This window comes from Pollachius pollachius (assembly GCF_949987615.1).
Source record: "Pollachius pollachius genome assembly, chromosome: 12".
Lineage (NCBI taxonomy): Eukaryota > Metazoa > Chordata > Actinopteri > Gadiformes > Gadidae > Pollachius > Pollachius pollachius.
In genome coordinates, this window is record NC_136945.1 from 17671468 (window position 1) to 17735907 (window position 64440).

At 47.9% G+C, this 64440-nt stretch overlaps 3 protein-coding genes across 3 annotated transcripts; all 3 read left to right on the top strand.

Annotated features, from left to right (window-relative positions):
* Positions 1 to 377: 377 nt before the first annotated feature.
* On the top strand, positions 378 to 16485 carry LOC307083529 (sodium-coupled neutral amino acid transporter 3-like). Its single transcript, XM_079747445.1, has 15 exons — positions 378 to 394; positions 2267 to 2351; positions 2584 to 2699; positions 5664 to 5737; positions 6256 to 6348; positions 6495 to 6576; positions 8205 to 8287; positions 9663 to 9721; positions 10625 to 10759; positions 11526 to 11605; positions 12026 to 12126; positions 12607 to 12731; positions 13347 to 13491; positions 13809 to 13912; positions 15480 to 16485. Exons 2-15 carry the CDS (start codon positions 2319 to 2321, stop codon positions 15582 to 15584), a joined length of 1335 nt encoding a protein of 444 aa, XP_079603571.1. The 5' UTR covers positions 378 to 394; positions 2267 to 2318; the 3' UTR covers positions 15585 to 16485.
* Positions 16486 to 19579: 3094 nt separating this feature from the next.
* LOC307084342 (guanine nucleotide-binding protein G(i) subunit alpha-2) lies at positions 19580 to 57308 on the top strand. Its single transcript, XM_079748683.1, has 10 exons — positions 19580 to 20092; positions 20131 to 20311; positions 47000 to 47042; positions 50521 to 50662; positions 51423 to 51583; positions 52481 to 52609; positions 53554 to 53683; positions 54424 to 54577; positions 55285 to 55476; positions 56252 to 57308. The coding sequence occupies exons 2-9, from the start codon at positions 20194 to 20196 to the stop codon at positions 55473 to 55475; spliced, it is 1068 nt and encodes a 355-aa protein (XP_079604809.1). The 5' UTR covers positions 19580 to 20092; positions 20131 to 20193; the 3' UTR covers position 55476; positions 56252 to 57308.
* Positions 57309 to 59366: 2058 nt separating this feature from the next.
* Positions 59367 to 61526, top strand: LOC307084308 (PAK4-inhibitor inka1-like). Its single transcript, XM_079748639.1, has 3 exons — positions 59367 to 59501; positions 59679 to 59729; positions 60353 to 61526. The coding sequence occupies exons 2-3, from the start codon at positions 59703 to 59705 to the stop codon at positions 61460 to 61462; spliced, it is 1137 nt and encodes a 378-aa protein (XP_079604765.1). The 5' UTR covers positions 59367 to 59501; positions 59679 to 59702; the 3' UTR covers positions 61463 to 61526.
* The last annotated feature ends 2914 nt before the right edge of the window (positions 61527 to 64440 follow it).

The following is a 64440-nucleotide window of genomic DNA, read 5'->3' on the forward strand; positions in this document are numbered from 1 at the left end:
TTTTTTCATCCCATTTGATTTTCCAGGCTCTGGAGTTTGCTAGAGCCAACTAAATCATTGTTTTTCTCTTCTCACATACGGGATTACATGGCTCAATCCTTTCTACTCGCTCCCTGCTCTCATTCTCCTAAGTCCCTTTGGATCCCGTCCGGTAGAGCCGGTGCATTGGTCCGAAACTACGCGTTTTCCTCAGTCACAGCACTGACACCGCATCTTGTTCCTCCACAGCCCAGACGCCCGGGGAGATGAGCGGGGAGACGAGCGAGGAGAAGCCCGCTGAGGGCGTGCCCGCGGAGGAGAACCCGGTCCCCAACGGACGGGGCCACGAGGCCGGCGACTCCGCCCCAGCTCCCACCGCCACGGCTATAGCACCCCCTGCGGAGGGCGCTGGCAAGTAGGTGGAATCTCTGTAGTTACTGTGGCGGCTGCACGGCATCACAGCTACACACTGACCGCATGGCTTCATGTGAGGCTTTCCTATGCCTTCCGTGTGTAGTGCCACATGTGTCACCTTGGCCATGATAGGTCGAGGGTTAAGATAAAACGATTCCATTCACTGCCGGCTGAATGTGTGCCTCCTGCAGCTTCTGGCTACCTACTGGTGCTGTCACATGTCTTCCCTGATTCAGTACATTGGTGGTGTCACATGCTGTGTCAATCCCCCTCTCCCTGAGGGTGTTGGCTCTCTCTCCCCCTCTCACTGAGGGTGTTGGCTCTCTATTCTCTACTGCCATTCCTCTGTAGTGAAACTGTACCTGGTAGTACCCGTAAGGCCTGGTATGTACCAGTCCTCTGTAGGGAAGCTGTACATGGTAGTACCCAAAATGCCTGGTACGTAACAGTCCTCTGTAGCTGTACCTGGTAGTACCCCCAATGCCTAGTACGTACCAGTCCTCTGTAGGGAAGCTGTACCTGGTAATACCCCAAATTTCTGGTACGTAGGGATGTGAATAACTCAAATTTTTCATGGTCGAATAATCAGTGGGTAGTATGAACGAATAATCTATTATTCAATGTGTGCCGACATTCACAAAGGCAGCCATGGATCATCGGCAAGAAATCACTTAATATCTTAAACGCAAAAAAACAACTACCTGCTAAGTAGTTGACCCTAGAGTATCTGTTGAATAAAGGCTGGGACGAATTTCGAATTATAAATATGTACAATACATAACGTTAGCTCTCAGGCTCATAGCTGAGCGGACTAGAATACCTCCCGTTGCCAAGTCGTAGCTAATGTCGTCCCAGGCTTTATACCACAGATACTCTAGGGGCTATAGCATATAACCGCGTTGTCTGATTACAGTTTAATTCATTTTTCACAATTTACCAGCTCTCGTTTTGAAGAATAATCACCGCGCCATTCGTTTCAATGGGAATCGCGACGGTCTATACTTTCAACATAAAGTGTACATATTTATAATTTGAAATTCGTCCAAGCCTTTATACCACAGATACTATAGGGTATATAGCATATAACCGCGTTTTCTGATTACAGTTTAATGTAGCAGTAGGCTGACAACATCACTAATTAACACCGCAACTGCAAATTAACCACACGGAGATAACCATGGCAACCGGTCAAACAAATGTTCTTTTTGCGATCATTCTGCGCGCGCATCCGCCGTGTTGATAAACAAATAATCCCCCCATTGTATTAGTCAAACCCTCAGGCGGTTACCAGGGAAACAAAGTTATGGCTTGTGAAATACTTTATATTTGAATGGGAAAAAATGTTAACGGTCCAAATGTTGAAAATCGATTTTGACCCTCGGGAAAGAATAATCGAATAATCGAATGTTCGGACCCATCCCAAGTACGTACCAGTCCTCTGTAGCTGTACGTGGTAGTACCCCTAATGCCCGCTACATACCAGTCCTCTGTAGTGAAGCTTTACCTGTTAGTACCCCTAATGCCCGCTACATACCAGTCCTCTGAAGGGTAGCTGTACCTGGTAGTACCCCAAATGCCTGGTACGTATCAGTCCTCTGTAGCTGTACCTGGTAGTACCCCTAATACCCGCTACATACCAGTCCTCTGAAGGGAAGCTGTACCTGGTAGTACCCCCAGTGCCCGCTAAGTACCAGAGATAGTAGAGACAGAGTTCCTATCTCTTCTGTTTGTTTAGTCGTACTGTGTAAGCAGTAGAGCTGCTGTGCTGAAGGTCAGTGATGAGGAGAACCATCACATTGCCTAGCCTTGAGCTTCTCTTCACTATGGATGGTGACCGCTCTCTTCACACCTGTGTTGTCCCCCTCCCCCCCAGACCCGAGGACACAGAAGCCCAGCGAGCCGAGAGCTCGGAGTTTCTCTCAGCCATGGACGACAAGAAGAACCCACGCTTCACAGACGTGAGTTCACTCAACCAACCGACCACAACCCACGGGGTTACCAGTATCTTACTGGTATCTTGCTAGTATCTTACCAGTATCTCACCAGTATCTTACTAGTATCTTACTCTAGTATCATACTAGTATCTTACTCTAGTATCTTACTCTAATATCTTACTCTAGTATGTTACTAGTATCTTCCATAAGAGGAAGCAATGATATCTTATATTTTTTCTTGTCGTTGTTCTGCCAGTTCGAGGGGAAGACGTCCTTCGGGATGTCGGTGTTCAACCTGGGCAACGCCATCATGGGGAGTGGCATTCTAGGCCTGGCCTATGCCATGGCCAACACCGGAGTGGTTCTGTTCCTGTGAGTGGGGAGTGATGGGGGGGGGGGGGACTGAGAGGAGGAGAAAGTGATGGATGAATGGCCTCTGACGTGTGAAGACGTGGGATGACGGACTCCTAATGATCGCTCATTCGGGGCCTCACAGATGTGTTGGGACTCATTCGCTCTGCGGTGACTCACAAGACTATTCCTCGAGAGGTTTACACACACGGAAATAGCGCTGCCTTGTTAAAGGCGAAGACACCAGAAGCAGACCGTACTGGTAACACAGTCTTCAGATGAAGTGGAGAAAAGCCAACAATTGTCTAAGCTACAACACAGAAGCTGTAGTAGTAAATTATGATCACAACAATGTAAAACAAATCTCAAGGTTATTTTTATTCAGAATTCAGGCAGTGTTTAGATAATGTCACTTTTTTCAACAGACTCTTGACAGTCTTTGACAGAATGAAAGAATTTTCCACAAACTAGCCACGGTTATTATTCTTATCAAAACCATTTAGTTTGTAAGATGTACGTTTCACTCAGTTTCTGTGCCTCTCAGAGTGAGCATGCGCACGTTCTCACAAGGTAAACTCAGCAGATAGCAGATATCAACGCGTCTTTTCGCACGCTTTCCAACACCTCGGCCCATATGTGTTAGGTTGCAAGTTTAGAGCAAGTGCTAAAGATGGGGGAGCTTTCTACAGGGATATGGGCCTGCAGCTCGCTGAACATCGCCTTGTTTGGTTCCAACTCCATCACTCAATACAGGGGAGACCCTAACCCTAACCCTAATCCTAACCCTGTTTGAAGATACAAATATAATATATCTACTGGTTTAGTCAAAATGATTGAGTTCTGACCATACAGTTCTTTATTTAGATTGTTCAGCAGCCTATTAAAGTGAGTGCATGTTCTAGTTCTATGGTATATTAACGATGACTCAGGGTGGCAGAAGCAGCATTCTCCTTCAAGTGTCCAGGACTTTCCATGGTGAAAGGAAAGCTGTTTCTCAAGATGTCTGCAGACTGGGTCTGAATGCGTCTCCATGTGTATCATTCGTTCTCTGGACTACTAACCCTAACCCACTCAGCATCTAACCAATTCTCGCACCGAGCAGCTAACCCTTACCCACTCAGCCTCTAACCCTTACCCACACAGCAGCTAATCCTAACCCTAACCCACTCAGCAGCTAACCCTAACCCTAACCCACTCAGCAGCTAACCCTAACCCTAACCCACTCAGCAGCTAACCCTAACCCTAACCCACTCAGCAGCTAACCCTAACCCTAACCCACTCAGCAGCTAACCCTAACCCTAACCCACTCAGCAGCTAACCCTAACCCTAACCCACTCAGCAGCTAACCCTAAGCCCCTCCCCACTCAGCCTCTAACCCTAAGCCCCTCCCCACTCAGCCTCTAACCCTAAGCCCCTCCCCACTCAGCATCTAACCCTCTGTATGGCTGAACCCTGGAGGCCCTCGGTCACCACGGCGACGGGGGGACATTCTTGCCGTCACTTTCTGTCTGCCTGAGTGTGTGAGAGAGGTCTCAGACCGGTGGACTCTAACCAGAGGAGATGTGTTCTTTGAAGCTATTCTCTCCTCATCATCTTCATCACCCATTCATCCATTCATTCATCCATTCATTGCCACATCATTTGGAGGTCTTTTGACTGGCTCTCCTGTCCTGTCCTGTCCTGTCTGTTCTTTCCTGTTTGTCCTCTCCTGTCCTGTCTGTCCTGTCCTGTCTGCCCTGTCCTGTTTAACGTCGTCTAGGTTTATGGAGAACAATGAGAGGTGTTGTTGATGGTGAAGAATAACCAAGATAGGATGTATGTGCGGGCAACATGGACTGTTATTGTGTATCTAATGAAGAGGGCCTTTTGTAATGTGTTAATGAGGGGATACAGAGGCCGTGGAAAGGTTCTGCAGGTCTCTAAAGGGCTGCTGGGCAGAGCAGCCAGGGGGGGGAGGGTGGAGGGAGGCGAAGGGTTGCAAACACTGCAAGACCCGAGTTTCAATCTGTCTGACCGTCAGCAGATCTGTCCTCCCACTGCTAACTGACGACCTGCTGAACCACCGGCCCACAAGTCAGCCCTCGCAGCTCTCGACAGCGACCGGGCAACGGGGCAATGGGAACGGGCCAGGGGGTGGAGTGGAGGTGAAAGAACGGACGACCGGCCTCCACTGACACATAGTGAGAGAGAGAAAGAGAGAGAGAGAGAGAGAGAGGGAGATTGAAGAAAGGTTGCCAAGAGAGAAAGAGAGGGAGGGTGCTGAGAGAGAACTAGATAGAGAGGGAGTAAATAATTGGCCGAGCTAGGATACAAATACAAATCTTTGTTTGAATGAACAGAACAAATTGCAATGTTTTGGGTCCCAGAGGGCTGGAGCCAGAGGAACGGAGGGGGTCTGTCTCTCTCTGTGGAACGTTTCCGTTTACAACTCGCCTCCCACTGTGCACCTGGCATTCTAACCCTCAACCCTCCAGGCCGTGGCATATATAGAGCTAGACGATTCGTGAATGCCAGGAAAAGTGGGTTCTGAAAGGATAGGATCGAAATCAGGTTTAGCACTTCACTGGGGATACTATTGAACCACCAGACGGAAGTGGTGCGGCCCATGTCTGTTCAGTCTGACAGGAGGAGGGTTCCTGCACCGTGCTCATTCCTGCGGGCCGTGTACGAGGCTGTACCTCCAGCCTGGAGAGCAGATGGGCTGACACAACAGCCTGGCCCAGTGGGGGCCCAGGCTTAGAGCCACGGGGACCCCCGGGAGAAGGCCCTCTATATTGCAGCTGTGGAAACAATTAACCATCTATAATGGATAAACAAATAAGGTTTAATGTAAAGGGCAAGGCTGGAGCTATTGCACCAAGATATATGGTTTCAGTGTGAAGCCACTTTATCGTTTCATGGCGACAAAGGGAGAGAAATACATTTGACAGTCATTTGTTTTTCTTTTATATTAATAATATTATATCGCTGTAATCCTTCCTGCAGGATCCTTCTCACAGTGGTGGCGGTGCTGTCCTCCTACTCCATCCATCTGCTGCTCAAGCTGTCAGGGATCGTAGGTGAGTGTCCCACCGCGCAAGGGCGTAGGAACCAGGGGGGGACGGAGGGGACGTGTCCCCTCCAATATCGGAGACAGGCGCATTTGTCCCACCTAAAAATTATACCGGATCTGTCAGGTTTCCGATATGTGTCCCCCCCAATGTTAAACTCATTCCTACGCCCCTGCCACCGCGTGACGCAAAGATGCACCTCACTTGTCAGGAGACAAAACGGCAAGATGTGTAGAACATATCGCATGTCCCTTTCACTTCACATCAAACCATTATTCACTTTCATTTACTCCTGCCAAGGTAAAATGACCAAAAGCCTCAATTTATTCCTGAAGAGCCCTTGAGCAAAATGGTGGGCCTTGAAAGCTTTGATGTTGCCGCAAGCAAGGCTTTGTGACAGATATGTGGGCGGCGAGAGCGTAGCCATGAAGAACCATGTTATCCTTTGGAGAGATGTCATTTTCCTCCCAACCCTTTGTGCATGTCTGATGGAGGGGCGGTTCTGTTCCTGGGTTCTTGTGCCACAGGTATCCGCGCCTACGAGCAACTGGGCTACAGAGCCTTCGGGACGCCGGGGAAGATGGCAGCAGGCATAGCGATCACCCTGCAGAACATTGGAGGTGAACGACAAAAACGCAAAAACACACACTGTCTGTCCCCTACCCACCAACCCCGCCTCTTGTCCTTAACCTAGACTCTTAGTCATTGGCTGTTTTTAAACGGTACTTATTAATCACCATAACTAATGGCTGTGTCCGTTCTGCAGCCATGTCCAGTTATCTGTACATCGTCAAGTACGAGTTCCCTCTGGTCATCCAGGCCTTCCTGAGGCTGGACAAGCCTGAGGGGTGAGTGGTCCTGCTGTCTGTCTGCACCCTATCCTGTCTGTCTGCACCCTCTACCATCTCCTGTCTGGTTGCGACCTCTCCTGTCTGTCTGTACCCTCTCCTGTCTGCACCCTGTGGAGGTCATGGGATGGTCTTCATGTGGAGGTAGTTAGGGGGTCTTCATGGGGTTGTGGAGGCAGTAAGATGGTCCTATAGGGTTGTGGAGGTAGTGAGGTGGTCTTCATAGGGTTGTGGAGGTAGTGAGGTGGTCTTCATAGGGCAGTGGAGGAAGTAGGATGGCATGTCTTCATAGGGTTGTACATGCTGTGCCAGATGGTGGTCAAGGCTCTCCTGTTGTGTGTTGCCAGAGAAGGACAGCTGGGAGATTGACCCCTAGGCAGAGAGAGGGCACCACATCCCCAGAGAGAGGCTGATTAGAAGCCTGCTCTACTAGGGATAGAACACATGGTACAATGGTAGGATATCCCCAGCTGTTCCTGGTGCCTTAAAGACCAGGAACAACGGGCTCATCTTTATCACACCTGCTCACACTTTTCCATATAGTGTATCCGTTTGACTGACAGTAAATAAGCTTGATACGGGTTCATCCCAGGAAACTTGACAGGGGGTAGACATCACAGATGCTCTGATCTGAAGGGTTAACACAACGCCATGGATCCCTGTACAATGTACAAAGCAGTGTAGTATTGCATAGTATATTAGTATAAAGAAAGCTAATAAATGATAAGTATTTAGATTTCTAAGTATATTATGGCAGCAGAAGTGTTTCCACATGTGTACTGTACTGGCTACCGCTACGAGCTAGTGGCAAACGTGTCTGTTACTGCACTATGATGATCAGTCTCTTATGTGGCAGCCTTTAAGTCCTGGACAAATTCCCCTTAGGACAAATAAAGTGATGTTGTATGTTGAACCTTGGAACCCTCCTGTTATTAGAAGTGACAGGCGGTGTTGTGCCGGAGGCGGAGCCTCTCACGGCGCTCTGCCTTTACATCAAAGCGGGTGACCTCTTTCTCCATTGGACACCATTGCAGTTTGTGTGTTGAGTAGTCTGTGTGAGTCAGCTTCCCAGAGTTTTCCAAGATCCCTGTGTCTGTCTCTGTTTGTTGTGTTGCGAGGTCTACGCGTTGGTCAGACTTTGATGTCCGAAACCCTCAATGCATGGAAGGTGTTTTGATGCCTCAAACAGTGCAATGATACTCCTCTCTCCTGGGCCAAAGAAAGCTATTTTCCTGGCCTGCTTGTTGCGCCGTGCATTCTGGGTGGAATCAATGTGTCATATGTGCCTCTGAATAATACATTTTCTGGCCATGGGTGAATGTGTTTACTTTGGGATTCCATGGAACATGTTGCTCTTGTTGGATGCCATTATAAATGTGCGTGTACAGTGGATGTTGGAAAGAGTGCATTAGACATGCAGGGGTGCAAAATGGCCCCAGTGACTTCTGTATTTGTTTCTGGTTTTCTAGCTTTGTAAGTTAGTGATGCAGTTTTCTTGGATGACAATGCGTGACAGAGTGAAGGTGCAGACCCTTCAGATCCGTTTGGTGATTGACTGATGAAGTCTTACCCCGTGTCCTAATCAATATGCCTCCTTTGTTTCACTGCCTCTCCTTTCTCTGTTCTAGGGAATGGTACATGAATGGAAACTATCTTGTGATCATCGTGTCCATTTTAGTAATTCTGCCCCTGGCTCTGATGAAGCAGTTAGGTAAGTATGTTTATGCTCAGCCGTCCGTCTGCATTAAAAGATGAAAGATTGGGGTTTAAAAGGAAGAGGATCTATTTCACTGATCTGGTACTGTAGAAAACGGGTCACGATTAGCCAAACGGAATAAATCGGTCAAAATATCAGCCTTGGTAAGATTTCCAAGCTTTTGAATTATTAAATTATTAGAAATTTCTGATTTATAATTTATAAATCAGACGATTTGTCTTGGGGTAGCAATTCTGCACCGTTCAGCTAGCCTAACATCATTCTGCTTTAACCCTAAAATACCTATACTATATTATCAATGCTCAGTCTATCCTTTCCTAAGGGAACCTTTTCCATATCCAGTATTATATCTTTGTGGACCATGTGTGATACGTCTTGTACTATACAAGCTCTCTCAATAAAAACATCTAAAGACATCTCTACACATGTATACAAGTTAGAGCTGTAGGGATAAGATAAACACATCATGCTGAGAGTGTCTTCCCTTTGGAAGGTCTAATCGTTCTGATACAGCCTGGAAGAAACATCTATGGATTTGTCTAAGCTGTGAAAGGAAAGCCGTTATGCAATCACTCAGAACACCTGAGGTAGAGAGAGAGAGAGAGAGAGAGAGAGAGAGAGAGGAGGGGGAGAGGGAGAGAAAGGAAGAATGCGAGAGCGAGAGAGTGAGAGAGAGGGAGTGAGAGGGAGAGGGAGAAAGAGAGGGAGTCACTATTGCTAGATCATGGCTGGAACAGAGTGTCCGTCCTCCTCTTCTGTCTCCGCTTGCACGGATAATAGGCAGAGCAAAACCAATCAGTGGTGAACAGTAACGAGCTCCAGTGACCATCAGATCAGATCAGCCTCACCAGCTCAGGGAACGCTCTGCTCCATTCCACTCACTGTGGGAACGTTCAGCAGGAAGGGATGGCCTGGCCCCTCATGAGTTCTCCTCCTCCTCCTCCTCCTCCTCATCCCCCTCCTCCTCCTCCTCCTCCTCCTCCTCCTCATCCCCCTCCTCCTCCTCCTCCTCCACTCTCTGCTTCTGCTCCTCCTCCACCTCCATCTCCTCCTCTTCCATCATCATCTTCCTCTCCTTCCTCTCCTCCTCTGAAGTTCAACAGAGTTTTCAATGCCCCCCAGTGTGTTGATTGTTGTTCTGCGTTGTGTTCGGATGTCCGATCCATTTGGACCTCATCGATCGGTTCATCAATACCTTGTTATCTAGAGTCGTCTGTCTGCACTGTGATAGCTGATCGTCTGCTCTCACGTGGAGCACACTGACGTGAAACACAGCAGATCACACAGAACGGGCAGCTTTCATCTCCAAGCGGCCAGATGGTTGCTTTGCTAATGAGGCTGTGTGTGTGTGTGTGTGTGTTCTTTAAAGGGTACCTTGGCTACACGAGTGGCTTCTCCCTGTGCTGCATGGTGTTCTTCCTCATCGCAGTAAGTTAGTACTAACCCTACCCTAACCCTGACCCTGACCCTAAACCTAACCCTGACCCTAACCCTGACCCTGACCCTGACCCTAACCCTGACCCTGACCCTAAACCTAACCCCAACCCTGACTCTAACCCTGACCCTGATCCTAACCCTGACCCTAACCCTGACCCTGACCCTGACCCTAACCCTGACCCTGACCCTAAACCTAACCCCAACCCTGACTTTAACCCTGACCCTGATCCTAACCCTGACCCTGACCCTTACTCTGACCCTAACCCTGACCCTAAACCTAACCCCAACCCTGACCCTAACCCTGATCCTGATCCTGGTCCTAACCCTGACCCTAACCCTAACCCTGACCCTGACCCGGGACCTGACCCTGACCCTGACCCTGACCCTGACCCTGACCCTAACCCTAGGGTTAGGGTCAGAGGACACCCCACGGTGTCTCTCCTCAGATGACCCCACTGAGCTCTTAGTAGTCAGCCCCCTCTCCGGCCCTGGCTCCGTGGGCGAGCGTTCTCGCCCTGCAGCCACAGACCGCCTCTCTCTGTGTTCCCTGACCTCGTTCTGCTGGTGGGAGCTGTAATCCTCACAGAACTGTGCTCTCGCTCCATCTCTCTCTCTCCCTCTGCATCTCTCTCTCTCTGTCTCTTTCTCTGTCTGTCTCCCCCTGTCTCTCTCTCTGTCTCTCTCCGTCTCTGTCTCTCTCTTTCTGTCTGTCTCTCTCTGTCTCTGGCTCTCTCTTTCTGTCTGTCTCTCTCTGTCTCTGTCTCTCTCTGTCTGTCTGTCTGTCTGTCTGTCTCTCTCTCTCTCTCTCTGTCTCTCTCTCGCTCTCTCTCTCTCTCTCTCTCTCTCTCTCTCTCTCTGTCTCTCTCCCCCCTCTCTCCCTCTCTCTCTCTGCAGGTCATCTATAAGAAGTTCAACATCCCCTGTCCATTCGTGGACTTTACTGTCAACGCCACCCTCATCGCCGTGGGCAACGACACCGGCCCGGAAAACCCTGCCTGCGTTCCCAAACTGGTCAACCTCAACTCCCAGGTAGCTGGCCCTGACCTGACCCTGACTCTGACCTGGCCCTGACCCTAGCCCTGACCTTGACCTGACCCTGACCCTGGACCTGACCATAGCCCTGACCCTGACCCTGATCCTAGCCCTGATCTTGATCCTGGACCTGACCATAGCCCTGACCCTGACCCTGACCCTAGCCCTGACCCTTACCCCGACCCTGACCATAGCCTTCACACGCATGCATCCTCCTCACCTCCCCCCTGCACGCCCCGCGGCCGCCCAGCGTCACGTTGATACCACTTGGGACCGGAGAGGTAATAGGAGCTCGAGGCTAGCGGTAGGATTGCTAGGTTAGCTGTAGAAGGGAGGGCTAAGCTAGCGGTAGGAGCGCTAGGTTAGCGGTAGAAGGGAATGCTAGGCTAGTGGTAGGAGTGCTAGGCTAGTGGTAGGAGCGCTAGGTTAGCTGTAGAAGGGAGGGCTAAGCTAGCGGTAGGAGCGCTAGGTTAGCGGTAGAAGGGAATGCTAGGCTAGTGGTAGGAGTGCTAGGCTAGTGGTAGAAGCGCTAGGTTAGCTGTAGAAGGGAGGGCTAGGCTAGCGGTAGGAGCGCTAGGTTAGCGGTAGAAGGGAGTGCTAGGCTAGTGGTAGGAGTGCTAGGCTAGTGATAGGAGCGCTAGGTTAGCTGTAGAAGGGAGGGCTAGGCTAGCGGTAGAAACGCTAGGCTAGCGGTAGCAGCGCTATGCTAGCTGTAGCAGCGCTAGGCCAGCTGGCTCCATGTGACTGTTGGGTTCCCTTCCAGACGGCCTACACCATCCCCATCCTGGCCTTTGCCTTCGTGTGCCACCCTGAGGTGCTGCCCATCTACACTGAGCTGCGCAAGTACGTCCTGCACCCCTTCCCAAGATGCACCACTCCACCTGGCCGGTCACATGCACTGTGTTCTGTGGTTTGACGTTATGACAGAATGAACGGCTGCTTGTCATGGAGCATGCTCACCCTCATCATCGCCTGACTCTGAGACCCTCACTGCACACAGTGGACTAAAGGGTGTGTGTGCGTGTGTGTGTGTGTGTGTGTGTGTGTGTGTGTGTTTGTGTGTGTGTTAGTGTGTGCGGGACTATTTGTGTTTGTGTGTGTACGTGTGTGCATGTCTGTGTGCGTTTCTGATCCCTAGAGCAACAGAAGGTATTTCATGGCTGTTGAGCTGAGTGGCTTCATGAGACCTCAGTTGATGGCTTGGCTTTTGTGTTTATGTTATGTGTTTATGTTTTATGTTTTATGGCATCTTTCTGATTTCAGCCCTACTAAGAAGAGGATGCAGCATGTGTCCAACATCTCCATCGCTGTCATGTACACCATGTACTTCCTAGCTGCTCTGTTTGGTTACCTGACCTTCTATGGTGAGGGTTAATTCTCTCTCTCTCTCTCTCTCTCTCTCTCTCTCTCTCTCTCTTTCTCTCTCTCTCTCTCTCTCTCTCTCTCTCTCTCTATGTCTCTCTCGGTCTCCCTCGTTGTCCCTCTAGTATGGAAAACCTCAATTAGTCTTTGATTGTGTTACTGCGGTTCCCCATGAGAATGAGGTGGAGGAGGTGTAGCAGTGATAATGCAGCGCCCTCCAGTGGCCACATCCCTCACAGCACCTTCTCATGAGGGGCAAGATGTAGCCTAGCTGATCATTTCATTCTACCTGAACGCACCCAATAAGAACCTCACCTCACGTAGGCTGTATATGTTATCCTACATTCAGTTTGTACTAGAGGTGGGGGCGTTAGAAAACAAAGGATTTCCTGGACTCCAGGGCTCCTATATTCGAGTGCGTTTGCGTACGTTGTGCCTGCGTTCACATGCGTGTGTTTGTGTATGTTTGTGCCATCCTGCAGGTGAGGTCGAGGCTGAGCTTCTGCACACCTACAGCCGCATCGACCCGTACGACACACTGATCCTGTGCGTCCGCATGGCCGTGCTGGTCGCCGTCACGCTCACCGTCCCCATCGTACTGTTTCCTGTGAGTTGCCTTCTGCGGCTAGTCAAGGGTCACTACCAACACATACCAAAGGGGGGGAAGAGAGGTCAAGGGTCACTTGCTGCACTAACAACACACAAAATGCAAATTATTATAGCACTCACGCAATGTTGATATAAACTCTGATTAATACTCAGAGGAATACTGAGATGAATACCCAATGAACAGCTGAATATAAATTGTTGTATCTTCCCCTGCGTGGTTATTGTGTGATATCATCCTAGTTCATCCAGAAATCTTCCTCCGCCATCTTCCACTCTCTCCCGCCCTCTTAATGTGTTGCCTATTGTTGTGGTGTTGTTTACTTTTTCCCTTTTGTTTGATTGTGTGTACTGTCTGTATGTATTCCTTTCTTATTTGTAAAGCGTCTTTCAGTATTTAGAAAAGCGCTATAAAAAAACGGATCAATTACTATCATTATTATTATTAGTTCACCCCTTCTCTCTTATATTGGAGACCAATTTCCGAGCACATTTTTTATCACAATGTGGCATTATTGACAATCGCCCTAATGAGATTAAACAAGTCAGAGGCTGAAGCTCAGGTCAGCCCTGTCTCTCCTGGTGACCCTCAGCCTGTCCCCCCCCGCTGTCTCAGGTTCGGAGGGCCATTCAGCAGATGCTATTCCCCAACAAGACCTTCAACTGGCCGCGGCACGTTGCCATCGCCGTGGTCCTCCTCAGTCTCATCAACCTGCTGGTCATCTTCGCCCCCAACATCCTGGGCATCTTCGGCATCATCGGTAGGTCTGGCCGACAGTGCTGAGGGAGCAGAACATCACAGAACGTCGACTGTTCTAGGGTGTGGTCGGTTCTGCTATTGCGAGACTAGCCACATTGCATGTGGTAAAAACGGTTACACCTCTCAAGACAGTTTGGCCAAAGGTTCACTTAACAACGTTATTAAGCGTTGCTTCAAGGCCCATGAGGGATTCACATCCGTTGGGGGGAGGGATTTTAGCAGTCTCCTTGGACCAACACACAGCTTCAGTGAGGACGTGTTTCATTAGTCAGGGATCTGCTGACGTGCGTTTGCTTCCTTCTGCTCTCTGGCGTCCAGGTGCCACGTCCGCCCCGTGCCTCATCTTTATCTTCCCCGCGGTCTTCTACCTGAGGATCGTCCCTAACGAGGAGGAACCGCTGAGATCGCCCCCCAAAATCATGGTGAGCCTGAGGGGACCCGTCGCCCTGGCTGTTCACTAGTACCGCCAAACTGGCTGTTCACTAGTACCATCAAACTGGCTGTTCACTAGTATGTCAGACTGGCTGTTCACTAGTACCGACACACTCGCTGTTCACTAGTACCATCAAACTGGCTGTTCACTAGTACCATCAAACTGGCTCTTCACTAGTATGTCAGACTGGCTGTTCACTAGTACCGACACACTCGCTGTTCACTAGTACCATCAAACTGGCTGTTCACTAGAACCGCCACACTGGCTGTTCACTAGTACGTCACACTGGCTGTTCACTAGTACTGTCAGACTGGCTGTTCACTAGTACCATCAAACTGGCTGTTCACTAGTACCGTCACACAAGCTGTTCACTAGTACGTCAGACTGGCTGTTCACTAGCACCGTCACACTGGCTGTTCACTAGTACGTCACACTGGCTGTTCACTAGTACGTCACACTGGCTGTTCACTAGTACCGTCACACTGGCTGTTCACTAGTACGTCACACTGGCTGTTCACTAGTACCGTCACACTGGCTGTTCACTAGTACCGTCACACTGGCTGTTCACTAGTACCGTCACACTGGCTGTTCACTAGTACGTAACACTGGCTGTTCACTAGTACAGACACATTTGCTGTTCACTAGTATGAGAGTAATATTCAGATTATATGGATCATTAAAAGTCATGAACGACTGTTTGTTCCGTGCTCAGAATTGGTTCGGTAACCACATCGTAGGGGCAAGACACCGACGGCGTATCGCAGACGGCCATTTGTTGCAGAAGTGTAATGGAAGCTTGGATGGAGGCGGGATCACTTAAGTGCCTGAGGTCTGAGGTTCAACTCCTCCTGGGCCTGAGGTCTGAGGTTCCTGAGGTTCCTGAGGGGCCTGAGGTTCCTGAGGGTTCTGAGGTTCCTGAGGTTCCTAAAGGGTCCTGAGGTTCCTCAGGTTCCTGAGGTTCCTGAGGGCCCTGAAGTTCCTGGTGTCTGCATGCAGGGACTGAGTGGTTCTCACTGTGTGGACCTGGTCCTCCTGTTTCCCCACCGATTGGGCCCATTGGGAGGGTCATGAGAGCTGAACTCAAATGGGTCATTCTTTACTGAACTCCTTGTGGCCCTTTGATTGGGAATGTGTCACTGGGTCCTGATATCTGTCTGAAACACTAGGCTGCCTGAAACACTGACTGACTCCCTCACCATCACTCATACACACCCCTCTTACACACTTATTGTATGTGGTTCGCCCTGACGCTTAATGTACACACTTATTGTATGTTGTACAACCTGGCACTTAATGTATGCATTTATTGTATGTTGTACATCCTGGCACTTAATGTACGCACTTATTTTATGTTGTATGTCCTTGCATTTGCAATAGTACTTAGCATGGTGTAGCATTTTATCCTCGCTAACTAAGTTTTATACAGGGAATGGGTTAACTAAGCAAATGTTAGTGCTTGGCCCTTGTTTCTATGAACATCCTTACTGTACCGACAGCGATATATTGTTTCTCATTCTTCTGACAAATGTAAATGTAAATCTATCTGTGTCTCCTAGGCGGCCATCTTCGCTGGAATCGGCTTCCTGTTTATGATAATGAGTCTGAGCTTCATCATCATCGACTGGACGTCCGGGAGCAGCAGCGCCAGCAGCGGCCACTAGGGTGCCCCTCCTCCTCCCAGGGTTTATATCAACGTAGTACTGTCTTGTGTTTTGGCCATTTTTGTTCTCAGATCCTATTTGATGCGTATTGTTTTCCAGCTTAAGCTCTGGCCCCGGGTCTACAGAGCTGGGTGTGGTCTGTCCTTCAGCCAATCAGTGACCTTGTTGTGGTGGCAAATTCTTCTTCTTGGGAAATGGGTTGAATTTCTTCCTGTATGGGCCAAGAGCTTACAGGTAGCTGTTGATGTTTTGAGGCCAGGTCCAGTGAGATCATGTATATTTCTACATGTCTTTGTATTAGAAGTGGATAGAGATGTCTGTATGTCCCTGACCCACTGTGCTCCATGGTTGTCATGGCAACCTGCAGCTGCCATTACGTGCTACCGCCGTTCCTACTATGAACTATTATCTGCAAAATATAGGACTCCTCTATGACAATATATGATGTTCACCTCCATGTTCGCTGTCCCCAGTGACAGCAGAAGACATTATTTTATAATCAACTTTTTTGTATTTATTATATCATCTCAGAGTAACTATGAGTTATTCAAGTAACAGCATCGTTTTTTATGTGCATTAAAAGGTTAACATTGCATCAGAGTGAGAGAGCGAGAGGGTTAGAGAGTGAGTGAAAGGGTGAGTGAGAGGGTGAGAGGGAGAAAGCGTGAGAGAGAGAGCTAGAGAGTGAGAGAGAGAAAGCGCAAGAGAGAGAGCTAGAGCGAGTGAGAGAGATAGAGAGCTAGAAAGGGGGTGCGAGAGAGAGAAAGAGAGAGAATCACCATCAGTGTGTGCAAACAGGAAGTGAGTACCTGGGACTTTATTGTGTACACATTGTGCGTTCAGCTTTCCTAAACAACATTTATTTTTTGGTTGGAATTAAATGTCGACGACTCCACCACAAATATCCTCCCATTTCACTTGGCGCGCTTGTATTCGTTTTGATGAGGCCGTTGATATCGGTTGAGGAGGTCTGTTACTTTTGGTTTCATGTCCAGGTGACAATGTGATCAGAAACCCAACAGAACAGGGTTAGGTCTAGAGTTAACCTCCAGAGGGTTTAACAGATCCAAGGGTTAGCTCTAGAGTTTACCTCAAGAGGGTTTAACAGAGCAGGGTTAGTTCTAGAGTTAACCTCCAGAGGGTTTAACAGATCCAAGGGTTGGCTCTAAAGTTTACCTCCAGGTGGATTAGAGGAACCAAGGGTTAGCTCTAGAGTTTACCTCAAGAGGGTTTAACAGAGCAGGGTTAGTTCTAGAGTTGACCTACAGGGGGATTCTTCAGTCCCTGAATCAAAGCGGCTGATAGTCTTCTAGGTTTCTTTATTTGGGATTGTAGTAAAATAAAATGGAACCGTTTAATGAAATAGGAAAGTTTGCCTCTTACTGTTCTTTGCGAATAGACAGAGTCATCGAATGCGCTCTTTCTAAACTTTTAGCGAAAAAGTACAGTCTGAGATAACCAAAATATCTATAAATAAATGAGTTTATTTATAGATAAACTACAGGGTCACCCACTGGGCGGCCAGTGAGCAGCTTGGAGTCTGTAAATGTTTGCGGCCAAGACAAGCTGACCTGTTATACTAACATAGTGACATATATATATATATATATGTATAGTATAACACTATATAGTGATATAGGGATATACCAGGGTGGCTCTAACTGCAGATGATTAGTCATGTAGCACTTTCACCTAACAAGCACAACTTTACTCGATATACAGCACTCATCCTTTGTCATGCAGATTAGCGCTGTAAAATAATCCTATATTTGATAGATTCAATGTAAGGGAATGCCCCTTTGTGTTACCGGTTCTTAATGTTGAAATAACTACATGTGTGTCGACAAAATAAGCAATGTAATGAGAGGTATTATTAGGGTCCAAATTAGGACTTGTGCATTGCTTTCCTTTTTTTTGCTTTTTTCGGGGGGCAGTACGTGATCTTAAAGAGTTCATCCTTTTTGGGGATCATCACGTGATACGGTTAGGGTTAGGGTTAGGGTTAGGGTTACTGTGGTGGAAAAGAGGAAACGTGTCAACATGTGTCGACTGGTTTGAACCTGTGGTACCTTTGTGTTTAACATGTATCGTCAGACTGGACCTCTGCTCGGATCAGACTATTTAATGGAAGTGTTTGGTCTGTCGTCATGGATAGGTGAATTGGTGAATTGGTGTTTACATGGTGAATAGTTGATTCCTGTTCAGATTCTTTCAATTCGGTCCGATTTAATATTAAATCTGTCCAAAAATTTAAAAATGTTAAATCAGAATGTTAAAAAAAGAGAAAACCTGCTGAGGAATCAGTTTGGATTATTGTCCCCGTCTTTGGTTTGACCCGTCGGTATGCTTGTTGTCATGTTAACATATCTTGTTGTTGATTCATTACTAACATGAACCTAGTGTCCCCTCGTAAATGTGTAACGATCCAAACGTAACGCAGCAGTAAGGGTAACACACGTTTGTGTCCAAACTGTTTTGAAGGTCCATGTTTGAACTGTCTCCAGACCAGCTCTGTGATGGTCTGTATGCTCCAGGGTAGAGAGGAACTGTCTCCAGACCAGCTCTGTGATGGTCTGTATGCTCCAGGGTAGAGAGGAACTGTCTCCAGACCAGCTCTGTGATGGTCTGTATGCTCCAGGGTAGAGAGGAACTGTCTCCAGACCAGCTCTGTGATGGTCTGTATGCTCCAGGGTAGAGAGGAACTGTCTCCAGACCAGCTCTGTGATGGTCTGTATGCTCCAGGGTAGAGAGGAACTGTCTCCAGACCAGCTCTGTGATGGTCTTTATGCTCCAGTGTACAGAGGAACTGTCTCCAGACCAGCTCTGTGATGGTCTGTATGCTCCAGTAGAGAGGAGCTCTATTCTGCATCAGCTGCTTCAGAATCAGATCATTGAATCATGACGGATCAGTAAAGCCCACGCACAGACGTTTCACTAACATCAGATATGACCCCATTAAAAAGGAGTGCAAGGTGGATTCGGACCAGGGTTTCTACTGGTTTCTACTGGTATCTGTTTATCTATGGTGAAGGTATTTCACTATTTCAGGCCAGGTTTCCAGATTTTATGGCACAAATAAAGAAAAGCAACACAACGCGACATTGGAGGAAGTGAGACAGTAGCTGGTGCAGAGGTACGAGCTGATGACGTTGTGGTTAGCCTTATATCTACTAATCCTATGTGATTTATTGAACTGTGTGTATCGTAAATGATTAAATCTAATAAAAAATACTTTTGATGTCAGCCAGCATTTATACATAATGTATATAAATGTAAACCCTTTATATTCTACAATCCTATCTAGTTTGTAAAATGTAAATAGCAGGTGCATTTCGGTCTGATTAAAAATTTAATGTAATTATTTTTAAAGTGCTCTATCGCCCTCCAAGTTATGTCTCTATTTTCTTGTATCTTGATGTATTTTAATACCTTGCTGGCAGTAATTGGACTGTGAGCAACATTGCAATAAAGATAATAAGATAACATTTCATGTTTCTTCAGATTAATATCAGTTTCCCCTCGAGTTCCACCACAGACCGCCTCCAGGGGGCGCTGTAGAGCTGGCTTTGATTCACATCATTCCTGCCTTTTATTTTTTTAAATGTTAGCTTTTGATTGTTGACTGTTTTATTTTGGGGATGGTAAAGACAAATGTAAGAATAAGTACGCCTACAAAATTATCTTAATCTTTTTTTTATTTGGTAGTTCACACCTATCTGACATTGAATATCTAATTTCTTGCTTCAGCTTTTGTGATGCTATATCTTTAACCAAATGAACATGATACAATCCTGATCTAAAGGACTAAAACAAACTGAAACAAATAATGCAGGAAACCTAAATAATAGTACTACGTTTTACTGACTGTTTTATACATCCTGGCCTACATTTCCCATGATGCACTCGGAGTGGGCGTTGCCGAGCGGGAGGCGCGCGTCGCGGTCTCCTCTGCTCGTGCTGGAGAACTTCGCGGGTGTGGCTTCAAACCATCAACCTCGACCAGTGGACGGAACGCATAACGGAGAACCTCGATCAGGGGACGGAACTCATAACGGAGAGGAGAACCACCAGGATAACCACCGTCAGCCTCCTGGCACCGGAGCCCCAACCCTCGGTCTCACAGCTTGATTCATTTAGTGAGAACTTCGGAGTCATTTCGTGAGAACTTCGTGCCCGTTTTCGTGCGGACCTGCGCAGACGGCGGCATCAGGAGACCGTCACGCTTCAAGCATCAAGCTTCTTAAAGTTCCGCAAAGTTGTTTGGATTCCTGACGTGAAGAAGAGCATCCCTGATGTCTACTGACGGAACATGAGTTAAACCTAACCTTAAAGACTTAATCGAAAGCTAAACCGACTTAAAGCTATACCAACTAAAAAAATCACTGCGTTGTTTACCACTGTTCTCCTTTGGTACCAACATCTGCCTCAACAGCTTCAACCACCAGAGAAGTAAGTTCTTCAGCTCCAGTTGTCGCAGTGAGGACGAAGCCTTTCTGAGTGAAGTTAAGGTTAGGGTTAAGGGCTAGGGTTAAGGGTTAGGGTTAAGGTTAAGATAATTTCCTGTGGAGCGGTCCAACCAGCAGCAGTCCTGAAGCGCGCGCTAGGAACCATGGGTTGCACCGTCAGCCAGGAGGACAAGGCGGCAGCCGAAAGGTCCAAGATGATCGACAAGAACCTCCGGGAGGATGGCGAGAAGGCGGCCCGGGAGGTGAAGCTGCTTCTGCTGGGTAAGTGCTGGCTCCGTGGGTCGTGGGCTATTCTGTGAAGCGCTTTGGGAGCATCTGGGAAACCAACCATGAGCAAGAGTTCTATGGGTTATAGTTGATTTCGATAAGGGTTAATTGTTAGATTCACCACATACTGCTAGTTGCTTAAGTAACCTACGGGCATACCAAGTGTACACCCCTAGGGTCAGGGTTAACCTGTTACTCTAGTGAGGCAGACTGGGTTAACCTGTTACTCTAGTGAGGCAGACTGGGTTAACCTGTTACTCTAGTGAGGCATACTGGGTTAACCTGTTACCCTAGTGAGGCAGACTGGGTTAACCTGGTTACCCTACTGACACAGACTGGGTCAGGGTTAACCTGTTACCCTAGTGAGGCAGACTGGGTTAACCTGTTACCCATGAGGCAGACTGGCAGAGGGTTAAGCTCTTACCTTGACCCTTGTGAAACAGACCGGGTAAGGGTTAACCTTGTTACCCTAACCCTAACAAAAGGATAAACCGTTCCTTTTATTTAACTTTCCATTATTTTATTTTCAAATTGACATCACCTGATGGAATCAAAAAGGGTGCCAGGCATTCGCAAATAATTGATTTGAATTACGAGATCTTGGTTAGGTGCAAAGAGTGAAGGTCAAGTTTCACCCATGAAGGCGTTCTGTCCCTCACAGTGGACTTTGCTTTGTTTCCCCTGACTCCATAGTTTGTGTTCAGAGTGTCTGTTACAGTGTAATAGAGGACTTACTCGGTCGGCGCTTAACTATCACTTGTAAACGCAGAGGGACCCACTTACTGATAGTGATTTATTGTGGTACTTGCCTTTTGTTAATAACTTTAAATGGACATTTTGTCCAACATAAAATACACCAGCACACACACACACATACTTATAAATATACACATAAATATTATAATGGAGTCCTCTACAAAGATATTGAGTCATGTACATTATTGAGCAGCCTCACCCTTTCATGTCGCTGTTTTTAAAAAAGCTATTTTGAACCTCCTTTTAAGGATTCCAGTGGTGACCTCAAATGTTGAAATGGGCTTTCTCTGTTTACAGTCCACCTCGGCTTTCCCACCACTGCTCAACTTATTCTATTACTTTTCACTTTTCTTTTTTACTCCCTGTTTAAAGAAGATAAACATTCAGGCATGCCTTGTTCCCTCGCGTCTTTGATGCATGTGTGCGGAAGTTGTGCTCCTGGTTCAAAGACTAATTATATGCTCTATCGTGTGTGTGTGTGTGTGTGTGTGTGTGTGTGTGTGTGTGTGTGTGTGTGTGTTCTCGGTGAGGTCTGAATATAAGCTGAATTTACTGTTTCCTAGAGATGTGTGGTGATTTCACAATGTAAGCTGAATCACCTGAGAATCTCACAGTGTTCTTATCTGCGGTGCCTTTTGGAAGAACAGAAGTTTAGAGATACTGCCTTTAAATGAAGCTGATCTGCTTTTTCTGACAACTTCGACAACTAGTAGGGAGAAAGCTGTATTTACCGCCCACTGACATATTACTTAATTTCTGCTACTGCGCAAGAGGAACGCTCTCAAATAATGGTTTTACTCAAACTAATTCCAGCTCCGATTCCATGGTAAAATGTTGATGTTTGAGCAAGATGTATACCCTGTATCTTGAAGATAATAGCAGCCTCTCTTGCTGAATCCAGAGCTTAGTGCCTTGGGTTTCGTCAGAGTGCGACATGGTCCTGGAAGTGTTACATCACGCCTCCTCTGAGACTTCCTATCACATCTCACGTCTGCTGCCGTGGAAACGACCCCCCACCCCCACCCCTTCCCACACTTCATCACAAAAACGCCATCATGTCAGATGCAGGGAATTAATAAGCATTTATCCTCGCAGAGCGATGGTCCCTCAGTACCGTCAACTCATGGAGGCTCACAGCCTCCTGGTCTCTGAGCCTCAGAGAGGAGTGGCCTCCTGGTCTCTGAGGCTCTCTGTGGCCTCCCAGACTCCTACCCACTGCTCAGCGTCTGGCTACCTGGCATCCGAGTCCCTCACACCTCTGCCCTCTGAAGCCCAGGCCCAGGCCAGAGTAAAGTCCAGACCCAACAGCAAGGGTCTGGCCCTCCATCAGGGTTAGGGTTAGAATTAGGGTAAGGGCTAGTGTTAGGGTAAGAGTTAGCGTTAGCATTAATATTGTCGTTAGGGTTAGCGTTAGGCTAAGCGTTAGAGTTAGTGGGCCTTCAGCAGCTGTATAGAGAACAAGGCCTCGTTTTGCTCAATCGCACGCATGCTCTCTCTCTCACGTTGTCAATACAAATATGCTGTAGACACATTTGCCTTCAGGCCCAAATAACAGAAAACATGAGCGTGCTGTGTGGTTATGTAAATAATTCTGTTTGGATAAGAAATCATGCTCCCCACGGGGCCAGCTGACTGCAGGACATGCACTCATGCTATTCTCAATATGTCAAGGTTGTTATTTTCTTTCTATTAAATGAATCTTCAGTTGGGTACCATGTGAGATGTGTTGGTAATGTGGTGAGCAGAGTGGGTCGTCATGTTGGATGGGTTTAGTGGAGCAACAGGAATACGAGTCAAACCACTGCTGAGAGAGGCAGAGAGATCTGGTACACGATATGATGTAGAAGAACCTAGTGTCTAACATCTCATCTGGTAAGTGGAGGACTTCATGGCTTCAGACAGAAGGTATTTCAGGGGAATGCTTGCCATGTGGTCACCACCACAGACAGACGGATTTAACAATGCCTTTGTGGTGTACTGCCAGCCTGCAGCTGTTGGTGGTGGTAGATGGTGGCGTCAAATCGTTGACATGAGAGTAGGCAGGGGGCCATCACACTCGATGAGTTCCGTTAAGGCTGAAAGAGGTTCTGCTACATTGCCAGTCTAGGTGTGTGTAAAGCATTCTGGAGGGAGATTATAAAGTGAAGACTTCTTCTGCAAAAATCGCTATCTTATGTTAAAATTACATTTCTCAAATCCCACTAACTGACTGGTAGCGCGTGAAGCATGCTAGATGTGCTTTCTCTTCCTCTTCTGCTGATGTGTGAGTGGTCTATGCCATGTCTCTGTGGTGTGAGAGTGTTGCCACTGAACTCGTTAGTAACCAGTAGTTACTAACTACTAGTGTTAGTAACTAGTAGTTACTAACGCTTTACAATGGAAGGCTAAAGCCCATCTTCACGAGGTGGTCGACATGGTGTCTACCATGTATACCCAGACCCAGGGTCTGCTAGGGAGGCTTCACTGAACAGTATGACCCTGATACGTCCTCTCTTGAGCAGTCTTACCCTGCTGACCTCAGCTGGATAATGTCGAGGATTCAGTCCTATTCGTTCCTCCAGAATGTAATTGTTTGTACTACTAGATAGACGTGTTCCAAGATTTCCAGCTATGAAGTCAGATTAACTCTTTGAACTATTACATAAAACAAGATGACTGGAGATTGATGGAGGGAGACACAGTAGCAGTCTATTTTGGTTCAGATTAATCATTTTACCAGCAGGAATGACAGCTGGTCTTTACAGTCTGTAAGTCTAAAGAAACACATTTTACAACTGTTTATTTAAAGTTACAGGTCCACATTCAAGTCTTTGTTATTATTGGCTATTGTTTATATACGGTCTATGTTAAAGGGGAAATCCGGTGTAAAATGGATTTGGGATATGTTAAGTATGATAACGAGTTGGAATGTTCGTTTGGGAGCAAAAAAGCGTTTAAAGACGCATTCTTAAGTTGGCTGTTTTTAGCCAATTCTACCAAAACGCTATAAACTTGGAACGATGGGGGCATTTGTTATGGTAAAAACTAAATCGCTATTTTAAACCACTTAAAAGGCTAGAAGTAGCCCGACACTTCTTTGGTAGTATAATAAGGGTCTTAACATATAAAACGAGGCATTGATAACTTTGTAAGTGTACAGATTGTTTATTAAAAAGGACATTTTATACACACAATACCATCAGTAATTCAACCGTCGACGCCATCTTGTTTTTAAGACTCGATAAGTAGATTGGCGAACACAGAGCTTGCGTGTTGTTGACGGATGTCACAATCTCTGTGTTCGTCAATCTACCTACAATGTCTCGTTTTATATGTTAAGACCCTTATTATACTACCAAAGAATTGTCGGGCTGCTTCTAGCCTTTTAAGTGGTTTAAAATAGCGATTTAGATTTTACCATAGCACATGTCCCTATCGTTCCAAGTTTATAGCATTTTGATAGAATCAGCTAAAAACAGCCAGCTGAAGAATGCGTCTATATGCGCTTTTTTGCTCCCAAACGAAGGTTCCAACTCGATATCATACCAAACATATCCCAAATCCATTTTACACCGGATTTGTCCTTTTAAGTCAGTTGAATCTGGTTTATATTCAGTCTATGTTAGGTCGGTTTAACCTGTATTATATACAGTCCATGTTAGGTCGGTTTAACCTGTATTATATACAGCCTATGTTAGGTTGGTTTAACCTGTATTATATATAATCTATGTTAGGTCAGTGCGAGGGGTGACGTTGCGAGGAGTGACGTTTCGAGGGGTGAGGTTTCGAGGGGAGACCGTGCGAGGGAAGGCTGTGTGGCGGTGCACACTATGGTCAGTGTTGCTGAATAGCCACAAAGTGTCTCTCTTATTATAGCCTGTGGCTGACTTGGAGGCTGTTTGGTGTGATTACACTCGGCTGATTATACACAGATACTCAGACTCGGAGCGACCGGTAAACAAGCTGCGCCGCTCAAGGACGCCGTCCCGGACTGCACGCCGCAGTCCCTGATAGGCCGGGACCGCTGCTTGCATTGAACTAGATTGTAGGTTCGGTCCACAGGACTTGTACAGAGAAGGAATTCTATAGAACTATCTTTTATCTAGTTTGACAGAAAAATAATAATTTTTCAGTCAAACCAGATAATTTACATTCATAGTTTGTAATTATAATAATACATTATATTCTTGTAATTTAGCATGAGCATCCATGTGTTTCCGACTTGGTAGCTCAAATGCACTTAGGTTGGAGATGACGGGTTTCCCACCTCACCCGTTAACGAACGCAGCATACCAACGTAGTGTTTGTGATATTCTCTGTGTAGTGGAGAAGTCACGTGAAGGTAACGAATCATCGCATTGACATTTGTACTCGCTGATACCCGATACTGCATTTTAGGCAGTATTGGAGGCATTTCCAATACTGGTATCGGATTCGGAACAACTCTACTGCAGACTGCATGTCTGGGTGTTGGTCTGAGGCTCTGGTAACCAATGCACTTCTTGTTCTCTTTCTTTCTGGCTCTAGTCACCAGGCCCTGAGCCTGTATGAGCTGGCACTAGTCACCAGGCCCTGAGCCTGTATGAGCTGGCTCTAGTCACCAGGCCCTGAGCCTGTATGAGCTGGCTCTAGTCACCAGGCCCTGAGCCTCTATGAGCTGGCTCTAGTCACCAGGCCCTGAGCCTCTATTAGCTGGCTCTAGTCACCAGGCCCTGAGCCTGTATGAGCTGGCTCTAGTCACCAGGCCCTGAGCCTTTATGAGCTGGCTCTAGTCACCAGGCCCTGAGCCTGTATTAGCTGGCTCTAGTCACCAGGCCCTGAGCCTGTATGAGCAGGATCTAGACACCAGGCCCTGAGCCTGAATGAGCTGGCTCTGAGCGGTTGAGTCATTGCTGAACCATAAGTGGTGTCTGTGTGGGAGGAGTACAGAACATCAAAGCGCATCGCTCTCTAGCAGGCAGCCAATGAAAGCGATCAGTGAGATGGAACACAAATTGTACTACACACTATCCCATTTTCCTCCACACTGTACTGAGCCTGTATTAGCTGGCTCTAGTCACCAGGCCCTGAGCCTGTATGAGCAGGATCTAGACACCAGGCCCTGAGCCTGAATGAGCTGGCTCTGAGCGGTTGAGTCATTGCTGAACCATAAGTGGTGTCTGTGTGGGAGGAGTACAGAACATCAAAGCGCATCGCTCTCTAGCAGGCAGCCAATGAAAGCGATCAGTGAGATGGAACACAAATTGTACTTCACACTATCCCATTTTCCTCCACACTGTACCTCGTCGAGAGAAACCCTGGCAGCCTCAGCGTGGACGATATCCGCACGCTGACGAGCCTCCTCCATCGCTACAGAGTCCATCAGTTCACCTAGAACATCAACATGAAGCCTCTCTTCCTCTGATTGTGTACGTTTCGTGCTCCTGGAGGGGGGCTTCTCTCCATCATCGCCTCCATGTCAATAAACACATACTGTACAGCATCCCAGCGCCCCCCCCCCCTTCCTTCCTTGTTCCCTTCCATCACAGGAAATGAGCTCAGTCCACTTCCCCCTTCTCAGGGGGTCATGGGCCCCATCAGAGGAGGTCGTGGTCCTCTGGGCCGGGGGTTTGTGTATAATATACTACTAACGTCTGTGTATAATATACTACTAATATCATGTCTGTGTATAATATAGTACTAATGTCTTTGCATAATACAATACTATCGTCTGTGTATAATATACTATTGTCAGTGTATAATATACTACTAATGTCTGTGTATAATATACTAGGGCTGGGCAATTAATCGAATTTCAATCAAGATTTCTTTTTTTTTCTTTTTATTAAATGTTTTATAGAAAGTGCAGCTCAGAACAGCTGGATAAATATCTGTACATTATTTTAGAATTGAACATTTTCTTTTTGACAATTTTGTGTATTTTTTTAAGGCGAAATTTCAAAGTTCCCAGTAACAAAGTGTTTTTGGGAGAGACATGCTGAATAAATATATCATGTTTTCAAACTCAAAAATAATCGTTTGAATAATTGTGATTTCAATATTCACCAAAATAATCGTCCATAATCGAGCAGCCCTATAATATTCTGCTAATATAACGTCTGTTTATATAGTATAATATTACCGTCTGTGTATAATATACTACTAATGTCTGTGTATAATATACTACTACTATAACGTCTGTGTATAATATACTACTGTCCGTGTATAATATACTACTAAATCTACTAACGTACCAATAAAGAATTATATGATGGTCTCATTGGTTAAAAGCGTTTGGTGTGGTGGTTCTCCTCGGACTCTGAGCCGTTCTGTTTTGAGGTCTGCTCATTCATCAGCACGTTTTCAGACATGGAGTTTGCTGATGGAATTGTTGCGTTTCCTGTTTTAGCTCTCAGCCACCCACCCCCCTTCCTCCCTGCTACTTCCTCTTTCAGAGGCCGCAGTCTGAAACAGAAGTAGAGGCTAATCCTTTGTTCCGTGTGGAGGAAGCCCGCCCATCCTGTCTGTCCACCAGGACGGAGGACTAAACTTCAGACCTGGAGCCCTCACAGCCCACTACCTCTGAGGTTGACCTGTAGACCCCCAGGACAGAGGACTTAACTTCAGACCTGGAGCCCTCACAGCCCACTACCTCTTAGGGTTAACGTAGAACACCCTCACAGCCCGCTTCCTCTGAGGTAGACCACACCCCATAGCCCGCTACCTTTGAGGGTTAACCGTAGAACAGCAGGACTGAGGACTTAACATCAGACCTGTCACCGGGAACCCCCACAGCCACTGCCTCTGAGGTACATCAGTAGAAAACCAGGTCTGTCCTACTGTTACCTCTGAGGGTTAACCTGTAGACTGCCAGGTCTGGACTCCTTTTACCTCTGAGGTTGTTGAACACAATACCAGGGCTGGACTCACCAGGGCTGGACTCTTGGCACCCTGCATGGTTGATCGTTTCATGTCAGCCTGTACGAGGTCTGCTCCCAACCCCCCTCTCCCGTCAACATGTTTGGTTTAATTATTTACCGGAGGTAGGTAGAGCCGTGCACACCCCTTTATGACTGGTGTATCTCCACGGTAATACCAGGGAGGGACGCAGCACAACACCATGCTCGTCACATGGTGCCACACACCCTCCACTCGGCCAATAGGAGCTTGTTGTCTCCTTACTAGTTCATCTTTGTTATAAGCCCTCTCATTGGCTGTTCCAGTCATAGGCCTCTCATTGGCTGTTGCAGTCATAAGGCCTCTCATTGGCTGCCTTTCAGATCAAGCATGCGTTGCGTTGCCTCGCAAAACATAATGCATTCTGGGATAAAAACGTCAGAAATGCTGGTGATAACTTCCCTATGCGACATTTCACATGGCTTTAAAAACTTATGGGAGCTCCAGGGTAGTTCCCCCTATTTGCTTTTCTGTGCATATGGTCTCAAATAAATGCAGACGAAATGCATAAGAGATTCCCACCAACATATCCAAACGTTGCCCTAGTTGGTTGTAATTACCACGTGGAATTTCCCACGAGAGAAATGACATTACTCCTTTCAAAGAGGCGTGCCCTCTCCCAAACTATGCTTATTAAAAATAGACCACTTTGTGAACTTTCACTTCATCACTCATCATGTTATTATTTTGAGGGAAAAGGGGCTTCAGACTGTTTTCAATGAAACTACAGTTAGCGAACAGAATCACTTGGGTGAAGAAAAGTTGACCTCCATTGTGATTACTTATTTATCTAAACACCGCCCTAGAGTGCGGTTGGCGTTAGTGTAGTTGGTTAGAAGCCCCGCTAGAAGAGAACAGTGCTGGCGAAGAAAGCAAGCACCGCTGGGTGGGCCATCTTCTTTGTTCAAACTACGAGAAGTGCACCTGTGTCCGACTTGGCTTGGTGGGAACTTGCCGTGTTTCTGACTAGTACCGGCGGGTCTTCTCAAGTCTTGTGCGTGCATGCGCTCAAATGCAGGCGATCTGAAACGCAGCCGATCTGAAACGCAGCCATTGGCTGTTCCAGTCATAAGGCCCCTCAATGGCTGTTGTTCTCATTGTGTGTATTTTCTTTTTGTGTTTTTTTTTATTTATTTTTTTTACAATTGATACATTCTTGATGGTCTTCATAAAATGGTATTTATGATAAAAGCTACACAATGGTTTTATAGGCCTTTGCGTTAAACCTATTTACAAATGAACCTGGCATGAAAAAGGCTTAACCAAGAGATCTTATCCGTGGTGAGAATGGTTGAATCATAGTGGCACATTTTCTTGGACCATGGAATGTTAAATTAGATTCCTCTTGCCAACACAGAGGGCTGTTAAAGTAAAGGGCTGATTTATGAATCCCTCCCTCATGTTCTGAAGTCCAAAGCCTGTCTCCAGCCTGTCCTCACACTGGGGGTCTGTTGCGATGGGTTTAACAATAGAAAACACCTTTGTCGTGTGTTTGTGTGGGTGCGCGCAGGGACCTCTTATTGTTAGAAAACTGTTTTATCAAGATCGTGCATTATCTTCTTTGGCTTCAGGAAACTAGTTTGGCTCATTTCCACCTCCACTCTTGTGTCACCGTACGTCAATACCCCCGCCTCCCACCCACCTCTCAGCACAGAGAGAGTGAGATATTTAATGTTTGCTGGGCTTAACTCAGTAGCTCCGCTGGCGGTAGTGCAAAGGTTGTGTGTGGTGGATATTCCAGAGCCCGGTGAGGCCCTTTAGTGTTCGCCAGACGCCAGGGCTTTAGTTCGCTGGAGGAGTAAAGGGAACCAGAATCATTCCCCCTGAGGCGTGTGGGGAACCTGTTTGGACTCATGGGCATGGAGTAGGTCACTTGGTGTTGAGTGGTCAGTGAGGTCATACTGAGGGGTTCAGGCTGGAGCTTGTTGACAGGTACGGCCAACTGGCTCTAGAGTAGCTGGCTGACTGGTCGGTCCCTGGGGGATAGCCACCCTGCCCCTAGAGGCTGCCTGTAGGGGCCACTGTCCCCCACCCACCCTGCCCCTAGAGGCAGCCTCTAGGGGCCGGGTGGGTGGGGGAGAGCGGTCCCTAGAGGCAGCCTCTAGGGGCCGGGTGGGTGGGGGAGAGCGGCCCCTAGAGGCTGCCTCTAGGGGGCGCCAGCCCCTAGAGGCAGCCTCTAGGGACCGCTGTCCCCCACCCACCCAGTCCCCCAGCCCAGCCAAGCCGTGGTAGTGTTCTTCCCTGCACAAAAACACTAGCCCCCCAAAGCTGATCACATGACCGCGTTCCTTTTGAAACCAGGCTTTAAAATGGGAGGGAGGGAGGGAGGTGGGAGACACAGAAGAAGGGGCATGGGTGAGCAGGCTAGAAGACTGCTGTGGCAGAATGGGAACAGTGCGTGCAGAGGGAGGGAGGGTGGTGTTTGGGTGGAGCTGGACGGAGCAGGGTGCAGCTCTGAGGGAGAGGCTTCACTGAGGGCTTTATTGTGATTTGTAATTATGTGGTTTTCTTCAGTGGGGCCTCCGTTAGGGCCCTGCCACACTGGGCTCTATTTAGAGGAGGAACAGAGGGGAGGAGGGGGGAGGGGGAGGAACAGGAGGGGGAGGAACAGAGAGGAGGGGGAGGAGGAGGAGGAGGACGGGGAGAAGGAGGAGGAGGACAGAGGGAGGGTCACTCTGTCTTAACAGTTTCAGCAAAAGGAATAGCACCATGGCTTTATTTTCTCCTGATGTTGCCCACCACAACCTCACTCAGTCACAGCATTGGCCAGTTCTTTACTTCTTGAATAACCCTGTGTTTTCTCTTGAAGCTGCCCAACACCACGTTATTCTCTGCTTGAATTACTCTGTGTCCCTTACTCTGGGCTTGGTTTTTAAATAAGGAGTTTCTACAAGTCAAAGAAGAACTACACAATGTGTCATGGGTGACGTAATTATTAAAATATCATGATATAAGCAGCCTTGTAGGTTGTGCGAGGAAGGGAGGTAAACCGGTTTCGGGACAACAACAGATACAAAAGCATCAATCCTCTACTTTCTGATGGTGGAATCATTATTTCATTCCTTGAATGCGTCAACCTTCAAGGAAAATCAAGATAATGAAGACAGATTTCCCAGGCACGTTGGGAAGCCTGCCTGCAGTCGACCAGGCGTCACTGAGCAGTGAAACCATCTTTCATCATCACTTCAGCCTCGGAACACATCTATCTTATCAGTGAGTTCGCCAGACATTTGAAGCGTCTAGTTTTAAATGTTTTCGATGTTCCGCTGGTGCCTTGAGGGAGTGAGTCTGAGCTGGGTTTGTGACGGCGCTGATGAGACCAGGTACAGGGATTAGTACTGGACAGGCTTGGACTGAACCGAGAGCCAGAGGGATGCTGTGTGGAGGAGGGAGGGCTCATGAACAGCAGAGGAACACGGATCGACCACAGCGAGATGTGAACCAGGCCTCTGGGTGTTTTGCCGGGGGTCTGTCCGTCTGCCCCTGGTTGAGGGAGACGGGCCAGCTGTGCTGAGGAAGCAGCTGGCTGCCAGGAGCCTTGGAGGTACGAGATGGCGCTCTCGTGGAGGGATCCATCTGGGAGGTCTGCAGGGTCTTCTGCACCTCAGAAGGAGGAATGTACCATTGCACAGGGATTTGTTTCATATTGCTTTACTAGCTACTTTCGGATGTGTTTGTTGATGTTTCTTTCTATTTTATTTTTAATAATGAGCTGGAATGAGTCCTCATTCTAATAAGCTGTAATGATCTCTGGTCTCTTGTTGATCAGTTTGAGGTCCGCCTAGGGGCTGCCCTTTACAATGGAGCCCAGCCAAAGAGACTTATCGTGCAGATCTGCCAAAAGGGAGCCTTTCAGAGGGAGGTTTGATTTCCTGTTTTCTGCTTGTCAGTGGTTTGCGTTCTTTGACGTAGCAGGCTCTTTAAATGCCAACTTTCATTGCACTAAACAGTCGCTCCACCTAAAACACACAAACGCACACAGGCACGCAGGCACACATGAACACAGGCACACACACACGCACGCACGCACACACACACGCTCGTGTGCACGCACACAGGCACAAAGGCAAACACAGATCTGCTATTATGTCACGTTTCATATTAAATTCTAAATATGTTATCAGTTTTTATCAAGGTTATGAAACTTGCAGTTCATTTTCTAAAGGGTGCTGCTGTATGAATTTGCCTTACCTTCGTGGGATGAACTCCTGCACACACTGATCTCTGAGCTCCGGAAGCTATGCCACAGTACGTCTGGTTGAGAAGGGTGTAAAAGTATGCTGTAGCGTGTCACGGAAGACCCCTAGCTTGTCGCAACACGGTGAACCGTGACGACCTTTCACTCTGTGGGGCAACTTGGTCTTGTTATTTGGGGGGAGAAAAAGTCAAGTAAGCACCTTTCTACAAAAGAACATGTCGCTTGCTGTAAACTTCCCCTAAAGTACACAGTACTGTTTTAAAGCAGTCTGTTGTTAAACTGTGTGTCGTTACCAAGGCCAGCCTTTAGTTTGTATGAGCAGATTACTTTAGCTTTACAGGTTATCTGTGGAGAGGAGTCAGCGAGCCCTGATGCTGTTCCAGCCTCCTACTGGAGGAATCCTTTATTCACTAAACTGTTGACGGATTGCAAGCACATAGACGGGCAGGCGGACAGAGCCAGAGAGAAAGAGAGGGAGGGGGAGAGAGAGTAGAGTTGTATTAGAGTGTGTTTGTTTTAATAGTGTGTGTGTGTGTGTGTGTGTGTGTGTGTGTGTGTGTGTGAGCATGTACGTGAGTAATTACTGCTGCAGTGGGACAGGAAGTGCTTGGCTGCGTCGCACGTTTCCTGTTGGGCAGGAAGTGAGTAGGGCTTGGGTCGCAGATGGGCCAGAACCTTATCACTGTGAGCTAAGGTTAGCTCAGTGAGCTAGGGTTAGCTCTGTGAGCTAGGGTTAGCTCACTGCTAGTCTAACTAATGACTGCTAGCTTAGCGCAGACGGCACGCAGTTCAGACCTTCTCCCTGAACCTGTGTCCGCTTGTGTTACGATGTACACACGCACGCGCACAAACTCACGCGCACACGCTGGTCATCAGAATGCAAAAGGCCTTTAAAACGGTTTCTTTGAGGCTTCCGGATGACAGGTCCTGGCGTGACTCGGTTAGCTCACTAATGAAGTTATTTGGTCTCCCTCCCTATCGGGTTTACCTTCACCCCACCTGTGGACAGGAAGGCCAGGGCGGTACAGCGGTGTCGGTGATGGAGATTGGGTGTTGGACCTGACTTCAGACCACAGAGGATCTCCAGCTCTGACCTTCACATGAAAGGAATGAAAGAGAGCAGCGTGGCTGTTTGGGCATGGCTTGTTTATGGTGACATTAAAGTACTGGTCTAGGCGGCGTGCTTGGGTGTTTTAGACACACACACACCCACACACGCACACACAGTCTGCTTCAACAGGTTGAACTGAAAGGACAAGGTTAAATTAAAAGGTAGCTGCCATTGAAGATTGTTTATGACTCGACTTAAATTAATCTCGGAGTTGCTAAATCCTCCATCGCTCTGCAGGGTGAAGAATGCCAAACCTTCTGAAGTTCCTCTTTATCAAGCTGACCTTGGGTTGTAGTTGAACAATGGAAGTACTGAGGTTGAATTGGCCATCATTCAATCCTACACAGCTTTTAATATCCATATTTGTGCGATACCTTAGAGCTGTTGTCCCAAGTCTTTACTGGATAAAGCCTGGACAGAAACATGCTCGTTTTGGAGCTTCATTCATTGATTAAAAATGTATACATAATGTCATATATATATATATATGCTTCCATATTGTGATGGTGATACTTTGGAGCTTTACTCCATGGGTATTGTTAATTAAAGCTTGTTTTAAGGAAGGGGGGCGGTCTTTGTGTCTCGACTTGGCAGACTCAAAGAGGAACTTCAGCACTCAGCTTCCTGTTGACAGGGGCGGGAGGGAGGAGGGTGTTCAGTGTTGTTCTCCCTCCTGGCGTCCCCTTCCCCTCAGCATTGTGCTTCTGCCACGGCCTTCCTCGTGAAACTCCGGTGGACCCTATGGGCTGGATATGAGTGTACATCCTTCTCCCTTAATCTGGGGCAGCCCTCCCTACTGCACCCTTATGCTTGACCAGCCGTCGGTCAACACTCCTTATCGCTAACCAGCTCCTCATCAGGCCTGTTGTCATGGAGACGAAGTCTGTGTGGAGTCAGCTGCGGCCCCTTGGCTCAGCGTAATATTGTAAATGAATGAATCCTCCTTCCTCTGTTCCCCAGCGTGTGATGGCTGCCTCTGTTGAACTCTGATTGGTTAACTAGAGGAACGGCCCACGTGGCATTCAGCTCTGGTTACCATGGCGTTTATCGCTGGACCACACTGTGTGTTTCCAAAGCAAACACTTCTGTTGTGGCACTACAAACGGCCCCACCTGAGTGAAAGGAGTTTGTGTGCGCCATCGCATTATGTTTATACCCCTAGGTCGGCCCTATTTCTTTAGCAGTCCACCTACATGATTTGGCAATTAGTTATTGAAGAGATGCTGATGTATTGACCATTGCAAGGATTCTGACAGCAACACTATACGGTCTGTCCCTGGTTGGCATGATGTCTCGCTCTCGCGGAGAGAGAGAGAGAGAGAGAGAGAGAGAGAGAGAGAGAGAAAGAGAGAGTGCTAAAAGGAAGTGGACGTGAACAAAAGCAAAGCAGGCCATACAAAGCTGCAACCAGACTTAGGCGGACATAATGTCCACGCACAAAGGCCTCTCTGTCGGAGTGGCAGTGGAAACCTTTTCTGTATTCCTGTGGAGTCTCACAAACATGCACACACACACACAGGTGATCATTCAAGTTCTACGTGTTTTGCCTCAGAGTTCAATGTTAACTTTTACATATTTGTCCTTTGACCAGCCACAGGGGAAAATCTACAAAGTTATTGTTTACTTGGCCCTGAATAGTTTTACCTGTCAAATCCTCCGCCATTGGCTTGTGGCAGGTGTTAATTTGGTCCCTGATTATTTGATTTGTATATTTCTTCCATCCTTAGTATTCATTGTATCTTCAGCATTTGTCCATGGTTGTCTGCTGTCACAGAGACGCCTCTCCCTCCTTCAATGACTCGGGTAGTCTTACGTTTTCTGGATGGCTGTGATGGGCTTGGCCCCGGTAGCCCTGGTCCTGTGAAGCCGGCCTGTGGACCCCCTGCTGGGGGGAGCCGGCCTGTGGACCCCCTGCTGGGGGGGGGGGGGGGGCAGCGAGCTCCCCACTGCTCTCGTGTCCTCTCCGGTTCCTGACGCAGAGGAAGTGCCAGCGACAGGGCCCTGCTCAGAGTGACGGTAACCACGGAAACCAGGAGGTGGAAATCAGGAAGCATGCCATGATTAAAAGATATGTCAGACAGAGTTGATTTTGAGTTCTGAGGTTTTGAGGCATTGGACAAAGGTGGCTTATGAAGGTTCACCTGAGGGATGCAAACACATTCGTTTACATGTTATCGTTATCAGGACATGAACTGTGATCCCAGGTGATGCAACGGTCTGCCAAGCTGCTTTATCTTGTATTATGTACTGAAGTATTGTGCTGCTGATCCCAGCTGACCATGAGGTTGAGAACCTCCTTCCTTATTATCTACCTTTCTTATTGACTGTACACTAATACATCTTTGTCTTACATTGGTGACACGTTGCTTTTCTCTTGAGTGGTCTGAATCCAGATCAATGATGGAGGAGTCTTTCCTCCAGCAGTGATCTGGATTCAGTGAAAGGTGTTTGTATAGCAAACACTGGAAAAGGAAAAGGGTTGTGCTGTCGAAACTTCATCTCACCCCTGTTCATGTCCTGAGCCTTTTTGGCGAACAGGACTTACAATAGTGATTTGTCTGAAAAAATAAAAATGTCCTGCGGATCACAACCTCATTCTGCTCCTTTTATTCGTTTGCTACTGCACACTTCCCTTCCACCTGATTCTCCATCTCTCTGTGCACACCTCACTGAGACACAACCCAGACTTATGGTTAGTCCTCTGCATGGTGAGGCTCCTGCTTCCCCCCTGGGAGCCTAGCTATAGCCCTCTATACAGAGGTCCTCACCGGTCTCTCGTCTAGTTGAAGGAACACAACTCCCAACGAGACCTACTGAAGACCTCGTGGGACTGCTGAGTCGATCAGCTCAACACCGTGGAAACCCTTGCTCCAGCTCCTTTGATCCTGTCCAGGTTGGATTGATTGATTGATTGATTACCCCTCACTGCTATCTACTGGAGATCTACTCTGAACTCTGTCTGGAGCCTTCAGGACAGCTGCTCCCAAGGGCACCTGTTGTTAGCGGATGCTAAACTCAGCAGTCTTCATGCCTCCATCTCATTATTACATCATAATTATGTCCCCACACTAAGCCGAGAGCTTTGAAGGTGACTTTAACTCTAAGCTGTAATGTAACGTTGACCTAATGTTGCTCTCTGCATTTTTTTGACACTTGGTACAGGAAAAGGATTTTTATTTCTACACTTATTCTCATTTAGTGTGCGAGTAATTGTTCAATGTGGATTCCTGCAATGGCTGTATCGTATCCTATAACTCTCCGAGGCTTACTTGTTAATAGCATAGGAAGAAAGTGTCTGGTTAAAGAATCGATGTCAATCATGTTGGATTCTGGTTCTGATCTTTCTGTAATGTTTAGGATCTCTATGACCAGAACATCTTAATTTGGTACAATTGTTTCCCTAGTTAAATATTTACTTAGCCCTCATCGCTAGATGCTTGCTATTGACTTCTCATTAGCGGACAGCACTAGTATTTCCTTCTGTGGTAAACATGAACCCACCTCTTCTCCATTCATGTGGCCCTCCAAAGCTTCTGCCCAGCGTGCGGGCTGCCGTGTTCCTACTTCCTGTCAGGTGGATCGCCGTATTCCTGCTTCCTGTCAGGTGGGGCGCCGTGTTCCACTTCAAAGCGTCCAGTATGGCCAGGCACCATGTCCATCCAGAAATAACCCCAGACTCTTCATTATCCTCGAGGTCCTTCTCATCTCTCAGCCTGTCAGCACGTCATCATCTTGTGTAGCCACGCCCCCTCCTTCAGGGCCAGCCCATGGGCACAGGCCATTGGTCAATGTCACAAACGCATCCTGGTTGTTTGACAGTGACCAATGGGGCATCGCCGTAGTCCCTGGCCCTATGAGGTGGGTGACATTGACCATCAGACATCGGCTCGCCATCGCATGGTCTCTACTGCAGACTTCAAGGCAGACGGGCGGGACAGCAGAGCTGGGAGCAGGCAGCCTCCCAGCAGCTCTGTGATGGATGACCCTTCAGTAAAACATCATTATCCCGCATGCTGGGGGCTCTCTGTGTGTGCACGTGTGTGTGTGCTCATGCTTCAGAAAACTGGGAGGTCGTTTCTCTGGCGAGCACCTGATGGTGCTGACCTTACGCATGGAGCAGAAGGAAAAGAGCCCATTCCTACTCTTTTATATGCTAGCTGGTGGTACTGTGCACTGCAAATGAATCCTTGGTGAATAGAAGATAACGGATATGGTGGAATAATCCCTAAATCATATTCAACCCCCCGAGGTGCCTTATCTAATTCATGCTCAGCTCTAAAATATTAATATTCTCAGAAAAATGAATCCATTAATCCACTGCCTTAGTTAAAACCATATTTGACAACGTCTCCTTCCAGGGGGTTGGTTGGACAGACCGCTAGGGGCCTCCGTGGATCATTTAGCTCCAGGACTGAGATTGGAGCTCTGATAATGAAGTAAGTCTGAGACCAGAAGCAGACAAAGCTTATTCTGAGTGTTTGGTGGGGCTTCCTGGCTAAAACAATCAGCGCTGCAGGAGACGTCATGCAGGAACCATGGCTGGCCGGGGGATGTCCCCTCAACACTGGCTTGCTCTCTTCCTTCCATTTACTGGAAGATGACTTTGGTTTGCAGTTTCTGTCCAACTCAAACAAATAGTAAATCAGCCTGACCTTTGACCCCTGACTACCATCTCTGCTGTGTCCCAGGGACCCATGCTCAGGCTAGTGCTAATGCTAGTTCTGCCCTCCATGAGAGGCTATCACCTTCAACCTGTCAATGGGCCCTAGCCCCCGAACAGAACCTTGATTTCTCGACAAAAGCCATCCTCAGGTCCGTTGGAATAGAGACTAACACAGAGCAGGGTCCCTGTTGGAGAGTAGAATCTGTTGAGAACATGTTGAGAACCTGTTGGAGAACCTGTTGAGAACCTGTTGAGAACCTGTTGAGAACCTGTGGAGAACCTGTGGAGAACCTGTGGAGAACCAGAACCTATGTAAACACATAAGATGTCAGGATGACTCATCTGATGACCTACTGAAGGGATATTTTAAGAATACCGTCAATTATTGCTAACAGCACCACTGGTCATGGTGATGAAGGGTTCCCATGGAGAGGCTTTTGAATCAACACAAAGTGATTTCCACTGTTAATTGTTGGAAAACGAGTCCTTATGAGGTGTTGGGTCTCTGGTATTTAAAGATAATATCGCTGGTGTGCCGTGCCAGGCCTGATTCTATTAGAAACATGCATGTGTGGGCACTTTAGATAATAGAGCAAATGGGAATTTGGAAGCTGATTCTAGCCATTGTTTCCCACATACACTCACACATACACATACTGTACACGCTCTGGCTTGCTTGTGTTTGACCCACTCACATCTTATTAGCATCAATTATGGATCCATTCCATCTGGTGTGTGTGTGTGTGTGTGTTTGTGTGTGTGTGTTTGGTACCTCCTCTGCTACCTCCTGCTCTCCTCTGGTATCTCCTGCTCTCGTCTGGTTCCTCCTGCTCTCCTCTGTTACCTCCTGTTCTCCTCTGGTTCCTCCTAGTCTCCTCTGGTACCTCCTGGTCTCCTCTGGTACCTCCTGGTCTCTGGTACCTCCTGGTCTCCTCTGGTACCTCCTGGTCTCTGGTACCTCCTGGTCTCCTCTGGTACCTCCTGGTCTCTGCTACCTCCTAGTCTCCTCTGGTACCTCCTGGTCTCCTCTGGTACCTCCTGGTCTCTGGTACCTCCTGGTCTCCTCTGGTACCTCCTGGTCTCTGCTACCTCCTGGTCTCCACACTGTGTTCTGTCCTCTCACCGTCTGCTAACCTCCTGTTGCCTCACGGTCTCTTAATAGTTTCTCTCCTTCTTTCACTGTCACACTCCTCTCTGTCGGCCTCAGGGTCTCTTAACACCGGGGTGTTCTTCACACCCTCCTCCCCTTCCTCCCGGTCGTCCCTCACCCCTGTCTCATACGATTAACACTCTGCAATCAAACTTCCCCACCTTCGTCTCCCTGCATCCCCTCTTAACACCTCCCACAAAGGCTCCTATCGAGGGGCCACAGTTCCTTCCTACTTGGTGGGTAGTAGCATGGGGCTACTTGGCGGATGGTAGCATGGGGCTACTTGGTGGAGGGTAGCATGGGGCTACTTGGTCGGTAGTAGCATGGGGCTACTTGTTGGATTGTAGCATGGGGCTACTTGGCGGATAGTAGCATGGGGCTACTTGGCGGATGGTAGCATGGTGCTACTTGGCGGATAGTAGCATGGGGCTACTTGTCTGATAGTAGCATGGGGGAATGCTGGTTGCTACCACCATAGTGTTGCTCCACCTTCTAGTTTTCTTTCTCTTCCGCGTTTGATTCGACTTCCGACAGAAATCCTTTAATCAAGGTCACTGTTCTTGTGCTATTATGAACTGATCTTATTTTGGTGTGGTTGACATGTGTCTCTGACCTGGGGTTGTTGTTGCACCGCGGGGGTCCACACTAACACCCCTCCTCTCTGCAGGGGGCTGGAGGAGTAGGGGGGGATGGCGGTGTGTACAAGCTGCTTCCATCGGCCAATTAGAGACTCTCAATGTTTCCTAATGACTTAAAACAAGGTGTGTGTGTGTGTGTGTGTGTGTGTGTGTATGTGTGTGTGTGTGTGTGTGTGTATGTTTGAAGTTCTATGTGTGTCTCACAAGGAGGTGGCCCATGTGTCTTACAAGGAGCAGTAGCAGCAGCAGGAGGAAAAGCAGGGGGAGCAGGAGGAGGAGGAGCAATAAGCAGGAGGAGGAGGAGTGTGGAGGAAGACTTTGATGATGATCTCAATGGAGAAAGCTAATGGGAATAAGAGCTTATTGGTGTGCGATGTCCAAAAGGAGCCTGCCACTTTCTACCTGCCAGAGTGCAAAGATGGACCAGTGAAGTGATGTTTCTAATAGGCTGAGATGGCTGAGCTGCTAAATGGTCCAGTCTATCCCCCATCGGCAGGTATTGATCTGGACCGTGTTGTTCATGAGTGTGTGAGCGTGTGTGTTGATGCTGTCCTTCTCTACCCTGGTGACCTTCTCTGGTCATCTCTTTCTCCACACACCCCCCCTCGCTCTCTCAGGCCCCATCACCTGGCTGACCTTGGAGACACGGGGTCTGTCCCCTGAGGGAGGGGCCCTAGGGGGTCTGTCCCCAGGGGGGAGTTGCCCCAAGGTGCCTCCTGGCGAATACTTTTAGAATGAGTGTGAACTTTCATCTTTACGTGATATCGGTGTTTGAGTTTTATGCCTTTAATACCCTACTGAAGTCCTCTAGCTTCGATACGGTCACTGCTTATGAATGTGGAGATATATCTAAAGGTTTACAAATGTTGGTTGGAATACATCCATCATGGTCTTATGGAAATCATGCATTTTTTATGGAGGAACAAACGTTGATTATTGTATCACTGTAAGAGCGCTCCACTGGGTGAGCTTGAGTTTAATGTGTTTGCTCCAGTGAACATGTACTATGTAGGAGAACCGCAGCATATATGTAGTGCAGCACATGATGTGTACTGACAGCTGGACTCCCAGCCCCCCCGCCGTTCTGCTTCCTGCTCTCGGCTTTCGTTTTTTATCTCCATCTGATAGGAGCTCTGTCGTTCAACGTCCCGCTTCCATGACAACTAGCTTCACACAAGGTGCACGCCTTCACAGAGGTCAATAGTGGGCTTAACGGCATGAGGTTGTTTTACAACCTCTTCATTAGATCGTTCGTAAAAAAAAAAATTCTCCATCTGATAGGAGCTCTGTCGTTCAACGTCCCGCTTCCATGACAACTAGCTTCACACAAGGTGCACGCCTTCACAGAGGTCAATAGTGGGCTTAACCAGAGATGGAACAAAGTCACGGTTTGGCAAGTCTAAAGTAAGTCCCAAGTCTTAGCAGTCAAGTCCGAGTCGAGTCCCAAGTTAAGACAGGGAAAGGCAAGTCGAGTCCAAGTCAAAGTCACACCAAAGCCAAGTCGAGTCCAAGTCCAAGTCCCAAACTTTTTCAAGTCCTGAACAATTCACCATGTATTTTTTACTTAATGTCATTTTTAGGCTATTGATCATAATTTCAACATTACACTCTAATGTACAGTGTCATTTCTTATCAATACAGTTATAATATGTTCATTGTTTCTGTCTTCAAATGTGTTGATATGATCATATGATGATATGGGCATGTGCCGAAATCTTATTTTGTTTCAGAGGAGAAGTGAGAATGGACGGTTGGTTTGAATTGTATTAGTAGGCTACGGAAGGCACCACTGTGACCCTAAAGTTGGTAAAGCTGTGCCTTGGCGTGTGTGGCATATGAGCTATGTATGGATGCCTGAAAGGACTGCTTGAGTGGATGTCAGTTACAGTATGCCACAACTTTCCTTAAGGAAATTGTCCTTACTACCCGCCTGTGTCTTCAGTAGAAGAAGCTGAAGTAGTAGTAGTAGTAGTAGCTGATGTAGTAGTAGTAGTAGCTGAAGAAGTAGTAGTAGTAGCTGTAGTAATAGTAGTAGCTAAAGTAGTAATAGTAGTAGTAGTAGATGAAGTAGTAGTAATAGCTGAAGTAGTAGTAGTAGCTGAATTTATAGTACTAATGGTAGTAGTAGTAATGGTAGTAATGGTATTCTCTTTAAGAGAATAGCGTAGCCGGTGCGTGATTAAAAGTAGCCAAATAGGGTGGGAAAAAACGCCCAATCTGGCAACACTGCCTGAACGTCCTCAAAATGTAGCCCAATAGGGCGGTAAAAACCCGCCCAATCTGGCAACACTGCTGAACGTCTTCACGCTCTAGCGTCAACGTAAATCAATGAGAACAACTGAAACGAAGCCGATATGCAACTTAAACTGTGATTCTGAAGAAAGCATAAATTATATCGAAATTCCGTTTAGATATTATTGAAGATACGAGTGTGTAGATTTGTGAAATTTTTTGAACGAAGGTAAACGGTTGAAAAATGATTTAGTTACGATGTCTTACGTGTCAGAGGCTGGCCAGACGGCTTCAACGGGACCAACTCAAAACGCAGCCGATATGAAACTAAAACTGTTATTCTGACTAAAGTATAAATGATATCGAAATTTCGTTTTGATATTATTGAAGATACAGGTGTAGATTTGTCTTCGCTCGCTGTTTTTTTTTTCATCTTCTCGGAAGTGAATGCGTCTTGGGTGTCTAGCCCTCCAGGCGGGAAATATTTTAGCTATCTAAAACAAATGTTTTTGACTCAAGACATGTCGAGTCATTACAAGTCAAAGAGGCAAAGTCCGAGTCAAGTCTCAAGTCAAAAGCAGTCAAGTCTAAGTCGAGTCGCAAGTCATGCGTAATTTTGTCAGGTCGAGCCTGAAGTCATCAAAATAATGACTTGAGTCCAAGTCATGTGACTCGAGTCCACATCTCTGGGCTTGTTTTACAACCTCTTCATTAGATGTTCGTAAGATGTGTGGAGCGTGTCTCTGTGTCGCCCTTTCTGAATGATAGTTGTTGATATAGTAGTTGTTGGCTTGCTAAATGGCGTGCAGAATGAGCATAACTAAGCAGCTTGGACATAAACATGTCAAGTTTAGCCAAGAACCATTTCAGAAGGAGCCTCACATTGAAGTTGCTGCCAAATATGCATTTTCTGAAAAGGCAGTTTTTAAAGAATTGAAGGCTGGCAGGGAAAGTCCACTTGATATGTGAAGGGAACTTAAAGCTGGACTGATCCTCTTTCTGACATTACGACTCCTCAGAGCTTCTTATCTGAACTTCCTTTAGAGCTGCTTAACGAATCCTCCTACTCTGAAGGAGGATACACCAGCCCACCTCCCTGCCCTACCTGTCTCCAGCCCGTACCTCTCTCCAGCCCGTACCTGTCTCCAGCCCGTACCCCTCTCCAGCCCGTACCTGTCTCCAGCCCGTACTTCTCTCCAGCCCGTACCTGTCTCCAACCCGTACCTGTCTCCAGCCCGTACCTGTCTCCAGCCCGTACCTCTCTCCAGCCCGTACCTGCCTCAAGCCCGTACCTGTCTCCAGCCCCTACCAGTCTCCAGCACCACCGCTCCATGCTCAGTGGTCTAGAGCAGCGGGCCTCACAGCCTCTACATCTTGTGGAGGCCGGGGGGTCCGGTGTTGTCTTGGAGCAGGCTGAAGGGTAAACAGTGGTGGGCCTGTGTCCGTGGGGGGGCTGGGGATTTGGGGGGGTCTGCACACTGTGGTCTTTGTGGCTCCCTCACTCTCAGACCGGGCCAGAATGAAAAACACTTAGTCAAAAACACACACACCATTCTCCCCCCACGTCCCGCCGGCCAGCTGCATGGCAGAGAGAGCGGGGTGTTTTAATGGTCCTGATCCGGTAAGGGCAGACTAGAGGGAGAGCCACGAGGAGGCGACGCCGCTCACCTACCTAACCGTCATTTGGCTGATCGGTTGGCCGACGCTAGCTGATATTTGTCTTCTAGATCAGCACGTCCTCACGGTCTGCCTGAAGGGCTTTCTACTCAATATGAGCAGGATTCATCATTCTGATCCTTAAATCGATCTCCTCAATATGAGCACGATTAATCATAATCTAATCCATTAATCTATCTCCTCAATATGAGCAGGATTAATCATAATCTAATCCATTAATCTGTCTCAATATGAGCAGGATTCATCATTCTGATCAATCAATCTATCTCCTCAAATGAGCAGGATTAATCATTCTGATCCATAAATCGATCTCCTGAATATGAAAATGATTCATCATATTCTGATCAACAAATCTATCTCCTCAATATAAACAGGATTCATCATATATGAGTATGGTTAAGTCTACAAAATGGTCTTTCTTCTCCCCCGTCTTCCTGTTGAGATGTGTAGCTGTGGTCACAGTGCCACTGCGGGGAGGTGAGGATAACATGAATTACAGCCCAGCCTTACAGGTCGTGAAATGGCTGCCAGCTGATCTCTAGTGAGTAACATACTATTAGCAAGATGGCTGCCAGGGCCCGGGATCCTGCGAGGGAACCTGGCCCGTTTTCTGAAGAAAGGAAGAGAACGCTGAAGTCTCATTACTTAAAGCACTCATTAGTCTGAGTAGGCAGCCGCTGGCCAAGGAGTGAACCGAAGTTACCACTCATCGAGATTCACTTTATTCTCAATGTTTTTCTGACAAGGCTATGCTCCAAAACATGGAGATAAAGGCTGAGTCAGTCACGCAAATATCATCAAAAAAGCACAATAAGGCTACACTAGAAAATGTGCATGCATGCAAAACATCTCGCTGGTTAGTGTTATGACGGATGGCTCTAGGGTCAAATCCCCTCCCTGGTTGGGGTTATTATGGATGGCTCTAGGGTCAGATCCCCTCCCTAGTTAGGGTTATGATGGATGGCTGTAGGGCCAGATCGCCTCCCTGGTTAGGGTTATTATGGATGGCTCTATGGTCAGATCCCCTCCCTAGTTAGGGTTATGATGGATGGATGGCTTCAGGGTCAGATCCCCCTCCCTGGTTAGGGTAACTGGTTAAGCACAGATTGATAATAGTTAATCGCTAGATATCTTAACCATTACTGTCTGCTCACTGAACAGAACCCTGACTCTCTGCTCACCGGTAACCTGCATGCTGCTGTCTGCTCACTTTACAGAACCCTGACTGTTCATTCCCCCCGGCCGCCTGATAGGCAAATTGTATCTCCTCTGTTATTCCCAGAGGGACGGGCGTGGTGATGTTGATACTAAACAAAGCTTCCTAATTGCTCTCCTCTGAGCCCCACAGCTGAACCAGGTGTCCTCCTGCGGAGCAGTTCAGCTCCCCTGGTAGATCAACAGGAGCTCTGCTGCCGGGGGCAACAACACAGCCCTTTAGTTATTATAGGACCCCAAGGGATGCATTTACTCTGCTTGTCTTCAATTAGCTGGATCACACGCTGTATGTGTGTGTGTGTGTGTGTGTGTGTGTGTGTGTGTGTGTGTGTGTGTGTGTGTGTGTGTGTGTGTGTGTGTGTGTGTGTGTGTGTGTAGGTGAATGCCTTTAAACCGGTGGGTGATGGAGAGTCTTAGAGGTCATTAGTCCCCCGCCTGGCGTTCCCGACATTACTGTTCTGATCCTTGATGCTGTGGTAACCGGGGGGGGGGGGGGGGGAACGTTAACTCTGTTACCGGGGCGATATTAACACGTTGTTACCGTTCAGTCGGACTGCAGCCACCCAGTCTGTGGGTCCCTTGCTAGGGACCAGGTGCCCCTTAAGGAGTGTTTACAAGAGAGACTTCGGCCTTGTCCCAATTCTCCCCCTTCCCCTAGAATTGACACTAACCCTGGATTTTGTGCATTCCCGCGAAGGGGTAGAGTGTCCAGATAATTTAGGGAGAAAGGGGGAGTGCTGTTTTTCCCTTAAAATCATTCCTTGACCGCTCTGTAGCTGACTTGCAGCTAAGGGCAGTCAAAGCAAGTATTCTCGTTAAGAGGAGAGAAATGGGACTGGGCCCTCTTCTCCCTTCTCGCCCTGCTTTCGCTTCTCTTTGCTTCAGTTCCTTTTGTTTCACACAAGCCAATCATAAATTAGGTTCAGCATGTGTGTGGGTGTGTTGGTGGGCACAAAACACCATTGCCAAATATTAAATACCAGCTGCGTAAGCCACCTGATTTAAAGCAGTAAAGTGTTTGGCTCGCGGTGTGTGTGTGTGTGTCTGTGTGTGTGTGTGTGTGTGTGTGTGCGTCTACGGTCAGCGCGGATTCTGTCGTCAGCGTGGAGCTGCACTGTAACCACAGATTAGACACAAGCATGGGTGACGTCAGACCAGAAAAAGGTGAATCATTGAACGGGGAATGGAGAAGCACTGCGCTGGATATGCCAAGGCAGGGTGTTCTGTAGTGCGCCTTCAACCACGCTGAACTCCTGTATCCTGAGTGGGGTCAGTGTGGGGTCAGCATGGGGTCAGTATAGGGTCAGTATGAAGTCTTTAGAGGTAAGGCCTGAGGTCATTATAGGGTCAGCCTGGGGTCAGTATGGGGTCATTATAGGGTCATTATGGGGTAAACGTAAAAGTTAAAAGTTGAGGAGCAGGCCACAGTGGTAAGGGTTATATTCTCCATAGACCTACCCTGGTGTGTGTGACTGTGTGTGACTGTGTGTGTGTGTGTGTGTGTGTGTGTGTGTGTGTGTGTGTGTGTGAGTCTTTCTTCTCTGAGTGGGGGGGGGCTGCACTGGTACCGCTGTGGCATTATGCATATCGGAAAAAAAGGGAGAGGGTGCATGACGCAGTGAAACCAGCCTGGAGGAGCACTGGGCTAGAGATTACATCAGCAGCAGATGGAGGAGGGGGAGGGGGGGAGGGAGGGAGGGAGGGAGTGAGGGGGGGAGGGAGGGAGGGAGGGAGGTAGGGAGCGGACGAGGGAGGGAGGGAGGGAGGGAGGGAGCGGACGAGGGAGGGAGGGAGGGAGCGGACGAGGGAGGGAGGGAGGGAGCGGACGAGGGAGGGAGGGAGGGAGGGAGGGAGCGGACGAGGGAGGGAGGGAGGGAGGGAGCGGACGAGGGAGGGAGGGAGGGAGCGGACGAGGGAGGGAGGGAGCGGACGAGGGAGGGAGGGAGGGAGGGAGGGGACGAGGGAGGGAGGGAGGGAGGGAGGGAGGAGGAGGGAGGTCAGTAAGGAAATGGGACAGACAGCTGAGGCGAGTGGCGGGGGGGTAGCTGAAGCCTCCAGATGTTTGAGATGTTTACGTTCCTCAGCCAACGGGAGTGTATTTTTAACCTGTTTTTCCCTCCTCTGCAGGCGCTGGCGAGTCAGGGAAGAGCACCATTGTGAAGCAGATGAAGTGAGTAACGCCGCAGCGTGGTGTGTGTGTGTGTGTGTGTGTGTGTGTGTCATCGCTCTTCCTGCCTGGTAAACCAGGACCATATTACAACACGGCGCAAATGTTCCTGCCAACACAATTCATGGGAGATTTCATCATTCGCTCTCCGCTTGACGACGGAGGATGGAAACTAACGCGGCACTTGGCTCAGTGTCGGCCATGGATGAGATGGCTGTTAGTGTTCAATACCCACTAAATCTCCTTTATTGAGCACAGCACAGTTGGTGCAGTCCGCCAACATGTAGTATGGGTAGTCCTTGTGCAGTACAAACATGTACTATGTCTAGTCCTAGTGCAGTACCAACATGTACTATAGGTAGTCCTTATACAGTACGAACATGTACTATTGGTATTCCTAGTTCAGTATTAACATGTACTATAGGTAGTCCTAGTGCAGCACTAACATGTACTATAAATATTCCTAGCGCAGTACTAACATGTACTATAGGTAGTCCTATTGCAGCACTAACATGTACTATGTATAGTCCTAGTGCAGTCCCCCAACATGTACTTTAGGCAGTCCGAGTGCAGTACCAACATGTGCCTCTAGTGTCCAGAGGTCCTCCAGTGCACAGAGGGCCTCAAATAGAGGGCCTCACATGAAGCCTGGGCCTCTAGTGCACACTTAGAGGGCCTCTAGTGCCCGGAGGGCCTCACATGAAGACTGGGCCTCTAGTGCACACTTAGAGGGCCTCTAGTGCCCGGAGGGCCTCTAGTGCCCGGAGGGCCTCACATGAAGCCTGGGCCTCTAGTGCACACTCAGAGGGCCTCTAGTGCCCGGAGGGCCTCACATGAAGCCTGGGCCTCTAGTGCACACTCAGAGGGCCTCTAGTGCCCGGAGGGCCCTTCCAGGAGGAGGCATCAAACGGTCTGGGCAGGAGGGGAGGGTTGATCTGGGTTGTTATACTGAAACATAGTTAGTTACAAACATAGTTAGCATAGTTGTTATACTGAAACATAGTTTCAGCATAACACCATTGCCAACACACCATTGTTATACTGAAACATAGTTTCAGTATAACAATCTTATCTTCATTTCATGCAGTTTAAATCTTCAGGAAGGATTGTTGACAGCAGAAGCGTTCTTGTATATTGTTACAATGAAGGCTCCAAGTGTTGGGGTCAGATTTGACCCTAAATAAGGGAGTAGAGGTCTGAGGGATGAAGTGTGTTGATGTTGGCTTTAGTGAGTACCACTCCCTGTAGGATTAGTGTCCAATCAAGCCTGAGAGCATGTAAGGTCCCTCTGGCTCTCTGCTTCCCTCTCTCACTGTATTGAACCCCTTTAAGGCCATTAGATACTCCTTGGCCAGATAACGTATTCAGTGCGACTAGGCCCTGGGTCTGCTCTGAATAAAGGCTATCTGAGTTACCCTATTACACCGTAGAATAAACAGGCTGTTGGATTTACCATATTATACTGAAGAGAACATTTGATTTACCATATTATACTGAAGAGAACGTTGGATTTACCCTATATTATACTGTAGAGAACAATTGATGAATCATATTATACTGTAGAGAATAGAGGCTGTTTGATTTACCATATTAAACAGTAGAGAACATTTGATTTACCATATTATACTGTAGAGAACATTTGATCTACCGTATTATACAGTGGCGAATAGAGGCAGTTTGATTTACCATATTATACAGTAGAGAACATTTGAATTACCATATTATAGATCATAGAACATTTGAATTACCATATTATACTGTAGAGAACATTTGATTTACCATATTATACAGTAGAGAACATTTGAATTACCATATTATAATGTAGAGAACATTTGATTTACCATATTATACAGTAGAGAACATTTGAATTACCATATTATACAGAAGAGAACATTTGAATTACCATATTATACAGTAGAGAACATTTGTATTACCATATTATACTGTGGAGAACATTTGAATTACCATATTATACAGTAGAGAACATTTGAATTACCATATTATACTGTGGAGAACATTTGAATTACCATATTATACAGTAGAGAACATTTGAATTACCATATTATACAGTAGAGAACATTTGAATTACCATATTATACTGTAGAGAACATTTGAATTACCATATTATACTGTAGAGAACATTTGAGAGGATGCTGTAGTGCGGCAGTGCGGGGGACTTTGGGGTTCAGGGGTTATGGTTTCATGAAATACCACCGCACCGGACCAGGGGGAATGTACTGGAGACGGAGAGACCAGGGTCTTTCAAGCCTTCTTTTGTTTAATTGAGTGTGGTTTGACCAAGCCTTAACAGACTAGATAAGGTAAAAGACTGCTGGTTCTGACGTCTTTGCAAAGCGCTTCTCAGCTCAAAGCCACAACACAAATCACCAAATCAAGGCTCTAATATAATTCTAAATAAACTGTAAAACATACACACACACACACACACGCACGCACGCACGCATGCACGCACGCACGCACGCACACACACACACAGCTACAACAATGTGCTAGCGTTCAATCCCATCTTGGCCCTCTTTGTGATTCGCTGAGTAGAATCCCTTCTGGCAGAAAGTGGACTTGGAAGTAATATTTCAAATCCAGGCCGAGGGAGAAGAATGAAATATTCATATGGCCTCTGCCAGCTCGCTGGGCAGGACCCTGTGGCTGGCTGTGTTTTCAACTCATTTGACATCAAACTGAAGAGAATCCAACGCAGCATGCACTTCAACAGGGAAGAGCTACATAAAAACACCATTAGGACAATCCTGGAGGTCAATACTACTCTCATTGCAACTCCAACTATATTATACTATTTTGTTTGACAACAACGAGGCTTCTTCCATAAGTCCAGAAGCATGCTTTGTTGGCCGGTAATGGGAGAGCAGAGTATGCATGTATGCATAAATGAATGAGCATAATGCTTCCAGTCATTAGAAATGCCTTTGCCATGCATTTCAATCAATAGCTTAATCACTCCGTGAACATCAGTGCACCTCAGCCTGCTGGTGTTTGGTTTCCCGTTAGCAGTCCAATCCCAGAGCTTATCTTGAGACAGTCCACCAAGAGCCTGATGTGATGTGAGATTAAAGGTTCTCCTGGACTACAGAAGGGTTGTGTCGGTTTAATCCGCTCTGGTCTTATTCCCAGAGAGGCTGTAGGGTTCAGTAAGACCGCTCTCCACTCTCTACAATCAATCGCTCTTCATCTCTTTAGGCTCTAAAGCCTGTCCGTCTGTTTGACTGTCCATTCACTCGCAGACATGTTGTTATGTGATGCTATCCATGCAATAGATGCTAATGAGGAGCCATGAATGGATCTGTATTAATTAAGAATGTTTTATAAATCGTCCTGCAAGGAAGGAGGTCTAAAAGCTTCATAAAGAACAAGAACCTCCATCCAGTGGAATAGTGTTCCAGTGTGCGTCCATCAGAGAGATCCTCTCTCAGATCGCGTCTCTGATGAACCGGTTTCCTCTCAGGATCATCCATGAAGACGGCTACTCAGAAGACGAGTGCAAGCAGTACCGCGCGGTGGTCTACAGCAACACCATCCAGTCCATCATGGCCATCATCAAGGCTATGGGCAACCTGAAGATCAGCTACGAGGACGAGGCCAGGGTGGTGGGTAACACACACGCACACAGGAAGGAAGGCAGGCAGACAGACCTGACACACACACACACACACACCTGATATGCACACGCGCACACACAAATACACACACACACACACACACGATACATACACACACACAGAGACCTGATACACACAAACACACAGACCTGATACGCACAAACACACCGACCTGATAAACACACATACACACAGGCACACACATACACACACACACACCTGATATGCACACACGCACACACAAATACACACACACAGAGACCTGATACGCACAAACACACAGACCTGATAAACACACATACACACACACACACACCTGATAGACACGCAAGCACAACTGATACACACGCAATACACACCTGATACACACATACTCACACCTGAAATACACACTTACACCTGATAGACACTTGATGCACACATACACACAGACCTGATGCACACACGCACATCTGATGCACACACACACACACACACACACACACACACACACAGACCTGACGCATAAACACACACACACACCAGGGAGGATTAGATTGGTGTTTTTCATCAAAGCAAACCTTAATCCATATAGAAGACGTCATGGGACCCCGGGGGGGGGGGATTGCTGAAGCCCATACTCAACCTCATATCACATCATTCATCATACCCAGGTGACCCCCACATTAGCCCTAACCTCAGAGTGTGTGTGTGTGTGTGTGTGTGTGTGTGTGTGTGTGTGTGTGTGTGTGTGTGTGTGTGTGTGTAGGACGACGCCCGGCAGCTCTTCTCCCTCTCCTCGGGGGCCGAGGAGCAGGGGCTCCTCCCGGAGGAGCTCTCCCTCGTCATCCAGCGGCTGTGGGCCGACGGGGGCGTGCAGGGCTGCTTCACCCGCGCCCGCGAGTACCAGCTCAACGACTCCGCCGCCTAGTGAGTCTCCCCCCCACCTCCCCCTCTGTCTCCCACCTCCCCCTCTGTCCCCCACCTCCCCCTCTGTCCCCAACCTCCCCCTCTGTCTCCCACCTCCCCCTCTGTCTCCCCCTCTGTCTCCCACCTCCCCCTCTGTCTCCCCCTCTGTCTCCCACCTCCCCTTCTGTCCCCCACCTCCCCCTCTGTCCCCAACCTCCCCCTCTGTCCCCAACCTCCCCCTCTGTCCCCAACCTCCCCCTCTGTCCCCAACCTCCCCCTCTGTCCCCAACCTCCCCCTCTGTCCCCAACCTCCCCTTCTGTCCCCCCTCTGTCTCCCACCTCCCCGTCTGTCCCTCCCCTCACCTCCCCCTCTGTCCCTCCCCCTCTGTCTGTCCCCCACACACCTCCCCTTCTGTCCCCCCTCTGTCTCCCACCTCCCCGTCTGTCCCTCCCCTCACCTCCCCCTCTGTCCCTCCCCCTCTGTCTGTCCCCCACACACCTCCCCCTCTGTCCCCCACCTCCCCCTCTGTCCCCAACCTCCCCTTCTGTCTCCCACCTCCCCCCTCTGTCCCTCCCCCTCTGTCTGTCCCCCACCTCCCCCTCTGTCCCCCACCTCCACCAGTCTCTGGTCCAGCCTCGCCTCCAGTCTGGTCCCGACCGGGGGGAGACCTGGGGGCTAGCTCCCAGGTAGCTGTAGAGGTGGTGGATCAGACCCTGGGCCAGGGTGGGCCCAGGTGGGTCCAGGTGGATCCAACACCTCTACAGCTACCTCCTTCATGACCTTGTCGACCTGTATGCACTACATATGCACCTGATGGTAACCCTGATGGTTAAGTGTGTGTGTGTGTTTGTGTGTGTGTGTGTGTGTGTGTGTGTGTGTGTGTGTGTGTGTGTGTGTGTCTGTTTGTGTCCGGACAGTTACCTGAACGACCTGGAGAGAATAGGCAAGGGGGATTACATCCCCACCCAGCAGGACGTGCTGAGGACCCGGGTGAAGACCACTGGCATCGTGGAGACACACTTTACCTTCAAGGACCTGCACTTCAAGTGAGTCCTCGTCTCCAGACATGAGGGCCTTTCCCCCACTCTCTTACGGTCCTTCAGGGAATCAGAAGGCTGTTGTCTGTCTCTTCTGGTGCTTTCACTTTGGTTCTTATTGATTTGCTTCTGTCATGAACGTGAGGATATCGATGCCTCCTCTCATGATACGAGTGTCAGAGAGTCCTAGTGAGACACTGTTTAGCTAACATCAGGACAGAGAGTCCTAGTGAGACACTGTGATGCTAACACCAGGACAGAGAGTCCTAGTGAGACACTGTGGGGCTTACACCAGGACAGAGAGTCCTAGTGAGACACTGTGGGGCTTACACCAGGACAGAGAGTCCTAGTGAGACACTGTGACTCTAACACCAGGACAGAGAGTCCTAGTGAGACACTGTGAGGCTAACACCAGGACAGAGAGTCCTAGTGAGACACTGTGACTCTAACACCAGGACAGAGAGTTCTAGTGAGACACTGTGAGGCTAACACCAGGACAGAGAGTCCTAGTGAGACACTGTGACTCTAACACCAGGACAGAGAGAGTTCTAGTGAGACACTGAGGCTAGCACCAGGACAGAGAGTTCTAGTGAGACACTGTGACTCTAACACCAGGACGACCGCATGCCCATGTCAATACGAGGAAGCTCTTCTTTCCTCCATTAAGTTGAATCATTGAACCATCAACAGGCTTCTGAGAATGAGGGGCCTGATCACGTCAGCTTGGAGGGGGATGAGTTAAAAGGCTTCCTTCATCTGGATCACATCCTCTAGCCTTGAACATCTCTCTGTCTTCATGAATGCTCGTGGACAAGCCTTCAAGCTCTTACCACAGCAACCGGTGGTAACACCCGTGGTAACAGTCAGTCAGTCAGCCAGGCAGCCAGTCAGCCCCGTGGCGGATGGCCCCCGGGTGCTTCCTTACTGAGCGTTCCGCTGCCTGCTGTGTGCAGGATGTTTGACGTGGGCGGCCAGCGGTCGGAGAGGAAGAAGTGGATCCACTGCTTCGAGGGCGTGACCGCCATCATCTTCTGCGTGGCCATGAGCGCGTACGACCTGGTGCTGGCGGAGGACGAGGAGATGGTGAGGCCTCAGGATCATGTCTCTATGGATATAAACATACATATATGCATACAAATACTTATATATATATATATACATAGATGCGTATGCATTCATATCTATATACAGTACATACTAGGGCTGTCAAATCATGAAAAATATATTGCGTTAATGTGTTATTATCGCGCTAATTTTATCAGGCCTAATATATATATATATATATATATATATATACACACTACCATTCAAAAGTTTGGGGTCAGCCAGACAATTTAATGTTATCCATGAAAACTCGTTGATTCAACAGTTTTCAGCTGTGCTCACATAATTGCACAAGGGTTTTCTAATCATAAATTAGCCTTCTAACACGATCAGCTAAATAGTGCACCATTAGAACACAGGACTGATTGTGGCTGGAAATGGGCATCTGTCCACCTATTTCGATATACCATTAAAAAATCAGCTGTTTCCAGCTAGAATAGTCATTTACCAAATAAAAAATGTCTAGACTGTATTTCTGATTGATTTAATTGTATCTTCATTGAGAAAAACTGCTTTTCCTTAAAAAATAAGAACATTCCCAAGCGACCCAAACTTTTGAACGGTATTGTATATCTGTGTGTGTGTGTGTGTGTGTGTGTGTGTGTGTGTGTGTGTGTGTGTGTGTGGTGTACCCTCCCATTGCCATGGTGATGGCCCAGAGTTCATTCTCCCTCTGTTCTTGGTTCTAATCTCTGCATTACGTGTTCCCTGGCCTCCAGAACCGGATGCACGAGAGCATGAAGCTGTTTGACTCCATCTGCAACAACAAGTGGTTCACAGAGACCTCCATCATCCTGTTCCTCAACAAGAAGGACCTGTTTGAGGAGAAGATCGCCCATAGCCCGCTCACCATCTGCTTCCCCGAGTACAACGGTAGGCCTACTCACCCTCTATCACCCTGTAGTACAGCGGTAGGCCTACTCACCCTCTATCACCCTGTAGTACAGCGGTAGGCCTACTCACCCTCTATCACCCTGTAGTACAGCGGTAGGCCTACTCACCCTCCTACCCCGTAGTACAGCGGCAGGCCTACTCACCATCTATCACCCTGTAGTACAGCGGTAGGCCTACTCACCCTCTATCACCCATAGTACAGCAGTAGGCCTACTCACCCTCCTACCCTGTAGTACAGTGGTAGGCCTACTCATCCTCTATCACCCTGTAGTACAGTGGTAGGCCTACTCACCCTCTATCACCCTGTAGTACAGCGGTAGGCCTACTCACCCTCTATCACCCTGTAGTACAGCGGTAGGTCTACTCACCCTCTATCACCCTGTAGTACAGCGGTAGGCCTACTCACCCTCCTCCTACCCCAACATATAGCGGTAGGCCTACTCACCCTCTATCACCCTGTAGTACAGCGGTAGGCCTACTCACCCTCCTCCTACCCCAACGTATAGCGGTAGACCTACTCACACCTTGTTTCTCTAAACCTTTGGTTCGCCCCGGACCTCGTTGTCTACGTTGGGGTCACCTTAGGGACGAGTGTCTCCGCTGGAGAGTCCTGACCGTGCAGTCAGAGATTCGGTCTGATGGTTTGAAGCCCCTTCTCAGATCTCCTCCCCTCCCAAACCCTCCAGGCCCCAACAAGTACGAGGAGGCGCAGGCCTACATCCAGACCAAGTTCGAGGACCTGAACAAGAAGAAGGACACCAAGGAGATCTACTCCCACTTCACCTGCGCCACCGACACCAAGAACGTGCAGTTTGTGTTTGACGCCGTCACCGACGTCATCATCAAGAACAACCTCAAGGACTGCGGCCTCTTCTGAGGTGAGTGACTAAACCTCACTCTATAGGGTGAGAGTGAGGGTTAGTGTGACGTTGTTTCAAACGACGAAAGACGTGAGGGTTTTGACTGGTTGGTCTAGAGGCAGGGATCAGTAAGCTCTCATTGGCTGACGTCCAATACAAATGGGCCAGCAATGGTAGACTTTCCTGGAGGTAACTCAAGCCCGAACATCCTGTCCAAAGACAAATGTTATTAGAAGAAGTGTCTGTAAAGGTTTCAAATCAAAACCGTTTAGCCTGTCCATCGCAGAATTACGTTTATTCAAATCCTCTTCTAAAGCTTCACTCAGTGAATGACTTTATTGTAACTTTATTATTTATTTATGACCAATCAAGACATGACTCCGCCCCTTTCTCTTCTGGTGTCCGGCCCAGACTCTGAGCTGGTGAAGTGATGGTTGAATGTGTCTCTCCTCATGGTTGCATGTGTCTCTCCTCTGAAGTGATGGTTGAATGTGTCTCTCCTCATGGTTGCATGTGTCTCTCCTCTGAAGTGATGGTTGAATGTGTCTCTCCTCATGGTTGCATGTGTCTCTCCTCTGAAGTGATGGTTGAATCTGTCTCTCCTCATGGTTGCATGTGTCTCTCCTCTGAAGTGATGGTTGAATGTGTCTCTCCTCATGATTGCATGTGTCTCTCCTCTGAAGTGATGGTTGAATGTGTCCCTCCTCATGGTTGTATGTGTTTCTCCTCTAAAGTGGTGGTGGAATCTGTCTCTCCTCTGAAGTAATGGTTGTATGTGTCTCTCTTCTGTTAGGTCCGTGAGGCTCCAGTGACGAGATGAACACATGAATGACTGCACTATCAAACCACAATCTCTGCTTTGATCTGCTTTTTGTAAAGACGCCTAAAAGACTGAAAGGAAACAAAACAAGACTTCAGATCGATGGCTGATCCAGTCGCTCGTATGTTAGCTCTGGGCCTTGACCTCGAATCAAGATTTTGTTTTTGTATTTTAGCTGTTTTCTTCCCTCCCTTTTTTATTTTCAATTACTAGTTGAGGCACAGGAAAACTGTTTTATATAAATGCATTTGTTTTACTTTAGAAAAAATCTGATGTGCAAATTATTAAACTTTTAATCGCATAAAACTTATTTTTAAAACGGATGCACAGGCATGGACATGGAATATTATCGGAAAGTGCTTTTTTTAATATTGTTTACATACTTTGTCATTCATAGTCCAACCGGATATTGTTGTGCATGATTCAACATGCATATAGAGTATCTGTCTTCTGCACAAATTATCTTAACATTCCTACAAAAATAGATAAAAAAATGTCAAAAATACGAAAAAAAGTAAAAAGTGATTAAAAAGTTGCTTCAACGAGAGGAAACGGTAAAAAATCTAACTGATATCTGTAGTCTGTGACTGTCTGTCCCTGTGTGGCTCTATGACCGTGGTGACTCTCTCACTCTCGCTCTCGCTCTGTCTGTGGCTCAATGACCGTGTGTCTCTCTCTCTCTCACCCTGTCTCTGTCTCTGTCTCTCTCTCTATCGTCTGTGGCTCCAGGACCATGGTGTCTCACTCTCTTGCTCTGTCTCTGTCTCTCTGTCTCTGTCTCTCTGTGTCTCTCTCTCTGTCTCTGTCTCTCTCTGTCCCCATGTCCGTGGCTCTATGTGCCTTTACTTCAGTTTACAACCATTCCTACATATGCTTTCTTCGTTCCTGCATAGACTGCCTAAAATCCTTCTTCCATTTCCATCCTCCCGCCACCTTAGCATAGCCTATATTAATGAGGTTGAATTATGACGAATGGGTTTAGTGTTTTTGGTAAATATTAAAATGATTTAATTTAAATAAAGTAGAGTTCACCTAACTCTTGTATGTTCTGTTTTTCTTGCGTGTGTTAAAATAATCATTTAACACAAACTAGGTTTCATTGTATTCATTTGAAATGTGTGGAATTACAATCAAAAAAAGCTCATGTTTACAATGATGAATGATCTGTTTTGATTTTGCCCCCATCTGAGTCGCAGTATAAACTGAAGACCGTGGTCACGTGATATACTGTAACCTTTTCCATCTTTTAATATATCTGAAACATGAATAATTGATGTTAAAAATGGTCTGACCTTCCAACAATTCGTCTTGGATCTTTATCCCCCTCAGCTCCGACGGAGGGAAGACGTTGTTTGGTAGGCGGTATGTGGCGCCACCTAGCAGGTATGCTGGTAATGCATGACTATAGCGCCCCCTAGCGGATATGGTGGTACGTCAGGACTATAGCGCCCCCTAGCGGGTATGGTGGAACTGGAGGACTAGCGCGTCCAGCGAATATGATGGTACTGCAGGACTGTAGCGCCCCCTAGCAGGTATGGTGGTACTGCAGGAATAAAGCGCCCCTAGAGGATATATCGATACTGCAGGACTATAGCACCCCCTAGCGGGTATGTTGGTACAGTAAGAATAGCGCCCCCTAGCGTGTATGCTGTTACTGCAGGAATATAGCGCCCATTAGCAGGTATTTTGTTTCTGCAGGTCTTGATTTGTGAGTCTCTGTATCTCGTAAAATACATTTCTCATTGTATGGTTACAGATTCGCCCTGGTGCTTTGAGAGGTAACACTGCCTTAAACACACTCACACACACACACACACACACACACACACACACACACACACACACACACACTCTCTTAATTCACTGAACGATAATTCATGACTACATGATGTAGTAGATCCAGCGACACTTCCAAGCTCCTCAGAATGACAGAAGCCTGCGGGGAGGCACAGATGGATGAGGAACAGTCAAGGTTACCAAGACGACGTTGATGGACACTCGAGTTAACACATCAGTGTATCAGAATATGCTGATTGACGGATGTCATGTCAGACTCATCAAACTGAACCCACCGTGAGCTTCAGATAACCTGGCGCCAGAGGAGAGGAGGTCCTCTATCGCGGTGTAACCCTGGGTTGGATGATACCAGTGTTTATGGTTGAACTGGTATCAGAATGATGAGGCCAAATGTCAACATTAAGATTTAATCGAAGGAAATCAAAAACGTTTAGACGCATAATGCGGTATAAAGATGATCTTTTCAACACAGCCACTGTTGTGCTGTCTGAGGGCCAATCCTCTGTGATGTGCATTCTCTGAACAGCCCTACAGAGTGATGACAAGACTGATTTTCCTGTCATCAGTAGTCAAACTAAAAGCTTTTTATGAGCAGAATCAGGGTCTGTCTACTGGTTTGTCCAAGCATGTGTAAGATGATATCTAAGACTAAATTATCTAATGAACCATTGTATTGTTGGTATAGATACAGGCCTATACCTTTAACAATAATTAAAAAAAAAAAATATATATATATATATATATATATATATATATATATATATATATATATATATATATATATATAGGCATTTCTACCAGCTCGGAGCCTGCTGGTGTTTGAGGCATGTTCAAACGCATCCCGCCTGCTTTAGCCGCGGCTTCACTGTCGAGCCGGTGACGTTGAGATCCACAGCTGAACAGCAGGGGGCGCCAGAGGATGGCCCTCCGCTGAACACTGGATCCAAACATCACACCACCACTTCATAACGTGATCATCTGCGTCAACCTCGAGCTAATGCTGCTGAAGCATCATGCTTCAGCATGAATCTCACACACACACACACACACACACACACACACACACACACACACACACACACACACACACACACACACACACACTACACACTACTACTAAATAATAACAATAATAAAGCAGGATGTGACGCTTTGTGTTTAAAGGAAGGTGGGGCTAACGACAGCTCGCTTCCTGAGATCTGATTGGCTAATTCCTGCACATAGCTTTAAACGGGCTGACTGGCGCGTGTCTTAAAGAGGAGCGCAGCGCCTCCTCCCTCACTCTATCCGTCTCCTCCTCGCGACTTCACCGTCAGTCTCCTCCGGCCCGTCCTCTTATTATTCGGTCAGCATCAACAGATCCGAGAAGCCAATGACCGTTCATATTTAATATCACTTAAATTATCTTTGGATTCAAGGATTCAAGGTACGTGACTTGTTTATTTTAAACGGAGGACTTATTATATGTATATATGTAAAGTATATGTACATGTGTATATGTTTATTTGTATATATATATATATGAATATACATATATATGTGTGATACTTACCTGATCTTGGACAGTAGATAATGTGTTACTAATGACTTACTTTGATTGCAGCATCAGGACTCTAAAGGATAGAGAATGGTGCAGATGAGAAGTAAAGGAATGGTGAGTTATATCTATAAGTTCTTTGTTCTTTTATTCTGGGTTTCAGTGATCAACGTTTCACTTGTTGACGGTAGATTAAGTTGAACTCACGATGATCCGGTTTGATGTTATGAGGACCCGTGATGAGTAATGGGTTGATTGATTGATTGATTGATTGATTGATTGATTGATTGATTGATGGTGCCTCGTTAACTGCAGTGCGGGGAAAATCCAGCAGGGTTTGCAGCATGTCCACCTAGATGTATGACGGATAGATGAGCAACGTTTGCTACAGTCCACTGGGTAGGCTGGTAGACTGATCTATCCAGCACACATCTAGGTGGATACGCCCACCTGTGATGTCAGAAGCTGCACATTTTCGAAACGACTTGTAATGGCTGATCACACGCACACCTGGCGGTATAATATGTCCCCTTTAAGGCAACAGGATTAAAGGAAGTGTCTCGGTTAGATCTCACCTGTAGGCCTCAGAAACGTCCTCCATCAAACCATTTGGACCCCCGTCCTCCGCGTGTGTGCGTGTGTGTGTGTGTGTGTGTGTGTCTTTAGGGAGGGACAGGAAACAGTAACAGTCCGCTGAGCGTGCTGTGGCTGCCTGCTGACCCTCTGCTCTGTTTCATCAGCTCTGCCTGCAGGACTCCGGGGGGGTCTGTCTCCGGGAGCAGGTGGACTACATGAGGCGCTCGCTCCAGGACCTGAGGCAGCTCCGGAGAGCGTTGCCGGCCACGCCCCCCCCAGCCCCCGCCACGCCCCCCTCCCTCTGCCGTCGCCCGGCCCGCCCCTTGCGGCCCGGCCAACGGCGTGAGATGCACACCAGGCTGCGCTTGTCGGACGCCAGTACGGCCAGTACCACCAGTACCACCAGCACGGCCAGCACATACGACTCAGCATGCTGCCTGGCTAGCCCCCTGGAGGAGGAGGATGAGGAGGAGGAGGAGGAGGAGGCGGGAGGCCGGGCCGACTCAGGCCTGGGCCTCCGTCCGGGTCGGGGTCCGGGTCGGGGTCTGGCTCCGGGTCCGGGTCCGGGCTCACCCGACAGCGAGCGGAGCCTGGAGCTGGACTCGGGGTACTCGGAGGCGTCGTGGCGTGATGAGGCCGCGGTCCTGTGCCGGAGCAGGAACGTGCGGGTGTCGGCCTCCGCCTGCCTGCGCACCAACCGGACGGGCCAGGGCGGCCGGAGCCGGCCCAAGTCCACGTCGGACGCCTGCCTGGAGAACTGGACGCCGTTCGACGCGGGCGACGCCGCCGACTGGACCAACTCCCTGCTGACCCGCGGACGCAACCGGCGGCCGCTGGTGCTGGGAGACAACAGCTTCGCAGACCTCCTCCAGACCTGGATGGAGCTGCCCCCCGGGGTGCCCGAGGGGCCCGCCCGGCCCCAGGGGGGTCAGGGGCCCGCGGCCCCAGCCCGGGGGTTCTTGGGGAACATGAGGAGGAGGTGGGCGGGGATCTCAAAGAACGTGGAGGACCGGGTCAGGATGAGGTCTACCGAGTCCCGGGCGGACCGGGCGGTCAACGCCCCAAAGCGCCTCTCCTGCCCGGTGGGCGTGGCCCCGGTGGGCGTGGCCCCGGTGGGCGTGGCCCCGCGCGACGCCCAGACGCCCTTCTTCCATCAGTCCCTCTCGGTTCTGAGCGAGGCGCAGGACCCCTCGGACTACTTCCACTTCAGAGCTCTGATGAAGTCTGGCAGCCGGCAGCCAATCATCTGCAGCGACCTCATCGGATACGTATGAAACGTCTGTTTCATCAATAAACAGAACCTTTCCTCCATGTCACTTTATTTTATTGCTCGACAATGTCCACACATATGTGCTCTAAATAAAATGTATTTTTGATATTTAAAATAGCACGACTTGTTGTGTATTCATGAGGTCCTTAAAGGTGTATTAACGAGGTTGCTGAGATAAGGCAGTCCAAGCTAACACTTATTTCCGACCAATCAAGGCAGCTGTCCTTGTTTGGCAGCAAACTTCTAAATGCAGGAGAAACCAAGGGATGGATGTTGTTTTGGTTCTCTCTCTCTCTCTTTCCAACTCCTGAGTCTTACCTCCTCAGTCTCTCCGCAGAGCGCTGGGTTTGACCTCAGAGTGACACTGGATCCTCTCACTGCTCTTTAACTCGGACCAGTGGCCAGGAGTGGGTCAGCTCTTTGGTTCCAGTCTCGCTCCCTAATAAAAACAGAATGTGACTTTGACCAGAAAATAGCAAAGGAGCTCTGCTGAAACTCGGCCCTAACTAACCCGCTCAGGCAGTACAGGCTGAGACCAGGCAGTACAGTATAGGCTGGGAGCAGGCAGTACAGTACAGTACAGGGCCAGGCAGGTTAGGATAAATGAATCCATCTTATTAACCCTTTCCTTATCCTATCCGTCTGACTCCTCCAGAGTGAAGATTAAAGAGATCCCTAGTGATTGGATGAATAGGTTTGGTTTGTTACCCTGCACCCAGACCCACTCATCATGTGGGATTAGACCGCAGAACCTTCTCCACCTCCACATCTATCACATGGCCTGTTTATCCAGCTCTTCTAGCATTACCCCAGGAACCGCTTGATGAATGAATCCCTAATCTCAACTCAAAGTGAAAGTTGGGAAGAAACCAAACTTTGATGGTGACTCACTGCGTCTCTTCTAGATGCTTCTAGACGTGGTGTTTATGTGGAGAAGAGACTTATGTTCAGGGAATCCTCTGTCCAGACTCATGTCTCCTGTCCAGCAACTAAAGTCCTGCATCCTGTACCCCCCCACACACACACACACACACACACACACACACACACACACACACACACACACACAGCTCCTAACCCTGGAAACAACAAGGAGGAAGGGAAAGTCCTGGATTAACAAACGATTGCACCTCATGTTCCCAAGTACTAGAGAAAACATGCTGATGTGTGAGTGTGTGTGTGTGTGTGTGTGTTTCTATTAATAAAACCTGTTTCTAAAACATACTATAACATATTTGCAGTATATTTTAGATAGTATGGTTCCCACAAAAAACTGAAAGAAACACACACATCCATACACATTGTGTGAATAGGATTTCAGAATCCATTAAAATGTAGGTGTTAGATTAACTCCAAGGATAATCCTTGAATGATTAACTGTAAGTATGTTCATTCATCTAAATAATGATCTATTCAAATGCTCATCCAATGCGGTTTATTTTCACACGGTCTTTTCTGGGAAGTGTCACCGTCATTAGGTCTGAAAATACCTTTAGAGACTGACAGTTTGTCTGATGGCCAGCTGTCTCAGAGTTCAACCCCAACGGCCTTGTTTTTGTCATCATGTGATAATAACAGGACTTTCTAGGTGTCAGGCCGCTCATCAGGTTGTGTTGGGCTGTGACCTGCCGGTAGACTCCCTGAATCCTTTGTCTTAGAACAGCCAAATTAAATCATAAGGGCCGTACCTCATCCTGACTCAAGGACCCAACCAGCAGGTGAGTACACTCCCATTGCCCAAAGTGGCATTATATTTATATTAGAAACTAAATGAAGAATCCCTTGCTGCTGTTGGCTGGTCGTATTCATGGGAACTATGGAAAGAGATGTGTTGACCAGTCATTGTCTTGTTGACACAAATAACCTACTCATAAGCCTTCGCATGAAAATAAATAAGGATGTTATGATCCTATTTTATTTAGGAATGAGTCTTTAAATCGACCAAGTGTACTAGCAGTGGTACTAGCACCTTTGTGTTAATTTATATGATGGGTGAACTGCCAGCCCTTTGAGAGAGCGAGTAATGAGCTACGAAGGTTAAATCCCTCCTTTCAGCCATCATCCTCTCTCAGCATCATGGTCAGGGCAACGCTCCCAGGAAACATCAGATCTGTGCTGGACATCTCCCATCACAATGGTTCCTCAGACCTTCGGCGTGGATCTTGTGACGGTCTTACATCTCAACAACAGCATGCTGCTGCGGTGTGACGTCTGAGGAGCCTCCAGGAGAGGCACCAGGGGCTCTGATCAGAGACGTGATGCTTGTGGCCCTCAGAGCTTCTCTAACCTAGTCTGTGGTTAACGGTCACATGGGGGGCCGTGCCTCAGCCGCGTTCCGGGAACCGTCCACAGAATGACGTGCATTGTCTCCGTGAAAAGAGACGACGCACGTCACGTTATACATTTTACATTAATATGATTTAGCATTGGAAAACTGATCGGTCAGTATCAACATTGTTTTCTTCAAAAAGAAGGATCTAGATGCTGCGGTGAGGTTAGAATGTTCAGGGCAACTAAGGAGCCGTACCTACAGCCAGTACCTTTGGAAGGTGATGAGTTCTGAGCAGAACTCATCAGTGACACTCTGCTTTAAGGGTAAACATGGCACAGACGGTGGTTTACACACAGATGTTGGTGTTGAGTAAACGCAACAGTTCCTGAAAGGGTTACTATGGATACTATAGACACCGCCTGGGCGATTGACTGCCATAGAGCTCGTTACAGACAGAAAAACGGCTGTCAAGCAGCGCATGCTAGTATACCTGGCGGCGGGCTAATACAAAGAAAATATTCACAGGTGTGCGAGTTCTGTTGTAGCTTTGAGCCAATCAGAATCCAAATGATGCTCATTTTTTAACGTAGTTGACCAATCAGGATGAAGCAGTCAACAATGCTGTGGTTTAAAAGTCAATGTATCCCTGCTTATACTCTTTCCTGCTTGGAGCTGGGCCAACTCTCCCAGTGCTAAACATAGACCAGCTC

Excerpts from the sequence above, each read along its gene's own strand:
- LOC307084342 (XM_079748683.1), top strand. The coding sequence starts at position 20,194 with ATGGGTTGCACCGTCAGCCAGGAGGACAAGGCGGCAGCCGAAAGGTCC. Across the intron at positions 50,663-51,422 it reads ACGAGGACGAGGCCAGGGTG|GACGACGCCCGGCAGCTCTT; the intron begins GTGGGTAACACA and ends GTGTGTGTGTAG. Across the intron at positions 54,578-55,284 it reads CTGCTTCCCCGAGTACAACG|GCCCCAACAAGTACGAGGAG; the intron begins GTAGGCCTACTC and ends CAAACCCTCCAG.
- LOC307083529 (XM_079747445.1), top strand. The coding sequence starts at position 2,319 with ATGGACGACAAGAAGAACCCACGCTTCACAGAC. Across the intron at positions 2,700-5,663 it reads ACCGGAGTGGTTCTGTTCCT|GATCCTTCTCACAGTGGTGG; the intron begins GTGAGTGGGGAG and ends TCCTTCCTGCAG. Across the intron at positions 10,760-11,525 it reads TGGTCAACCTCAACTCCCAG|ACGGCCTACACCATCCCCAT; the intron begins GTAGCTGGCCCT and ends GTTCCCTTCCAG.
- LOC307084308 (XM_079748639.1), top strand. The coding sequence starts at position 59,703 with ATGGTGCAGATGAGAAGTAAAGGAATG. Across the intron at positions 59,730-60,352 it reads AGATGAGAAGTAAAGGAATG|CTCTGCCTGCAGGACTCCGG; the intron begins GTGAGTTATATC and ends CTGTTTCATCAG.